General features: G+C 36.2%; 3 protein-coding genes across 3 annotated transcripts in view; all 3 read left to right on the forward strand.

The window, feature by feature from the left end:
- Nucleotides 1–14,008: 14,008 nt before the first annotated feature.
- LOC113272501 (protein O-linked-mannose beta-1,4-N-acetylglucosaminyltransferase 2-like) lies at nucleotides 14,009–15,510 on the forward strand. The gene is made up of 2 exons (XM_026522327.1): nucleotides 14,009–14,147; nucleotides 14,291–15,510. The coding sequence occupies exons 1-2, from the start codon at nucleotides 14,009–14,011 to the stop codon at nucleotides 15,508–15,510; spliced, it is 1,359 nt and encodes a 452-aa protein (XP_026378112.1).
- A 2,510-nt stretch (nucleotides 15,511–18,020) lies between these two features.
- On the forward strand, nucleotides 18,021–21,247 carry LOC113275440. Its single transcript, XM_026524939.1, has 2 exons — nucleotides 18,021–19,709; nucleotides 20,815–21,247. The coding sequence occupies exon 1, from the start codon at nucleotides 18,748–18,750 to the stop codon at nucleotides 19,303–19,305; it is 558 nt and encodes a 185-aa protein (XP_026380724.1). The 5' UTR covers nucleotides 18,021–18,747; the 3' UTR covers nucleotides 19,306–19,709; nucleotides 20,815–21,247.
- Nucleotides 21,248–70,450: 49,203 nt separating this feature from the next.
- The window catches only part of LOC113275441, a 2,067-nt gene continuing 428 nt past the window's right edge, over nucleotides 70,451–72,089 (forward strand). Inside the window, exons 1-2 of the mRNA XM_026524940.1 lie at nucleotides 70,451–70,664; nucleotides 70,749–72,089. The exon at nucleotides 70,749–72,089 is cut by the window's right edge and continues 428 nt beyond it. Of these exons, the coding sequence (XP_026380725.1) occupies nucleotides 70,523–70,664; nucleotides 70,749–72,037 (1,431 nt within the window). The 5' untranslated portion in view covers nucleotides 70,451–70,522 and the 3' untranslated portion in view covers nucleotides 72,038–72,089. The remainder of the gene's footprint in view (nucleotides 70,665–70,748) is intronic.

Raw genomic sequence — 72,089 nt, forward strand, 5'->3', positions numbered from 1 at the left:
AGTTAAATATGTCAATTTGGAAGCTTCAAAACGCGTGTAGAGATAAAAAAATCTGAATTATTTCCTAAACTGGCCGTGAAGAATAATGGAGAATTATATGAAGTTATTACGTGAGATTTTGTTGTTGATAGGTTATAAATAGGTGATGGAATATCATAGAAGGTTTACGGAGAGTTTGGGAGATTATAGACCATCACAGAGTCGAAAAAATCAAGTTACAAAAATATTTTTCTGCTGCTGTTCATCTGAAGAACGGGAAGAATAGACCATCCAAGACAGTCGTTTTTCAACAGTGGAAACGACACACAGCCATGGGTCGAGAATCAGCGATTTTCAGTTTGTAACACTTATAACTCTTGCAAACCCGATTATCATTGTTTCTCCCATTTCATCATTTGTACACCACCTTTGAGCAAAAAAATGAATTTTGAGCGTGTTTTCCTAATGATGAGATAAACCCAATCCTTGGGGCGACGGAGGAAGATGTTGTTGATGTTAATGAAGAGATGAGAGTAGTGTTGATTATTGATTATCGTTTGATAAAGTTAGGGTTTCTCAGAGAATTGAATTAAAGTTCAAATTAATGATGTATAAGAGGAATTAAAGATTGTGTTTGGCTGATATAGGAAAGGGTTGGTGTTTGATTGATGAAGTGAAGCTGTTCTGAAGTTGAACTGAAAGGAAAAGATAATTAGGGTTTCTGATCTTCAAGAAATAGAAATTAATGATTTGGCGGTACTGGTTTGGTGAATTAGCAATTCAAAGCAAGTTAGTGAATGGGTAAGTCTCTCTGTTGTTTAAAATCCGTTTTAGAGTTGAATCGGTGGGTTGTTGGTGTTCTGAGAATCAAGACAAGTGAAGAAGAATTCAATTCCAACTGCTTGGGTAAGATTATCATAAGGTGTTGATCAATTGAGCGAGTTAGTGTTAAGGTTGAAGATTAAGCAGATGGTGAATCATCTAATTCAGTTTGGAATTTAATCTGAGGTAATAGTCCTTTTAGTTCCTAAGTAAATTAGTTCATATTTGAAGATTGGTAATTATTGTTGAATAAGATGTTTTATAGATTGAATCCATAATCTGTTAGATGAATATTAGGTTAGTCGTTTTAGCTGAAGGGGTATGTGAGTTGGAACTGGTGCTATTATGAAATGGAGATGGAATTGTAGTTTCTAAATTTAATTCCGATTTCTTGAAAAAATGATTTAATTCAGTTCATTGTTAATGGGTTTATTTGGGTGGAGATTGAATTACAGTTGAGAAGTGAAGTATAATTTATATGGATGTTGCATATGAGGTTTGAGACCGTATTGCAGTTGAGTTTGGATGTAGTGTTGCTGTTAGTGATTCTGTTATACAACTGAGATGAGTTTAGTTCTAGTGGTGTTGAAGATGGTTGTAAGTGTGAAGTTTTTGAGTTGCAGTCATAACTTAGTGATGTTGGTGGTAGAGACGGTGGTGTGTATGAAACAAGAATTGCAGAATGGGTACTACAAGTGGTGATGGTGATGTTGCTTGGCTGGTTGTATTGGATTGAGTCTAATGAATTATAATTACAAGGATATGAACTTAGAAGTACTGTTGGTGCTGAGATGGATATGCAGGTGACGATTCTGTAGTTGTTAGTAAGTTACAGGGATTTGTTATATGTTGAATGGAGTTACAGTTGTAGCTCATGAACATAATGGGGAGAGTTGCAGTCATGTTGAAATGTAGATGAATTGAATTTGAGGATGATAGTATATGATGCAGGGATTGAGCTTTAAGAAATGGAAGTTGTCGAGAAGGGTATATGTGTGTTTAAATTGATAAAATGAAGAAAAGATTGTTAATGTGGGTTGTAGGATTGGTTAGTGTTTGTTGTGAAAAGCTTAAAGCTGCAATTGCAGGTAAACCTAGTTTATATTTGTAAATGAAGTTTGAAGTTGTTTAAGAATGAATGAATGAACAAGGAAATACCATATAGTCCTAGGACTAATATATTAGAGAGAGTCTAGTCCAATTGACCTAGTCAATTGTCTATTTGGTAATATAAATTATAGTTTGGTCCTAAAAATTATAATTTGGTCCTAGGGTGATGTCATGGATGATGTAAATGTCATCTTGTAGTGGCAGAAATACCCTTTGGATAATGAACATATATATAGTCAAAAAGTAAGAGAGAAGAAATCATTCTCAGATTTACTTTCTCTCTCCTATATTTTCAGATCTAGAATTTCTGAGAAATTACAGAACTCAAAAATGACTCCAGTTTAGAAACCCATCCAATTCAAGCTACTATACCTACCATTTGAGCTGGCATTTCGATTTCGGTAGGAGCCATCACTGAAGGCCTGCTAATGAGTCTTCTTCATTCATAGGTTGGTGGATTGTAACAATATCAGGTAATGAAGTCATTGGACCATTCTTTCCTTTGGGATCCTAATCTAACATGATCTATACCTTGATAACAAGAACACCCTGCTCAACAAAACAAACACCGGATCAACTTTAAGTTAGAAGATGAAAGGAATTTCAAGAAACAGACTTAAATATAATTCACTGCAGCACTAACTGAAATTCAACAACTGGCACCTCAACTAAGCTTCAGTTCAACTCTCCAGCACCCAGTCCATTGTCAAAGTCCCATCTATTGTTGCTTCCCGAGTTCTCGCGATTTATATCTCCTTGCACTGCTTACCATCAATCATCTCCACCAGATCTGGATACAACCACTGAACTGCATAGCTCATTTCAATACCCTTGCAACCAATTCGAATGAACCCATTACAGATTCGAGAAAATAACCACCACTGACTTCAGTTATATCAGCCAACGAGATCACATTTCGAAAACATCTCAGCAAAAACACATTCATGCATTGATATTGTCTTTGTTGTTGCTGTTGCCATCACCATCTTCACTTCACTGAACTTCTTAAACTCAAGTCAACAGCGAACCCTTCATTTAATTTCGCTTCCATCACCATTAAATCAAGACCCAGTATTCATTTGCTATTGTTGACAGAATACTACGCATCAATGGAAACATCACCATTTAATTGACCATTTCTGTGTAACCATCACCCATTCAAACACGTACATTATCTATCCAAGCTTTTGCTGCCATCTTCTTCCAATCAAACCCAAGATTCATCTCAACTGAGTTTCACAGCGAACTCAAATCCGCAACCACCCAGCACACAACATCACTAACTTCACTGATATTGATATCAATCTGCTACAAATCGAGTACAAGAACTTCACAGTACAAATTTAACAAAAACCCAAAAGAGCAAACTCATCAATAAAATCTTCCTTCTCTCAGGAACATCTACCAATAGACCTAATCTTGGATGAGATTATAAAATCCCCAAGTCTGACTGCTTTTTTATTGATTTCAATCTTCAATTCCATGTCTTAACTCTCTCCAAATGCCAGCAACCATCACTGCAGTCTAGAATTCACGACCAACATTTAGAAATTAAACTAACCAAAATTGACGGCAACAACTTCTTTGTTTCTCGACCAGAAACCAATTCCCCTTCTCTATTCTTGCAGCTGTTCACCAAATTAACCCAATTTCTCCACATCTCTTGCTTTAAACCCCCGTCAAATCCCAACTCTTTGTCTCTGAAATCGAGTTCAACCCCATCAAAACAGCACCAGTTCTTAGTCTTCTCACCCTTGAAGAACAGCCACAGAAACCCATCACCTAATTCTTCTTAGTCATCTCTCGATTCTCAGTAATTAAACCCTAAATTCCATCTCTTAGCTCAAACATAGAAATCTGAGTTGTCAACAGTCTAGGGTTTTGTGTTTGAGTTCGAATTATAGAGATGGAAGAATTGAGTTCTGTTATGAAGATTTGAAGCAATTGAAGCTTAAGAGACTTGGGTTAGGGTTTGAGATGGTGAGCTAATAGGTACGGGTTTTATTAATCAGAGATGGAGAAGTTGCTGATGTTGATTGTTACCGAGAATACAGTTTACCCCAAAACTTCGAAATCGAAAAAATCTAATCAACTCACAAATTTCCAATCTACTTTAACCCTAACCACAAACAATGACGAAAATCGGACCAGATCTACTCATAAACGCATCAAAAGTAATAGATGAAGGTTGAGTTGATTTCTTGTATTAGGGTTTTTTTTCATGAGGGAGGAGGAAGTTTTGAGAGGTTAGATACGAAGATAAAAGAGGAAGTGAAGAAATTGTGAGAACTTTCTTTTGATCTTCTATATACCTATCTTTGAATGGTCGATATTTGATTTAAAATGGTCATACGGATTAAGGATATTTTTGGACGGTAGAGATTTGATTTAAGACTGTCATATGGATCAAGGAAAATGTGTTTTCTTTGTGTTTTTTTGTGCTTTCTCTATAAAAAAAATCAAAAAAAATAATCCAATTAAAAATGTTACATAGCAGGCAAGCGAGCAACAAGTTGTGCCGCAAGCCCTTTTCTCTATGTGCTTCCGGGTTAAATTTCGACTAGTCACATAGGTCATGAAGTAATTTCGACTAGTCATATATGTCATGAACTAGCTAAAGTTCACACTGCAAGACTCGGGTTAGCAAGATACACCATTGAAATCGATAAATATGAAGCTCTTTGTGTTTTCTTTTTGTTTTCTTTGTGCTTTTCCTTATGTTTTTGTGCTTTCTCTTTTTGCTTCCGGTTTGAATTTCAACTAGTAACATAAGTCATGAAGTAATTTTGACTAGTCATACAAGTCATGAAATAACTTCAGTTCACGCTTCAAACCTAGCATGATATGTCATCGAAATCGATAAATATGAAGCTCAGTGTTGATTCGAACTTCAAATTTTGTATGACGACAAACAAACTATGAATCATGAAGCTTCGGGAGGGTTCTGACTTCAAACTTAGCATGATACATCATCGAAATCGATAAATATGAAGCTCGGTGTTGATTCGAACTTCAAATTCGGTATAACGACAAACAAACTATGAATCGCTAAACAAACCTAAACTATGAAACCTTCGGAATATTCTACGAAACCTTAAACAAACCCTATTTCTGCATATTGTATGCAAACCAGGCTCCGAGATCGAAATCTGGCCGGGAGTTGACTACTCTAAGTCAGAAACTTAGTAAGAACGACAAATCCATCCATTTACAGATAAGATTCCTTCGGAATATTCTACGAAACCTTAAAGAAACCCTATTTCTTCATATTGTATGCAAACCAGGCTCGGAGATCGAAACCTGGCCGCAAGTTGACTACTTTGAGTCAGAAACTTGGTAAGAACGACGAATCCATCCATTTACATGTAAGATTCCTTCGGAATATTCTACGAAACCTTAAACAAACCATATTTTTGCATATTGTATGCATACCAGGCTCCGAGATCGAAACCTGACCGCGAGTTGACTACTCTAAGTCATAAACTTGGTAAGAACGACGAATCCATCCATTTACATGTAAGATTCATTAAGAATATTCTACGAAACCTTAAAGAAACCCTATTTATTCATATTATATGCAAACCAGGCTCCGAGATCGAAACCTGGCCGCGAGTTGACTACTCTGAGTCAGACACTTGGTAAGAACGACGAATCCATCCATTTACAGGTAAGATTTATTCAGAATATTCTACGAAACCTTAAACAAAACGTATTTCTGCATATTGTATGCATACCAGGCTCCGAGATCGAAACCTGGCCGCGAGTGGACTACTATAAGTCAGAAACTTGGTAAGAACGATGAATCCATCCATTTACAGTTAATATTCCTTCGGAATATTCTAGGAAACTTTAAACAAACCCTATTTCTGCATATTGTATGCATACCAGGCTCCGAGATCGAAACCTGGCCGCGAGTTGACTACTCTAAGTCATAAAATTGGTAAGAACGACGAATTCATCCATTTACAGGTAAGATTTGTTCGGAATATTCTACGAAACCTTAAACAAACCCTATTTATGCATATTGTATGCATACCACACTCTGAGATCGAAACCTGGCCGAGAGTGGACAACTCTAAGTCAGAAACTTGGTAAGACCGACGAATCCATCCATTTACAGGTAAGATTCCTTCGGAATATTCTACGAAACATTAAACAAACCTTATTTTTGCATATAGTATGCATACCAGGCTCCAAGATCGAAACCTGTTCGCGAGTGGACTACTCTAAGTCAGAAACTTGATAAGAACGAATACATCCATTTACAGGTAAGATTCCTTCGGAATATTCTACGAACCCTTAAACAAACCCTATTTATGCATATTGTATGCATACCGGGCTCCGAGATCGAAACCTGACCGTGAGTTGACTACTCTAAGTCAGAAACTTGGTAAGGACGATGAATCCATCCAGTTACAGGTAAGGTTCCTTAGGAACATTCTACGAAACCTTAAACAAAACCTGTTTCTGCATATTGTATGCATACCAGGCTCCGAGATCGAAACCTAGCCGCGAGTTAACTACTCAAAGTCAGAAACTTGGTAAGAACGACGAATCCATCCATTTCATCTACAACCATCCATTCATTTTTTTTGCCCTTAACATCATTACTTCCATATCCATTCCTTTCTTATCCTTTTTTTCCCCCTTAACTTCATCGTCTTCAACAGAGCAGCGTCTTCATCTCTCCCTACATCGATTTTGGCTTCATCATCTCAGGAGATTTCTTCACCAACTTCATCATCACCTACAAGTAATCCTACACAAAGTTGAAGACTTACCACCTTCACCAATTTCTCAAAGGTTTGTTACCCTAATCGATTTGTAACCCAGATCTGTAATCTACTGAGGATATGTATTGACTTTGGAGCTTATTGTTTTGAAATTTGAGTTATGGTTTTGAAAGGGAAGTTACATATTTGAACTTAACCCTCTTTGGTGAAGTTGTTGTGAATGCAGAATATGCAAGATTTTTCCAAGCAATAGGAGACCAGTTTGAGAAGTACTTGGCTTATGCGGTGCCAATTTCAGCCCATGCTTTCATCAACTAATAGATATAGAATGATATCATTGTCATTGTAGAATGTATGTGATTGTTTACAGAGAAGAATGTATTTGATTGTTTATAGAGAAGGCTTCGCGCTTTTTGCGGCTCAGTCACCTGAGCATTATTTTTGAACATTATATTTTGTTTTACAACTCATATAAAGGGTTGTCATAAAGTTAGTATATTAAAGAACCACAAACTTGAGATAACTTGTGATAGTGTAGGTATGGTTAGTGGTGTAGACTTTCATGCAGTAGGCTGAGGATCAAATCCCCCAACCTCATTTTCCAACATTCTATATTTTTACTTCAACAACCCTTATAAGTATTGTTATACGTTTTCTTTAAAAAAACACATAAAACTAAAACTTGTGAACTGTAAGGATGGTTGATGAGCTAGACTTCCATGCAGTAGATTCATGTTCGAATCTCCCCTTTAACCTCATTCTTTTTCCAACATTATATATTTTTACTTCAACAACACTTATAAGTGTTGTTATCCGTTTTTTTTTTAAAAAAAGAAAAAAAAACTTGTGAACTGTAAGGATGGTTGATGAGCTAGACTTCCATGCAGTAGGTTCATGTTCGAATCTCCCCTCTAACATATTTTTCATTATCATATTTTGGTATTCTTCAACAACTCTTGTGAGAATTGTGATAGGCTAAGTCACTACCTTTATGGAACAAAGTTGTTACAACTAAATGTCGTCACAACTGTTTTGCTTAAGGAGTTGTCGTTTGTTTTCTTAGCGCCAACCCCTTGTTCCTAAGGGTTGGTAGTGATTATATAAGACAACTCTTCCTTTGAAACCAGTTGTAAAACATAGGACTTTCTACGATGTTTAGCAAAGAGTTGTAAAACTCCAGTTGTAGATGTATATTTTTCCCATAGTGAAAGCGAAATCGAAAGCTTACCAACACATATTTCGAGAAATAGATAAGCGAGATAAACTCGGCTCGAAATAGAAAATGTATATAATCGAAGTCTATATAGCTATACGAATTTTGTCTCAAGAGTAGGAGATATAATAGATAGACTTTCGATTGATAGATAAGTTCAAGTCTCCACATACCTTTTTGTCGATGAATTTCCACAAGTTCCTTGAATAGCTCTTCGTCTTCATATGATGAACTTCATGGAGTCTGGAGCTCAACTATACTTAACTATCCTAGTCCGAGACTTAGCTATGGTAGACTAGAAATCAAGACTTATAGTTTTGGAAACTAAACTTGACAAACAAGCTTGACATAGAAATGATTGCGAGTTCAACCGAGCAGTGCTCGAACAGTATGGGAAGTTTTCTCAGAAGGTCTAAATTGATGTTCACGACGACTTGAAGAAACCAGTGATTTCTGAGCATCTGGTATGGGACTTGTGTTCAGGAATCCAAATCGAAGAATTTGTCCACAATAGTTTTTGTTTTGAATTTCGGGGACGAAATTCTTTAAAGGGGTGAATATTATAACACCTCGTGTTTTTAGCATGGATCATGCTCAAAGATGCACCATGGCCCGAAATGAAGCTTCATCCAAAGCCTCTGTTGCGTAGGAAAAGGAACATTGTCCCTTGGTCAATGCTTTGACAATGTAAAGCCATCACGGATGGACATCGGGTTGGCAGCGGACATCCATCACGGTTGGACATTGAAGTGGCATATGGGACAAAGCCGGAAATACATCCATCATGGCCCTTCACGTGACCTGGCTCAGGAAGTGTTCAACCATTATGGCCAGACATTGGAACTGTCCTATGAGCCAGAACTGAATGTACACCCATCATGGCCATACATTGCATTTGGTCAGGGAGTCATGTGGGACCATCACGGCCTTGGGAATTGATGAATGATTTTTGCTCACAATTTAAGTTGTAAAAATGTCAAGTTAACATATAAGCTTGGTTGAAAGTGCATATGCGGACCATGCACCAAGTAAGCTTCATAGCTTAGCCGGAAGAGTATAAATGATGCTTAGGCCTCATTTATAGCTGCGTGGACTTTCCAATGGAACATGTTAAGAATGTGCATTAATATGCCATGCCACGGGATCGATGATGCATATCCTTTATGCATTTTACGAAACGGCCTATACGGACTAGGCCATTACCATTATTGTTTGGCCATGTACGCCCTCTCAAATGAGTTGGATTAAGCTACTGTCCCTTCGAGGATGAACTACAGCCTGTTCTTTATACCTTTAGAGTTGGAAAGGGTATATAGGCATCCACAATGACTTGCATCATAGCCATTCCAGCATGTTGGCCCCTCATATCATCTAAGTTAGTTGCTTCGTGCTCCATGAGTATGTTTGCAAGGGAAATGGACGTGCATTTGTCTAACTTTAAGGACCGGAATATAACTTCATCATGGCGCATCTGATGAGTTATGGCCTGCGCACCCAGACGCCCCTGGCGTAATTTTCCGGTCCGTCACAGTTGGTATTAGAGCAAGTTCCGAGAAAACTATAGGGACTGTGGGGAGTGGACTCGTCAAACGAATATCGTTTCCTTCTAAAGGAAATAAAGTTGGAGAGTATGCCAATTTTTACGCGGATGTTGGCAACTGGCCAATTTTTATCATCGGCAACTGGCTGATGTTGGATTAGCAACTGGCCATCCCTTAACCTTTGAAAATTGCCGTATAAATTATTAGAATCGGGAACTGGTCGGTTCTGATGTTGGCAACTGGCCGACTATTATCTGTTTTGGCAATTAATTTTAGGTATTGGCAATTGTCCGTCTCTGATGTTGGAAAGTGGTCGTCTCTAACTTTAGGTATTCCTGAGTGGTGGTATGGGACGCCGCTTGGGAAACCTGGTTGAGATATCGTTTGGCAACTGGCCAACTTGATATTCTCGGTAATGTTGTTGGCAGTTTTAGATCCCTGGGCACGCAATATGGAACGTTTACTAAGAAGGTCTACATTGATGTTCACGACGACTTGAATAAACCAGTTATTTCTGAGCATCTGATATGAGACTTTTTTTCAGGAATCCAAATAGAATAATTTGTCCATAATAGTTTTTGTTTTGAATTTCGGGGACGAAATTCTTTAAAGGGGTGAGCATGCTCAAAGATGCTCAATGGCCTGAGATGAAGCTTCACCCAAAGCTTCTGTGAAAGGAACATTGGCCCTTGGCCAATGCGTTGACAATGTACAGCTATAACGGATGGACATCTGGTTGGCAGCGGAAGGCCATCACGACTGGACATTGAAATGGCCTACGGGCCAAATACGGAAATACAGCCATCACGACCCTTCACGGGACCTGGCTTAGGAAGTGTTCAACCATTATGGCCGGACATTGGAACTGGCCTACGATGAAGAACTGAATATACAACCATCACGGCCGAACATTACATTTGGCCACCGAGTCATGTGCGGCCATCACGACCTTGGGAGTTGATGCATGATTTTTGCTCCCTAAAGTTAAGTTGTAAAAATGTCAAGTTAACATATATAGTGAGAGTTACTTGGTTGAAAGTGCATATGCGGACCATGCACCAAGTAAACTTCATAGCTTAAACGGAAGAGTATAAATGATGCCTAGGCCTCATTTATAGCTGCGTAGACTTGCAAATGGAACATGTTAAGCATGGGCATTACTATGCCATGCCACGAGATCGATGATGCATATCCTTTATGCATTTTTACGAAGCGGCTTATACGGACTAGGCTATTACCATTATTGCTTGGCCATGGCCTCGCAAACGAGTTGTCTTAAGCTACTGTCCCTTCGAGGATAAACTATGGTTTGTGCTTGATCCCTTTAGAGTAGGGAAGGGTACGTAGACATCCGCAATGACTTGCAGCATTGCCGATCCAGCACGTTGGCCCCTCATATCATCTAAGCTCAGTAGATTGATGCAAGAGATGATTATGGACAAGCTTGATGAGGCTTAGTTGCATGCCAACAAGTGGATGCTCATACTTCCTATCAATCTACAAGAGTTGGCATATGTTTCAAGTACAAAATTAGGCATGTCCAAGAGAGTAAGCTAAGTGGGTAAGAGAAGTTTTTTCTACGTTAAGGCAAAGCCAGTGATGCATGCAAGATGCATTGGCCTTGGCCTATGGCTTTACACCCTTTTGAGGAAAAGGGTAAGTTTGGAACGGTGTGGAAGCTAAGTTAGATGCTTCGTGCTCCACGAGAATGCTTGCAAGGGCAAATGAACGTGCATTTGCCTACCTTTAAATCCCGGATCGTAGCATCATCATGGCGCATCTGGGGAGTTATGGCATGTCCCAGGCGCTCCAAGCATAATTTTCTGGTCCGTCACACACTACCAAACGTTGGTGCTTATTAACTTTAAAGTTATATAAATTTCTCTCCCACCATGATCAAATCGAAAAAGGCTGCCACCTCTAACAAGGCGCGAAAATATTTCATTATACTTTTAATAAGCTTATGCCTCTTGGAAAGGCAAATCCAGTCACATCTATAAAAAAATGTAGCATTTATAAGAGGCTACAGATAGTGCTCCAATAGAGTCTATCAAAAAGATCCACATTCTCATAGTTCATATTTCCTCACTGGAAGATGAGGAGATTATAATGCTTGGGGGTGCTGGTACCAGCAATTCTATGAATTTTTCAAGATATATATGCATACACTTGAGAATTGTGTAGGATCGTAGTTAGTTAATATTGTCAAGTATTCATTTACAGTAGCTACTGAAATAGTAAAAGATGGTGGTTTTTAACCTCTTTGCAGAGAAATATCGATATATGTGATTAGTTGGCATACAATCCAAATTATATTGGATTGATTTCTCGATTAACGCAATTTTGGATCTGAGAATTAACACCTTAAATGTGCCAAACCTATTAATTACAGGTCGGTGTAGTCATAATGCGTTATACGAGAAATATGTTCGTTGTAAAAATGATTTGAGGGTTTCAGTTTTGCTCATACCCTAGGATTGGTTCAATAATTGTTCTTTTTATGAGACACATTTGGCATGGTAGTCCTTGAAGGACTCATATGTGGTCGGAGAACAATTTCGTATTTGTAATCCATGGAGGATTCTAATTACATTCGTGCAACCACTTGACTCGACTATGTCAGGTTTAACAATTCTTTACGTGTTTTTAGAAATTTGGTACAAAACCAAAAATCCAGATTAATTAGTTGATGATTGCAACGTTATAGATATCTTGAGGAGTCCTTAAAACACACAAAAATACATGCTTTAGTAGCATGATATTTTTTTCCCTTAATTCTGCAGATTAATATTATGCTTGCTTAAAACTTGTCTATTTGATATAGACTAGAGTTATGATGCGCGTTTTCAATAATACCCATATAGTTAAGTTAGCATTCATAAATCATCAAAAGTTGTACTCTTTTTCTTTCGTTTCGGGTTTTATCCCATGTGGTTTTCCTGATAAGTTTTTAATGGGGAAAAATCTCGTTGACATTTAATTTTCTATCAAAATGTTATGTTTGTGCTCTTTTTCCTTCTTTCAATATTTTTATCCCATTGGGTTTTAATGGTAAGGTTTTAGTGAGGCGAATCAATTCAACACGGTGTTCATCGAAGGGGGAGTTGTATCAAATTCGATTACTTGGTGGATTCCCACCATTGACTAGGTCATTTTGTTAGACCAAATCAACATAACAATCTCCTAGAAAATTTGGATGTTCTTCTGAACCACATAAGGTATGAACACAAACACCGTTTTGTTCATTTACAGTAATATATCGACATCTTGACTCTTTTTTCGAAGAAACTCCATCAACGACTTCACCAAATCATCTTCCAGAAGCTAGTAATCCAAGAAGCAAGTCCTAAATGTATTTAAAGAAGCGTGAAGACTCGAAAACACTACCATTAGAAGACTAACACAAAAGAAGACTTCATCAACTGGAAAATATCTCATGAAAGCATTGCTGTCTCCAGATTCAAGAATTTAGTTTATCAAAATTGGGGAATCTCGACTCCAAGATTTGCAAGCCAAGATTTAACTGAAGTACTTATCCGGGGGAGTATCAAATTAGAAGGTATTTTACTGGACTATCATGTTGTACTCTTTTTCCTTCATCAATGTTTTTCCCACTACAGCGTATACATGTCCGTCTTTGTACTAAGTTTACTCATAGTTGTACCCTTTTCCCTTCGATCAGGTTTTATCTATTCAGGATTTCCTGACTAGGTTTTAACGAGGCAATAAGCTTAGACACAACGTCATCAGGTGGAGTGTTATAAACGTGTAATTATGTTAATAATATTTAGGATGAAACTCGTTTATTACTGGGATGCCCCCGTGTCCAGCCTTATAAATATAGGCTCTAATGTTTGTCTATTACACAGAATAATAAAATTTCTCTCTATCTTCTTCCCCTCTACTTTTTATCTTCTTCTTCCCATTCTCTATTTCCTAATATTTATAAGCTTATTAGAAAAAAAGATTAGGAAATTTTATTTAGCCAACCCATAAATAATCGTTACACAAAAATAATACAAACCCACAGACAGCTTTTTGAATTAATATCTTCATCCCTGGTCTTTGAGTCATGCATGCACGTAGCATGATGATGCAATTGTCCTTCCCTAATTAACATGTAATAATTCTGTAAACCTTCACCGACCGGCTTGTCTGTTCCAAAAGCGCAACATATCCCATATACGTACCAAAGATATCGTGGCAACACGTCTCGCCTTATGTCGGTAGCAAAAGGCAGAGGATCTACACAGTTAAAAAAAGATTCAATATATTCCTCTCCATTTGACCCTTATTATTAAGGAAAGGATACAAATAAAAATCATAGGAAGAATAAAGGATTTTTATAACATCGTGCACACCATTAATTAACAATACTAACTGGGAAATATGTTGATTCCGCGTGATTCAATCAAGCCATCATCAGCATTCATGTATATGATGTTGCAAATATATGTTTTTTGTTCGGCAGGTAAACTTTAGCGACCATTCCAAATACTATGTCTTTAATCCTATTGGAATTTCTATGTCCATATATATACACGAGTTCCTACATCGTTGATTACACACGTTAAGAATTCACTATAGCTGGGAAATTAATTATCTAAACGATGGATAACTCAGAAAATTATGATATTGGGCTGGAAAAGGTGTTCTTGAAAAGCTTTGGTCGAAATGTTGCAAAAAAGCTCGTTTACGGGGTATTGGTTGGAGGACTCTTAATCATTCTACTAACTTCTTCCTCGATCCGTAAGTAGATTGTTTTTCTTCATTTGTATTCTTAAACTTTTTGCAGGATATAATTACATTTCGTCGTGCATTTTAATAACTAAGCATGCTATCAAGTTCTGCCAAATGCGCATCATCGGTTAACGTTTGTTTTCTGGCTGCAGTGAATTTGCAGTTGGCCGATAACGCTGGATTGAGACCGCTAATGGATGGAATTTGGAACTTGCCATCGTGCAATGTATTTGAACTGAGGTCTGACTTTTGTGAGATTGAAGGAGATATTAGGGTCGAGGGGAAATCATCTTCCATATATTTTACTTCATCGACAAATGAATCATGGAGAATTAAACCTTATGCTCGAAAAGGAGACAAAAGGGCAATGAAAGATGTTACTGAATTATCAATAAAATCATTTCTGGAGAATGACAAACAAGCTGCAGCCCCTGACTGCAACATAAATCATAATACTCCAGCAATAATATTTTCGGTTGGAGGGTATGCAGGAAACCAGTTCCATGCTTTCACCGAAATATTGCTTCCACTTTATCTCACTTCTCATCATTTTCACCAAGAAGTTCAATTGCTGGTAACTAATTCACAGCCTTACTGGCTTAAGAAGTATGAATCAATTATGAAACAACTATCTAGGTACCCAATCATCGATATCGACAAAGAAGTTGACGTACATTGCTACCAAAAAGTAACAGTAGGTCTCAAGCATCATAAAGATTTGGGAATCGATCCCACGAAATCTCCGGAAGGCTATTCTATGGTAGATTTCGCTGAATTTTTAAGGATGTCGTATTCATTGGAAAGATCTTCCGCAATAAACATGGATGAAGAATTTCTTAAGAAAAATGATAAGAAGAAACCAAGACTATTAATCCTTTCACGTAAAAGAACAAGAAGATTTACAAATGAGGAAGAAATTGTTACGATGGCCAAAGCTTTGGGATATGAAGTGGTTGTAGCGGAACCCGGGGTGACAACAACTTCATATAATTTCACACACATTGTGAATTCATGCGATGTGATGGTCGCTGTGCACGGAGCTGGTTGCACTAATCTTCTATTTCTTCCTTCTAATGCAATACTAATTCAAGTCTTTCCGTTAGGTCCTTTGGAAGAATTTGGCAGGCATATTTATGGAGAACCAGCTGAAGCAATGAACTTGAGATACCTTGAGTACAAGATAACAGTAGAAGAGAGCAGTTTGGAAGAACAATACCCAGCTGATCATGCCATTTTTATGGATCCTGATTCATTTTCAGAAAAAGGGTGGAGTGCAGTTAAGTCTGTGTATTTAGACCAACAAAATGTAAAGCTTGATATTGGTAGATTTAAGGATACTTTGTTAGAAGCACTTGAGCTTCTTCATCACTAGATAGATCATCAAATTCAAATTCTTTTATTTATTTATTTTGCTTTAGTTGCTAATTGTTTGTGTCATATTTAAAACCTTAAGAAATGCAAAATGATCTCTTAATTTGTAATGAGTGAGCTACGGTCCTTGGCAAGGGCTTCAGGTGCGGAATGGCTCCTAAAGCCCATGTACGTTAGTAATATATTGTCACAAAGGTCACGGGACATGCTTTAAATTTGTTGTTTTTTCACTTTTTGTTTCTACAATGGGAGTTTTTTTGTTTGTTTGCTTACCATTTCTATCTTCAATCCTCTCGCCAGCATAATATAGTATATTCATCCAGAAATGTTTATTTTTTAGGTAACTTGTCTTAATCTAACTTCTTTGAAGCCGATACAAAATATTTTGCCGTAATATTCTAATGAAGGTTACAAAATTATAAAATAGTTTGTCCCTAGAAATGGAAACTTATTTTGAGGCGTACTGATTTTTTTTGCGGAAAATGGATCATTTGTCCAAATATTTTTAAAACATGGTTCTAATGAACGAATAAAAATTAATAAGAGTGAAATGGACAAAAGAAAATAACAAGGATGAAACTGGATTCATTCTGGCTTAAACTTAAAAAATAGCGAGGATGAAATTGGATGCATCCTGATGTAAATTAAAAATAAGAAAAAGTATTTGAAAATGGGTAGGATGAAACTGGTTACATCCTGGCTATTTTAACATTTTTTTCCATTTAAACAGTATCAAAACCTTCACGCAGGAATTATTGATTTTGGTCTTTTTAACCAATTTTGTGATTTTTTTGAGGCATATTTATTTATTACCCCATCTAGGGTGGTTTTATAAGGGGAGTCTAACGATAGTGCCCTTATCCTCAAAAACCTAAAATCAAAAATCAAAATAACCTTTAAACTTAAATAATCTAATTACTAGAGTGCCCTTATACTCAAAAACCTAAAATTAAAAATCAAAATAACCTTTAAACTTAAACATCTTGGACTCCAATTCAATCAAACAATCAATCTGTCAAAGGAAACACGAATCGAAGTGAGCAATGTTGGAGTGCGAAATCCAAACTCAATTGCTCTTATACGTATTTTAGAATGCATTTGTAACAAACCCATCTTGTTTTTGATTGATTTTATTCTGTTTGATCGATAAAATATGATTTCAAAGATGAAATTAGGATTTTCAGAAGATCAGTTCGGCTGATCTTGGAATATCAATTTTGAGCCGAACCTAGTTTATGATTTAGAGAAACACTATGTTCGTCTAATGCGATTTTGCTAGATTTTGTTCGAATCAACCGAACCTACATTCGTCAGTTACAGAGTGAAGTTCGGCTAACAAGATATCAACCGAACCTCTGTTTTTTGAAAATACACATAGGTTCGGCTAACAACGATTTTTTGTTCGAATCAGACGAACCTAAATTCGTGAGTTACAGAGTAAAGTTCACTGATAACTTGTCAGCCGAACCTCTGGGTTTCGAAAATATACCTAAATTCGGCTGACAAGTTATCAGTCGAACTGTTCATCTGGTCAGTAGATTTGGGTTTTAAAATTCACTATTTTGATGGATTCAACTTATAAAAGGACATTAAACCTCGTATAGAAGTCTACCCCTGATTTGAATCACACATTTTGGTCACTTCTAATCACTAAAATCTCGAAACCCAAGTTTTTTTCACTTCTTCTTCTTCCTCTCAAAAATTTTAAATCTCTCACATAAATTTGATTTCTTTACTAATTTAACACTAATAATTTAATTTTTAATCAATCCTTAAAATTTCTAATTAATCGAATCTAATCATAATCATTAACACTAATTATGTAAGGGTAGTTATGCCATTATCAAAAAGGATGGATAAGGGGTGATGTTGTTTTTTATTTAATAACCCTATTTTGGCATTATTTAGTATCCCTCAAAAAATCCAGTATACCTCAAAACAGGAAATGAGTCTTGTAACCCATGCCAATTGGGCTTTGAGGGGGCAAATATGGATCATCAAGTGACTAACACATGCATCAGGTATTCCCAGGCCCATGGCTATGTTACTTACTATTTAGAGCAAGTTCAGTGGAGGCCGACATTCTTTTTATTTTATTTTTACTAGATAAGTCCAATGGTTTATTAAAGCAAAAAAAAAACATAATAACAACAAGTACAAAGGAAAAGTGATTGTTCAATTTAGTTGCACAATTATTTTGTTATTTTCGGATTTCCAGTTCGCTTCGAAATAATAAATTTAGATCAATTTTTCCACCATCTCAATTCCAAAAATCCACCACATACACTTTGATCCATAGACATTTGATTACCTGCTAAATCATCAGGAAAAGCCTCTATGCATGTTGTTTAAGAGTGCCACCTTCGGTCCCAAAGCAGCCAATGCCTACAAAATAAGTGAAACAGAGAGACAATACCATTCAAAAAAAAAAAAAAAAAAAGTAAATAAATAAATGCCTGGTGACTAGAGACAGACTTTTGGTATCATATATTTAGAAAAGTATGACACTTGATAACCTACTAGGTTGGAACTACAAGTAAAAAAATGCATCCAAAGAAATTCTAACTTGCAACTTTATCTAACCTATAATCAGTTTAGTGAACTTCGTCGAAAGAAATTCTAACTTGAAACTTCTTCGCTACCTGAAGCTGGAAAGCGTGGTAATGATCCATCTATCTCAGTACCAGATGATTTGTTCGATAAAGGTCTCGGTCAGTGGAAATTTTCGTTGATTAGACGACTTGATTTTCAATAACTAAAGATTGTAGATGCTGAAAAAATTATCAGGAATCAATGGAGTTTATAGGGTTCATGTCAGATTATTCCAATTGGTAAGGGTTTTTTCACCATTAAACTTGATAATGATTCTGATAAATGTTTTTTTGAAGTCTAGGTCATGGGAAGTGGAAGAACAATTTGTTCGCTTAAGGAATTGGGAACCCAATTTTCATCCTGAAAATCAAAGAGTTTCCACATCTTTTGTCTGGGTAAGATTTCCAGGACTATGTCTGGAATTTTAGAAAGAAAAAATTCTTCTTGCAATTGGTAAAGGTATTGGTCGCCCAATTAAGGTAGATGAAGCTACTTTAAGATGTGATTATGGTTATTGTGCTAGTATTATTATTAAAGTTGATTTTGCAAAGCCAATTCCAGAGAAGTTTTGGATTGAAACAAAGTTCGGCGAATTTTTTCAAAAAAAATTGTGATACCAAAGGTTCCTAAATACTGTATCCAGTGTATGATTGTGGGACATTTAGACTTAGATTGCATGGATTCAAGAGCAGTAGTGGAGAAAATGGTTGTCAAAGATGGTACTGGTGTGGAAAGAAATTTAAAGAAGAATGGTGACAAAAATGAAGAGGTTCCTGCTATTGGTGTGGGCTTCCCTCCAAATACATGCCTTACACAAGGTATGAACGATTGTGGTCTCGAAGAAGGAGAGATCTTTACTGAATTTTCTTGCGAGAATCAGGAGCTCTTGAATCAGAATTTGGTTGCAGCTTCTGACGCTGATACTAGTACTAGTAATAGTAAAGGTGTGTGTCTTTTGGTTGCTAAGTGCAAGTCAATAAGCAAGGATGCAACAAATAAGATGGAAGATGTTAATGTCTCTTGCAAGATTAGTAAGAAGAAGAAAAAGTCTAATAGCAAGAAAGAAACTTTAACTGCGAATGAGATTCAAGAAGGTATTAAGTTGGATTCTGAGGTTGATAGATGCGCTCAACAGGTTATGGAAGGAGAAAGTTCCACTTCCATTGATCCATCCATTCCACCTGGTTTCGAAAATTATAATTAATTTCATGGTCTTGAAGAGGAGCGGGTTGCTTCTTCGGAGTTGGTAGTGGAAGACTTGGAGCTTAGCATTCAAAAACCTTCTTCATCCGAGCCAACTTTGGTTTTAAACAGAAAATGAGTCAAAAATCCAAGGCAACGGGTCTCCTCCCTAATGGAACTTTGAGTGCAAATCAGAAACGTGTTCCAAAATCTCTTGTACCTTGTATCGATCTTTCAGCAAACAAGCTGTTAGATCATGGTTCTCTGTGGGGTTTAAGCTTCCCATCTTCGAAAGAATACCGTCGTCAGATGTTTTCTGATGCTGAGAAAAATCACAGATTCACAAGGGTTTAACTTTCAAGGAGATAGATGAGATTACTTGAAGTGGTTGGCCTTCTTGTTAAGGTTCGCAGGCTGCAAATAACGGTATCACTTTGTTCTTTAATTTTTTTCTACTCTTTTAGTTCTTGTTTGTGTTTCTGTTTAGTTACTCTTGTGTTCTCTCTTTAGTTGTATAGGCCTACACACGGCTTGGGTGCGTTGTTTGAATAAATCTTTCATATTAACCGATCAAAAAAGAAACTTCATCTAACTTGCAACTTCTAAAGAAATTCTCGACTAAAGATGTAGCTTTTACAAACCATAAGAAATTATCAGCTAATTCCAAGAGAAACTGGTTTAACATAAGAAACTGCATCACACTGATACTTCTAGGACGAGTTATATTAAAGTTTAAACCTCAAAGAGGTATACTACCTACAAACCCAGGTAGATATGAAAAGAAAGTGAAAAATCCCCCACCCAAATACGGACGAGTTCGAACTTAGGTCGGTGATATCATCACCCAACGACTTTATTACTGTACCACGGTGACATCTGCAAACTTTTAGGATGCTTAACTGAATGTTGAATTTCTGACTCTACCGGACTAAATGTAGATCGAACATACGAAGTTTAAATAACATTCACAAGTAATTAGATTATTTTCCTAGTATACACACTAACACAAATTTAATACGAGAAATCACTCAAATGATATTTTCTACAAACTGAAAAACGTTTGTATTTTCAGTCATTCTGAATAGACCGTGGCAAAAAGAACACCAAAAATGTCCGCCACCAAAAAAAAAATATTGATGAATTTTGTTCTGACCTTCTCGGAATGATAGATCCCAACTGAATGCATAAAATCCAGGAAAATAAAACCTTTGGTGTCATAGGAATGGTTTTAATATCGGTTTTTCTCACAGTACATTTGGAATTTTACATCCGTGCTCCTAAATATTTCACCAGAATCTTGTACCATTTATTGCAATTTACTTACCTTGATCATGAAATCACCGAAATCTGCCAAATGCCTTCAGTACTAATCTACTCAAATGGCCCATTCTTAAAAATAGTCATCTACTAAGGGGCAAACATAACCATTGCTTTTTGCTTCCTTTTTTTTTGCGCAATAAGTATGATGTAAGTTTCCAAACTCCATTCAGTTTCCTGAAATAATTAAACTTTTCCTCGGATATCATTTCAGGTCCCGTATTGGAAGAAAAAACTCCATTTCAGGAAATAATTAAACTTTTCGTGAAATTGGTCATCAATGCATATATATGTAATGGAAGGAGGTTACAAATCTTAATTCGTCGGATATCTATGGCTAGGGTGAGACTGGAATGGCTGGTTGCAATGTTTGTCCCTAAAAATGTTATCTGACCATCCTAAGCTCACAGGTTATTTTTATAAATAAACCTGCTGTAACGACCTTGCCTTGATCTGATCTGTGATAAATGTATAAGAATTTGTTAAATCTCTTGAATCTTCTAAATTACTGGTGGTGCAGTTGCAGAAAAAAAAACTACCACATGTTTCCTACTCCATTTGAAGACCATGTTTGTAGTTTTGATAACGATATAATTTTTGGTTTCATTTGGTTATAGAGATTTTGAATAAATTTTTACTTTCATTGATTGTGGTTTTATTATACATGTAAAAATCCAGAACTTTGTAATTTCTTAAATTTTAGTATTAACAAACCGTTTGATTATAATATTAATTCATCGGATACTTGTACGGCAGTATGAAACCAAATAATTCCTCAAAAGTCTCCATAAATATACGGTGTTTTTCAAATATTTATTCGAGATCGGAACGAAAAAAGATAATCCACCATAATCTTTTTGCACTTTTATTTCATAATTACTGTTAGTATACACCATTGCTCAACATTAAACTATATTGGAAGTAACATACCTGCATACGTGCACATCACTATTCAAAATATTTCTTCACGGCTCCTTATCATATATAACTGGTTCCAAATTTATTTATTTTTAAAATAATGATAAAAGTTTTAATGTTATTTTTTTTTATAGGTTGATGAAGGATGATTAATTTATTACAAACAATAATATCAATTATACATGTTTTTAACTCCAAAAAATATAAATGATGGTCTTTATTTATCTTTATGCCACATTTAATGCTTTTTTAAGATCATAATGATGAGGGGAATCTAATTAACGTATGTTCATAATGATGCAACGTTTGTCTCTCAAAATGTTATCCAACCGTCCAAGGCTCAAAAATCTATATTGTTTTGTATCACAGATAGAGTACAGATTCCTCGACTTAAATTCCAAACTCTTGAAAGAAGAAAATCGGAAGTAAACTGCGGCAAAAAGTTAATCAATGGTATGTATCTCAAACGAGATCGTTGCCGAAATCTTCTTAGGGTTACCGGCAAAATCGTAATTGAGATTCAGGTGCGTACGCAAATCATGGTTCAAGTTTCTCACCCATAATTCTGATTTTTTATAAAAACATCTCCAGCAATCTATTGAAAAGAACAACTATACTGTAGTTGGTACAAGTGACACAAGTGGCGTATTCTTAATAGATTACGATCAATCCTTGTCAGACGAGGTTATTCAGAATCACATTGATTATCCATTCAAATCTGAGTTTGAGAATATTAAAATCTTTGGTTCTTGCAATGGCTTTTTATTCTTTAAATTGAATGGGAATGGGTTGCCGGTTTGTGGAATCCAGCAACTAGAGAGTACAAAATGATACCGATATCAGAAACGTCGGCTGAGTCCGATTGGGGTGATTACCCGGTAATAAATTGGTTTTGGATACGCCATGTGAGTAATAACTACAAGTTGGTAAAGATACTGTGACGGATCACAGAATTTTTGCTTCCAATACGCGTTGGGCTACGACCCACCTGGAAAGATCTGACTCTCTGATACGCCATTCGATAAACTGGACTTTCAAATTTTTCGGACCAATTCGATTTTACCAAGCAAATGTTCATCAGTTTATCCAAATTATATGAATCACCTTGTGCAGGTGACAATCATCTCCAAGCTATCCCAAGATTCAGAGCTATCCCAAGATTCAGAGACTGAGATTACAATCATCTCCAAGCTATCCCAAGATTCAGAGCTATCCCAAGATTCAGAGACTGAGATTCTCCTGAACAGAAACCTTGTTTATGGGTCATGTAAATGTCCGAATTGTCAGGGTAGTTCTGGATACCAGCCACCATCAGCCAGTACCAATGGTCTTTCGGGTAGCCACCGAGGTGATGGGGTTCCCCAGTGGGCCTGACATCACACAATGTATCAGACGAGTGAGTAATGGCCAGTGCCAATGTCAGGGTAGTTCCGAATACCAGCCGACATCGGCCAGTGCTAATAGTCTTCCGGGTAGCCACCATAAGTAGGGTGCCCCAGTGGGCCTGACAAGAGTTGCCACTTAGGCTTGCCAATTTCAAGAAAAACAACATCAATAAAATTTAAAGGAATTGATAAATAAGCACATACACATATACCCTGTTAAGAGTGAATACCAATCATTCCACATCCATATTTTCTAACATTACGCAACTTAGAAAACATCCGAATAAAATGGTTATGAAAACACAAGGTGAGGCACTGATTTCATTGAACCAAAATCATAGTTGTACCTAAATTTCCAATAACAGAAGAAATATATTTTTTTGCATCCAAGGAAAATACATATAAAATACTGAATCAAGAAAATGGCAAGCAAGAGATTCATATGCAACGGTTCGCATACAAGCTAAGATATAAGCCAAAATGATCTATAATTTGTCCCTTTATAATATCATTACTGCAACCACTACCTTAGTCTCATCCATTTGTAAATAACTACATCACCTACAGGTACTGCAGGAACAAGTGAAACATTCACACCCATATACGAAGTTGAATGACACCAAGATTAAAGTCGATGTGTAGCCAGTATTTAAATATACAACGTGTAAGAAGTAGATCCCAATCATTATATTATTTAAAACCTCTGGTAATGAGTTTTGCCTGACTACTCTTTAGAAGTGAAAACTTAATTAATCATAAGCTCACTGTCGTATCCGCAAGTTGTATGGTTGGTCCAATTCAGATGGTCATTTAACTAAAATGCAAATAGCATCCGCATCAACGGTCGATCTAGCATAAGCCCAAACAAATCACGGCAAAGAAAATGACCACACCATGCATACCAACTATAGACAAAACAAGTAGCCAAATAGTCGCTTAAATAGTCACAAAGAAACGATGACAGAACCTGCCATTTCAGGATTTTTAGCTTTGACGACGCATATTAGAAATTCTCTACAGGCTTCATTATTCAATAAAAATAAGCAAATAATACCTAGTTGGAAACTAGAGATATCCCTCTACAACTCCTTAGTAGACTCCTAGGACTAATTCAGTGTCCAGCTACTCCAAAACCAACCAACAAAACTCTATGACATGATGTTCTTCTGGAAATCAGTCGCGACTATCCGTACATTTTAAGTTGAAACTTCCAAACTAAAAATCCGAACGACATGCCTTTTTGACAGGTTATAGAACACACTACAGCAAACATTCCTCGAGAAGGAAATATTAGTTAAAACCCCACCAGTACGCACCGAAACTAGCCTTTAGAATGATGTTTGAGCAGTCATTTTATAAATTCTTTAAGGATTCTACCAAACAAGTTATTACCACCAACTACCACTCCATAAATTAAGTAAATTGGATGAGCAAGCACGTCATTTGGCCAGTGGGGATCAAAAGGAATAAGGTATCTCATGTGAACAGAGCTAAGCTAATCTCTGTTTGAACTCTTGTACCCACTTCTTAAAAATCAACTACATAAACAAAGGAGTATGGCTTGATAAAATTAAAGAACTTGCACGTACCCATTTGTTGAAGTTTGTGTTGAAACCAAACATAGCTAGCAACAAAATCCAAGCCACAGCATACTCACAAGGGAAGTGACGGTTTTAATTTAAACCCACAACACGCCATCTTTCATTGTAGATGTAAATACCAAATATTGTCAACCAAAACCATAATGGGAGGGGAAGAATCATTGCCACTCCGCCACCAGTACTACACCTTAATGCATTAGCACCCAGTAAAATCCAATTGAATCATATGGCATAAAAACACTACAACTAAAATGGAACAAAAATTTAAGGTACTAGCTTATGAGTGAGGCAATTTCTATGGTTCCACCTATCACCCGTTCGCAAGATAATTCTATAGAAATGATCAGGTCAGTACTCAAGATCAATCCGTGCAAACTTCCATAGTAAAAGAAAATGCATAGAGGAATCGGCAGATATCCAATATTCAAAGCACAATATACGAATGTTTCCATTAAAATGAAATTTAACTAGTAATAGGAAGTAATTCAAAGAGAGTCAATGATCATTCCACTTTCTAAAACCAAACGGATGGTGAAAGGGATAAGCACACAAGGCAGTTCTCGAATGCTACGTTACTTCTTAAGCATTCAAGACATCATTCACAGCCTACATGTATAGAGATATACATTTATCTACACATGGTGAGATAACATCAAGAGGACTTAACACATAAGTTTCCCTGATAACTTAACAGGGCAAGGCTCGAATCAAATTCCACTTCCACTTGCAGTTGGCATAATCAAATACAATCTAGAATCAGAATTTAAGAGAGTTAAACCCATCTTTTTATCACTTGACCGGAATATCATTATCACAATCAAAATTTAGTTAAGCTATGTTTTCATACCAATAAGAGGTTCAACTAAAATACTACTACAAAACTGAGATTTAGGCAAATCCACGCAAACCCAGTCAAGCAATAATCATGAATTTGGTATTAAGAACGGATACGGGAAGAGCCCGAATTTCGTAAGAACTCTAATTCATTAATTTATATGATTTACCTTGATAACACTAAAAATTGAATAAAATACAGATACTCCATCCCTTATTATCACCTAAATTTAGGTTTACTCATCAAATTTATAAAAACCCAAAATTTGTATAAAACCCAAATCTCCTTGGTTCACAACACAACTTCAATTCAATAAATAAATCATCGCAAGGTACCTATTCGGACATGCATCTAGACAATCGATAAGAACCATTTCAATCAATTGAGAGAGAAGCACTTGCCTCAAATCAAATTTCTTTCAAACTGAAAAAAACGGAAATTAGGAATTCTTCGGGCAACAAGAACCCTTCCACTTTTCGGGAAATCAGATCTCTCTCCAAACCCTAGCTTAGTTCTGTTATTGCATGAATCTAGATTCTAAAAAAAAAATCTGAAAGAGAGTGACGAGAATGAGATCAGTGAAGGAAGATAAAATCTCTCTCCAAAATTTCACTCCCAGTTTTCAGTTCAGCAGAGTAAAGGAAGATCAGAAAAGAAAAACCCCCCCAATTTCCTCTTCATTTCTTGTTTTTATCTCTAGTGAAGAAAATACTAAGGCTACCCCGGTCTCTCCTTCAACGTGGCAAGCATGCTCTAATCAGGGCAACCTAAGAATGTTAAAGAAAACTTGAGTATTAAAATTTTAAGCATATCTGAATGTAGAATTTGGTTATTGGGTTTGGTTAAACCCAAGAAAAAGCACGTATTGTTACAGATACTGAGTTCTTCCTATGATAGAATCATGGTTTCTAAAGTCGAGGTTTATACAATGAATTCGAATTCATGGAAAATGGGGTGATCTTATTAGAGATTGAGTTTAAAGGGGAGTTTTGTCCGTGTACAACTTTAGTTTTTTATGACCAAAAACAAGAAAGATTTTGCGTTCGGGAGATAGATGTCGGAAACCGTGGATGGTCAAGTAAAGTAAGTAGTGATAGTCTATCATCAATGTTTCATACTGAAACTTACGTGGAGAGCTTAGTTTCACTTCACTCGGGTACTTATGTTGGGGGCGGACAAGAAGAATCGTACCCGGAAGAAGCGTATACCGGTTACGAAGTTTGAATAATTGGATCTGCTGAATCAGCTTATCGTATGTAGGTTTTTCTTATAGAGTGTCATTGCTAATATTGTAGAACAGATGAGTATACGCATCAATCCACCTTTTGTTATTTGGTTGGTCACTGCATTACCTATCTTCGCTCACTCTTGAATAAAATCTTATTGTATTCAAAACTAGTGACAAAACCCCTAGGTGAACAAACCAGTGATAAGAAAAAACCGGTCATATTATTTCTACCAAATAAAAACCGTTTCAAATAAAACTGGGACAAAAACTCCAAACCAAATAATAATGTGTAAATTTAATTTTTGTTACTTTAAAAAAAAAGACAAACATGTCCTTGACCTTTTCTTCTTCTTCTTCTTCTCTGATTTCTTTTTTCTTTTTTCTTCCGTCTCCTTCTCCCACCACCACCGTCTTCTTTCTTACGCCCAGAAAAGACGAACAACGAGCCTGCTGAGGTGTATTGTTTTGTATCCCCACAAATATCTCCAATCGGGTTTCATTTTACTCTTTAGAAATTTTCTCCCAGCTTTTCAAAACCCCATGGAATCCTGCAAAATCATCTCTTCATCTCCAATTCCGAAGCTCCGACTCCCGGAATTTCCAATTACAACTAAACACAAATCCCTGGTTCGTTAATCCTTCGTCTCTCTTAATCCACTTTCTGGAAAAAAAATTTGTTACTTATTTCAATTTCTTTTTCTTACAGTTCCTCTATTTGAAATTCTCTGTTTTTTATTTACAGAAATTAAACCGGCAAAATTACAACATACGACGTCATCGAATCATCACCAGAGCTTCTTCTTCTTCTGGGTCTGATGAAAAATCTATTTAATAGAATAGATTGAGAGAAACACCCTCCTTCGTGTGAAATTCTAGGGCTTCCTTTCTGAAGAAGAATTAGGGTTTCACCCACAATCATAAAATCGATCGATTATTCTGAACATTCAGCGTGTTTGAAATTCTTGGTATGTTTTTAATTTTCAAGGATCTGTTGATTTTGCGAAAAATTTCAAGATCTGTTGAATTATATAATTTTTTTAAATTTTTTTTTTCATTTTTGTTGATGGGTTCTTCTTTTTGTTGTCGATGCTGATTATTTAGATTAAAGATGTTTGGAAGATTTGAAGAAGGCTTACAGAAAGGCTGCCATTAAGAATCATCCTGATAAGGGTGGAGATCCAGAAAAGGTATTGTGTTTTTTCTATTAGATTATTCCTGATCTAGTAGGGAATTAGTAACTTTGTTAATTACTGTAGATATAATTAAGAATTTCTCTTGGTTTTCCATTTCGAACGTATAGAGGTTGCAAAGGTCAGACCCTGTGTATGTTTTGTTTACTCGATTCTGTTGGTCGTGTCTATGCCCTTCATTTCAGACTATTATTTGGGCTGGGCAACTGAATTTTGAGATAGCTAGTAGATGCTTGTATGATTTAGGATGCCGGGTTTTTCCTGGTTGGTTTGTTGATTTGTGTATGTTTTAATTTGCTCTCTGGGGCAGTCAAAAAGGGGTGTTTATTGAGCATTGTAATATTTCTCTCAATGCAGTTCAAGGAGTTGGCCCAGGCTTATGAGGTTTTGAGTGATCCAGAGAAACGTGAAATTTATGATCAGTATGGTGAGGATGCGCTCAAGGAAGGAATGGGAGGAGGTGGTGGTGGCCACGACCCCTTTGACATCTTATCATCTTTCTTTGGAGGAGGAAGCCCATTTGGAGGTAGGTGGAGATATCATTTTCTAATTGGTTAATGTTTTTACTAAATTTATTTATGAAAGTGAAAGGTATTCATGATGTTTGGAATTTGTTTACCGTTAGGTGGTGGCAGCAACAGAGGAAGGAGGCAGAGGAGGGGAGAAGATGTTATGCATTCTCTTAAGGTGTCGCTGGAGGATCTTTACAGTGGAACATCAAAGAAATTGTCCCTCTCTCGCAATGCCATCTGCTCCAAGTGCACTGGGTAAGTTTTATTAGACTGGTGCTTTCCATTGCTAGTTTAAGGATACTTTTTAGTTGGCTTCTGTCTGTTGTAATCTTATTCTTTACTCTTTTGTATTCCAGAAAGATGTCACTAAGAATTAAAGTGGGGTTGTGGTAAGTTTTATTATGTTAGTTAACACTTATTTTTTAGAGAGATTTGAATTATATAGTAATTTTTATGTTACTGCTCCACCGTAGAACTGGATTCTGGTTTTAAAGTGTTGATTAGGGGATGCTTGTACAACCACTTGTTAAGCTTAAAATATAAAGAAAATGTCGTATTCTGTTTTGTACTTGTTGGGCACCGATGAGGAATGCTCTATAATTCCTTATTTTTCCTAAATCACTAGTATGATTGTTGGCACAGGACACCAGAAATTGTTAGAGATGCATGCTATCTTTGAACTCTATTAGTTTGTATCTTCAGTAGTTCCCATGGTATCATATTTATATATGGCTCCTGTTGATTTTGTTTGGTGAGGTCCCACTAATTTCATATGTATATGTTTAATCAGTAAAATCACTTCCTATCAAAGAATTTTTCGAACCAATAAACATAGCAGAAATGATGTTTGGCTCAAGTATACTTGCCACTTTATGGGCAGCAAAGCAAGTATTTTGTACCATCTTTCCTTCTGTTGCTTCTACAAAAAAGTTTTCTCTTAATTAGTGTGTATCCATGAGAATGCAATAGGTATCATTATCTCAGCGACGACGACTTTGTATTTTCTTATTTGGTTGAGTATTGGTCAATGAAACCAATCTTGTTGGTTATTCTTTGAACACTATAATATTAACTTTGGAGTTATTTATGAGTATTTTTGTTTATTGTAGGATTTGATCAATGAGGAATTTATGAATATGTTTGTTTGCTGCAAGATTTGATCAATGAGGAGGACAAATTATTTAAAGGATCTAAGAATGAACAGGGTGAGGAAGTATATATTTCAGTTGTACATTGCTTCTCTTTTAATTAGTACTTTTTGTTGTGTTTCTTATAAAAGATATTGACTTGTTAACTTTATGTATTTTTTGTTTATCACCATCATATAGCGGCTGCTAAAGGAAGCAAAATTTGTGTTGTTCTTTTACTAGATTATAGAGCTAATCCAAATAGCAGAGGTACGTGATTGTTAACTTATAAAATTATTTTACTGATTCGAGTTGTTTTAACTTTTATCAGTTTTTGTGAATGTTAATTCCTCCTGTTTGCTTGTTTAATTGCCTCTTGTTTCCCTTAGAGGCATAAAATTTTATTTGTTTGTCAATTCATTTCCTACAAACGAGAAGCCATCCACTGAGTTCATTCAATTAACTTCGGGAACTTGGTATCAAATTCATGTTTCCGCAGCTAAGGTTGGCAACAATGTAGTAGTTCCTTTTAGTAAACTTCAATTGCATCTAATGTTTTTGCCTAACATCAACTCTCATTACCAAAAGCTACCTTTTCACCTTCATAGAAATGATTCAGGTGATGAAATTTCATTTTTTTTTCTCTGAATAGGAAGCTATTGATGCCAATGACAAGGTCATTGGCCTTGGAGTAGGGCACTGATTATGATATAAGAGTCAATGGGATTGCACCAGGACCCATTAATGACACTCCTGGCTTGATTAAGCTTGATCCCCGTGAAATGAAAGCATCCAATCTGGAGCCCTTATGCATCAGTTTATATCAGGAGATAAGTAGGATATTGTTATGGCTTCTCTTTACATAGCTTCAGATACAGGTAATTTGTAACCTCATCCTTGTTCCTTATAGCTTCTCCACTTCTTCATTTTTTTTATTTTCATTCTTGTGCATGTCTTTATCATCTTTGAATATATTTTTTTATCTTACCAAAATTCCGTGAGTTGTATCACAATATTAAACTGAGTTTACTAAACGATGATGCAGTTCTACCGCACTACAGTTTAACATAAAATGTTGTGATCTTGCATAGACTTTTTAAATTTCCATGTGTTTTGTTGTTCTTCTATTCTAATGTTTCTTGTACTAGCATTTAGCAAAATACGTAGGCAGCATCTACGTTTTTGGCACATCAGCAATGTATAATACTTCTTGTAATTTTCTTGCAGTTGAATAGAAATTTGCACGAAACCAATTATGGTTTCATCTATTTTTGGTGAAACCAATTTTGGTTTCATCATTTTTCTGTTTGGTTTCAACTGAAATTCATTTTTTGTGGCGGCGGCTGGTTGGTGGTGTTGCTCGGCAACGATGGTGGTCTTCGGTGGCGGTGGTGGTTAGCATTAACGATGGTAGCGCGGTGGTGGTGGGCGGCGGTGGCGGTGGGCGGCGGCGGCGGTGGTATTGCTGTTGAAGCGCAGAAACCAATTATGGTTTCATCTTATTTATGATGAAACCAAAATCGGTTTCATCGTATTTCAACAATGTATTTCTATCCATGAAGATGTATAATACCTCTTAAAAAATTTCTTGCAGGTGATTTCTCACGAAACCAAGATGAAACCAAAATTGGTTTTCATCGTATTTATGATGAAACCAAAATCGGTTTCATCGTATTTATGATGAAACCAAAATCGGTTTCATCGTATTTTTGGGAGGTGGTGGTGGTGGGCGGTCGTGGTGCTGGTTTTGGTCGGCGGTGGTCGACAGTGGTGGTGCTGGATGGTAGGGTGGCTGGTATTGGTGGTGCAATTACGTAGTATCGGTGGTGGTGGTGGTGGTGGTCGGAGGTGGTGGCGGTGGTGGTCGACAATGGTGGTGCTGGATGGTAGGGTGGCTGGCAATGGTGGTGCAATTGCGCAGTATCGGTGGCGGCGGCGGCGGCGGCGGCGGAGCGGTGGTCGGTGGCGGCGGTGGTGGTCGGTGGCGGCGGTGGGGTCGGTGGTGGCGGCGGTGGTCGGTGGTGGCGGCGGTGGTCAGTGGTGGCGGCGGCGGGCGACGGTGGTGGCGGCGGCGGAGCGGTGGTGGTCGGCGGCGGCGGTGTTGTCAGTGGCGGCGGCGGAGGTGGTGGTCGGCGGCGGAGGTGGTCAGTGGCGGCGGTGCGGAAGGTGGCGTTGGCGGTGGCGGTGGAGGTGGTCGGAAGTGGTGGCGGTGGTCGGAGGTGGTCGGAGGTGGTCGGAAGTGGTGGCGGTGGCGGTGGCGGTGGCGGTGGTCGGAGGTGGTCGGAAGTGGTGGCGGTGGTTATCGGTGGCGGCGGTGCTTATTGGTGGTTGTTTATTTCTTGTTGGGGGTGACAATATAATAAGAATTAAAGTGGGGTTGATTTTTGTTTTTGTTGGGGTGATTTAAACTAGAAGGGTAATATAGACAGTTTATATTAAATGGGTTTTTTGTTAACAATTTGTTTTGTTGGAGTTTTTGTATATGGATAGTGACACCTTTGGAGTTATAACTCGCGGACCGTATTGTATTACCCATCTTGTAGAACCAATATAATAGATGCATTTGGGTTTCCTTAGCACTTTTTTGGTGAGTATGCGCATACACAAAATTGGTTAAAAAGATCAAAATCAATAATTCCTGGGTGAAAAAGACATTTGATACTGTTTAAATGGACAAAAATGTAAAAATAGCCAGGATGTAAACAGTTTCATCCTACCCATTTTCAAATAGTTTTTCTTATTTTTTATTTACATCAGGATGCATCCAGTTTCATCCTCACTATTTTTTAAGTTTAAGCCAGGATGAATCCAGTTTCATCCTTGTTATTTTTTTAGTGTCCATTTCACCCATACTAATTTTTACTCATCCATTAATGTTTTAAAAATATTTGGACAAATGACCCATTTTCCGGTATGTATAAGGATGAAACGGACGTGTATAGGTTTCGACAATTTAGAGAGTTTCATTGGTATAAGAAGTGTTTCTCAGTTTGAGGAATAAATCTCTAGTATTACATACTAGTACATTGTACATTGATTCTTTATCTCTTTTTACTCATCAAATAATGGCTCTGGAAACCCAAATTCATCGATTATTGGCTTAAGCATATTGATTTTTGCAAAATGTGAAATTCAGTAGGCTTTTCTTTAGAGTGAGTGAAGAGCCGAAATGCAAGTCCTTATTCTACGACATTACCTCTTTGGTGAGTTTTGTTTGGTTCTTTTGTTTCACTATGGATATGTGAAATCCCAATCCAGAACCAAAAAAGAAATTTGAATAAACTCAGAGTTTAATAGGTAGATGTATTGATCTTTTCAACCTAATAAACTGGAACTCAATTGGTAGACGTATAGTGATCTTTTCAATCTAATAAATTTTAGGGACTGATTGATGTTTACTTATGAACATAACTCTAAGTCATAATGAAATCACTTATAAATTCAAACTACTCTTCCAATACTAATCCAAACTAGTTCTTCTTTTTCTCAGCTTCCGTAAGAGTGAATGTTAAAGTTTGCGGGCATTCAACTCAAAATTAATTGGCGATGAGTGGAGCGGCCCTTCCATATTATATTTTAAGTTCATTATGCGTAAACTAGTGATGTGGGACTATTGTCCTTTCACACCTTCCCTCACGTGTAAGGCCAGTCATTCGGCCTAACACGTGGACCTATGTACGTGTGGGTCATGGGTGTGCAGGTGATATTCGGTCACGGTCCACCCCATGTACAGGTCATACGTGTGACCAGTCATTCGGTCATGGGTGCAGATGTGACCAGTCATTCGGTCACGGTGGCCACTAATTCGGCCTACACCCCGTGTACGGGCCTAGTTCTGATATCATGTTAAAGTTTGCGGGCATCCAACTCAAAACCAATTGGAGATGAGTGGAACGGCCCTTGCATATTATATTTTAAATTCATTATGCGGAAACTAGTGATGTGGGACTATTGTCCTTTCACAGTGAAGAAACCATAAACAAGAAAAACTCTGATCACATTTTGGTTTATAATAGGAAGAATATTATAGTTATCAATGAGAAATTCAGGTGCTTTCCACCGTTGGGGTCGTCGAAGGCTTCAGGTTTTACTTGGAATGGCTGTAGTCTCTGTATCTAATAATGTAGGGTCTGTTTGTGGTCATCCAAACCTGTCCAATTCACCACCCCCACCGTATGTTTACTCATCTCCACCACCATCAGTCAATTCTCCCCCACCAAATTTATTAAGAGATACGTAATATATTTGTATATGTGGTTAAGTCATAAATTAATTGGAAAAGATATTATTCTATTAGCCTAATTTTTTTTGGTTTTGTACCTATTTAGTGAAAGGAAAACCCGGTTGTATGGGCAAGCTTTTGATAATACAAAATATTCATCTTCTCTATCTTGTCGTTTCATGGCATCTGAGCCAGGAAAGACTGATTCTTTTTCAATTTAAAATCAGAAATTTGTGTTAAAAATTAGCACCATGAATGTTGTAGATAATGTAGCAATCACAACCACTAATTATGGTGGAGGATTTCTATCTTCACAAGATCGACTGGGTCTTTCTAATATTCTTACTGATACCCAATGGGAAACCATTGTGCAAATACTTAAAACTTCGAATAATGATTTGAAGGAGAAGTTTTCTAGTAAATGGATACTTGATACAGGGGCATCACGACATATGACAGGATGCAAAGAATTTTTATGTAAGACTTATGAAATAAGTTTCTCTTCCGTAAAGCTTCCGAACGGCACATGAAATCTCTCCTTCCTCAAAAAGCGTTTTCTAAAACGGTGCAGGAATTACGCAAATCAACAATCAAGTTTTTCAAAACTGTGATCAGAAGGGAAAAGAATGACGAGCATAATTCTTCTCTCCTAAAGAGTAAGCAAAAACATGGTTCTACAAATAATTCCACTACTCACGAGATATATCCTAGTCCTATATTGGATTGGAGTAATTATGATTTATAATCCTGTCATTCATGATTATTTCGTCTATACCTCTTAGGCAAGAATGATGAGTTTCGAGAGGGTTGTTTGGAATGTGTTTGTTCTCTAAGAGTTTTTTTTTTTCATTATTCTTGTCCAGTACGGTTCACGCACATGAACGGTTGTTGATTGTTGAATTTTGGGGGATAACCAATCTCTGTTATGGTTAAAAGGTCCTTATTGGAATTCCTCCATCTTTATCTCTTTAAAAAAAAACACCTCCTCTTTTCTCAGTGTGTTCGTTTCATTTATCTTCTCTATCATGTCCTCCCCTAGTCTTTCAAGCAAAGAAAGTGATGTGTGGACTGTCATGTTTCCCTCTAAGAAGATTCGTTTTGATTCTTCTGATAATGAGATGTGCTATGACAAGCACACCTCATCTTCTGATGAGAATCCTTCTGTCTCTCAATTTGATAAGCTCTCTTTAACCATGAATCTTGTCTTAGATCAAGTACGTGCTCTGAAAAGTGAACTCGAAGCTTCCTCCAAATGACTTGAAGATAAGGTGGATAATCTTGAATCTAGGATTGATTTAATCGAAGACGATCTTGATGAATACATGGAATATGAGAAGAATATTCTAAGTAAGTGAAATGCTACATAGAGGTTTATTTTTGCCTAGTATGTCTTCTTTTTGGCTTAGTTGGAAGAATAACTAGTGCTTGGAATAGCAATGATTGTGACTACACATAGCTAATTTTTTCATCTTCTTGTATTATTTTTTAGGTTTATTGGTTTTAAATTCTAAAAATATTTGGAGGATGATGGTTTGCAGTATTTAACCTTATGATTTGTTATATTGCAATTTTTTATGGGATATTGGTGTTTACGTCCGTGAACTATGTTGTCCCATATCTTGTCAAAAGTAAAATCGTTTGTGATCGGTATTCACGTACTGGTAAAAATAAATGAATGGACTTTTGACAAATACAAAAGTTAAGCCTATATTGTCAATTCTTTGATGGAAGATAGGTTAAAATCTTTTGTGTTCAAGGATTATGTCTATTAAATATCGTTATGCAAATAGTGATAGAAAATAGAATGAATTCTTGTGTATTCCACAGTATTGATCTTCATTGATCCATATTTTATGTATTACTGTGAGGATCCGTAATGTGTCTTATGTTGAGCACGATACAACTAATTTGATTAATTTTTGATTGGCTTTGTTGGTTGTTCCGTAAGGTATTTTATGTTGAGCATTTGTGAACTAAATTAATCATCTTATTTGGTTATTTAGTTATTGCTCCGTAAGTTTTGTTATGTCGAGCAAAACAATTGACAATTAAATTGGTTACTTTTGTGATTAGTTTAATTGTGTATTCCAATTAGATTAATTATGGGTTCTCTTTTAATTAGTCCAGTTGAGTATTCATATATTCCATAAGTTTCCTTGTGTTAAGTATATGAACGGCTATCCTAATCATTTTCTAATGGTTATGTTAGTCATATGTTCTGTAAGTTTACTTATGATAAGCATAATCAATTAAATTGATCACCTTGTGTGTTTAATTTGATTGCGTATTCCGATTAAATTAATCATGGGTTTACTTGTGATTAATTAGATTGATTTTTGGATATAAAAATCATTCTTATGGTTTTGGTGTCCAATAAAAATCCTTTGTTTTTTTCGAAATTAAGGTCTCTCTTGTTGTTCCCTTGGGAATGACATCAAATGGGGGAGAGTTCTTTTGAACTTGTGCTTAATGGTTATATCTTGAGGGGTGTGCGGCTGTGAAATTTTAGAGGGGTTATCTTGTATCTTTAAACTCCTTGATGAATGATATTAGCTTCGGCTATATGATTGCATCTAAATAAGATGATGTGTATTGTTTTCTTTTAGTCATGAAATGTCTCTTACGGAAATTTCATTATGATCCCGTTCTTGTACGTTTGCCAATTTTATTGACAAAAAGGGGGAGAATTAATATGTAGTTCACACTACAAATACATATGTTTTTCGGATCATTGTGTAAGAGGGAGTGGTTTCCATGTGAGATGGAGTATTGACTAAGGGGGAGTGATACATATCACCATAGTATTATTGTTGAAGTTTTGATACAATTGGACTTTGACACTGTGTAATAATACTATGACATTGTATAACAATGATCGAGACCAATACTTTCTCATTGTTATATCTACGGATCTTCAACAACGGTGATGCTAAACTTACAATCTTTGGGATCATTGGAGTACTTGGAAGGATGAAGATTTCAAGGAATGTTGAAGATTAGACATGTGGAATATGAGCTAGTAAAGGTTTATTATCTTTTTTGTATTTCATATGTATTGGTAGTTTTGTGACTAAAATTGACAAAGGGGGAGATTGTTAGAGCACTGCTCGGTCGAACTCGCATGCGTTGCTATATCAAGCATGTTTTTCAATGTTAGTGATCAAAACTATAAGTCTTGATTTCTAGTCTATTATATCTAAGTCTCGGACTAGGATAGTAAGTGTAGTTGAGCTCAAGGACTTCATGGCGATTCACCATATAAATGGAAGAACTACTCAAGAAACCGGTGGAACTTCTCGACAAAAAGGTATGTGAAGACTTGAACTTATCTGTCACTCAAAAACCTATCTATTTTATCTCTACTTCTTGAGACAAAAGTCGTACTCTATATACATAAACTTAGATTATATACATTTGGTATTTCGAGCTGAGTATACCTCGCCTATCTATATCTCGAAATATGTGTTGGTAAGCGTTTCGCTTTGACCATGTTTTTCTTTACCTAGTGACGCAAGTCATGATATGTTTCAGTCATCTTGAAAATTTCTTTGACGAGAAATATTGTAACAACTATATAACGTCCTCTAATAATGTTTCAATGATTCGAATGAGAGTTTAGATTACATGACCAATAATGGACATAAGTATGTTGTGGAAACACATATGTGCATAAGTCCTATACTGGAAGAATGGCTAGCAGCCAAGTCCGCGAACTCAGTCCGCGAACTGCCGAAGTTCTCAAACCCGAGAATTTCTACTGTAAATAACAAATTGCTTGCGTGAGCCAAGTCCGCGAACCGGCGAAGTTCTCAAACCCTAGAATTTCTGTTGGAGTTTGTAAACTCTATCCAGCACCTTAAGTCCGCGAATCTAGTCTGCGAACTTGAGAAAGGTTATATATCTGAAGATGATTTCTGAACTTAAACTTATAAAGACTAAGGAATGCTTTTGCAAACCGTGGATATAAAGTTCATGAACCGACTCATGTGAATCAAATCATCTTTTCTTCAATTGTGTCTTGTGTAGTACATGAGATTTCCTTGCAATTGAACAACTCTCTAACTAGTTCATATGAGTCATTTGAACTAGTTATGGTGAAGAAGAAAATGGTTGGTGTGAAATGCTCAAATGGCTAACCTTTTGGTTGACTATTGTTGAACCAACAATGCACACGTTTGGGTACGGTTAACAAACCTAGAAGCGTGAACTTCATTTGTGTATAACAAGCTAAGATTTCGATCTAACGGTTGAGATATATTAGCTTGAATCTAAATCAGGTTTTCATCTAACGGTGGATAGTGTTTGCTTTGTGAGCAAGGTGAAACCCTGATTTGAAAGACTATATAAGGGGACATCTAGCAACTCTACAAACTAATCCCCACATCTTACGTGTGATACTAGCTTGCGTGCTAGAGTCGGTTCTCCTTTAACCTTTGGTTTTCTTCTTCTAAAACCAGGTTAACGACTTAAAGACTTCATTGGGATTGTGAATCCATACCGATACTACATTTATCGAAGTTGTGTGTTCTGATCTTGCATCTCCTATCGTACGAGTACAATCAGATTGATTGGATTGAGATTAACCTCTCCGATTGGCAAGATATAAAAAATAATCACAAACATCTTCGTCTCATCGTTTGTGATTCCATGACATTCGCTACCATATGATTAAGATTGTTTTGAGGTGATTGATTAATCTAGGCTGTTCTTCGGGAACATAAGACCGGATTATCAATTGGTTTCTGTTCACCTTGATTTTATATCAAAAGACGAAACAAAAACTGTGGGGTTTTTCTGTGGGAGACAGATTGATTCTTTGATAGACTTGTCTGTGTGAGACAGATTTGTTTATTTTCAAAGCCTGTGATTTTGGGTTGTAGTGACTCTTAGTTTTGGGTGAGATCATCTAAGGGAATCAAGTGCGCAGTATCCTGTTGAGATCAGAGGCGTAGGGGTGCAATTGTACCTTGGATCAGTGGGAGACTGTTTGGGGTTCAACTACAGTCCAGTCCGAAGTTAGCTTGGAGTAGGCTAGTGTCTGTAGCGGCTTAATACAGTGTGTATTCACTCTGGACTAGGTCCTGGGGTTTTTCTGCATTTGCAGTTTCCTCGTTAACAATACTTCTGGTGTCTGTGTTATTTCTATTCCGCATTATATTTTGTTACATAATTGAAATAATACAGGTTGTGCGTTTAGATCAATCAATTGGAGAGTCCGACCTAACAGTTGTTGATTGATATTGATTGATCCTTGGATATTGGTCTTTGGTACCGTCCAAGTTTATCTCTCTTTAATTGAGACTCGCAGTTTGCTTGAGTAGGATTAAATCGATAGATTGAGATACAAACTCGTTGATATATCTTTTTATTGATTGAGTCTAACTGTCTATTTGATTCTCATAAAAAGTATATTGAAGTTTGTCCATACATATTGCTAATCGAATTGTTGGGTGTGGTTGTTAGACCCCCGCTTTTTCATATCCATATAAAGATAAGTTTTTAAAATTCAAATTTGAAATTAGTATAATTTTAATTTTTAATTAGGTATACAACATCAGATACGGTGATTACCAAACCAGGTTCTTCATAATTTGGACGGTAAGTGTTATTGCACTACGAATAACCATTTTCCGTTTTCGATATTGTCATTATTAAAATATATTATACTCATTATGTTAGGAAAATATAAATTATGTGTTACTACCTCTCTCATGGGTACAAAGATAGGAATTTACTAAAGTATGGTCCTAAAGGCCATTCATTTTTGTCTAGTATCATTTGTTCTCGTATTTAATTTTTTGTTAGACCGATGACTACAAACACTATTGCTACAACCTCGAGTGTCCTGGTTTTATGCATACATCCTCGGATATCGCCGTTCGTTGTTATTTTACGGAAATTTCAACTTTCAAAGGTGACCAAAAAGATGTCCACTTTAGCGTACAAAAGGTAAAAAAAAAAAAAAGTAGAATTGCTCAGATTGTTTAGCCTTTTTTGTTCAAAAAATGACATTGAATAATTTTGCAGGACCAGAATACTGGAAATTGGTGGATAAGTGTACAAGGTATTCCAACGGAATATTATCCAAGTTCTCTGTTCACACAATTGTCAAAGAAGGCAGTCGATATAGAGTTCGGTGGAGAAATATATGGGGAGAGATCTAAAGGACGGCATATTTCAACTCAAATGGGTAGCGGTAATTTTTCTTCTGAAGGGGGCTTCAGAATATCCAGTTTTTTCAATCATGTTCAAGTAATTGATGAGAATAACGAAGCCAAAGATCCCGAAAATGTTGACACATACGTATCAAATCTGAATTGTTATGATTTGAAAATTGACAATAAAAGTTCAAATGGTTATGGATTTTACTATGGAGGTCCTGGTTATAATGATAATTAATAACAAGCACATGATACATGCCATGTGACTAAGAGTGTGCTTGGTAATCGTGTTATTGGAAGTGTCTATATTTTGGGATTTGTATATCAATGCCTAGTATCAGATCAAATGGTGTATGTTGAGAGAGTATTAATTGATAACGTTGGGTGATTATTTAATTTCTAAGGAGACTTAGCTTTATTAACGATTTATCAATAAAATGGCATGAATTCAAGGTTGGCAAAGCTTGAATAATGCAAACAAGCTAGTAATGCAAGAGTGGCATTGTTATTGTCAAGCGAGTTGGTTAAGTGAAGCATATGGCTCCATATAACCAAGATGAGCTAAGGAAGTGGCGAGATTGTAGCGCAACATTTGTGCAGTATGGAAGATTTCAATAAAGCGCAATAGTGGCGCAATACAGAAGCTAAGTCTAGTAAAGCGCAACAGTGGTGTAATACGGCTCAACTGACGGTTACGAGTTGGTTACGAGCTTCACAAGAATGCCAATGACGAATGATGAAGTAGAACGGTTATAAAGAAGTTTATAAGCATGGGAGAAGGTTCTTAACTGCAAGAGAACAGGTGTTGGATGATTGGCGCGAGTTGGAGAAGAACTGGCCAGTTAGCGCAGTTAGTAGTGGTTATAGAACTGCTCCATTGGACAGATGGTTGTCCCCAGTGTGCGCAATAGTTGTGCACGGTTTTGTCCAAGTAAAGATGTTGTATAAATAGTCTTAAGGCATGTAAAATTCGGCAGGCTTACTTAGAAGAGTGTGAGACTCAAATTAGGAGAGTTTTTGTAAGGCTAAGGCTTGGTTCAAGGTGAAGAAGTCTGTGTAAGTCCCTAAGTGGGAAAGTTTTGTATTTATTCTCTTTGATGCAATAAAATGAAGTGATTGTGTCATGTTCTAAGTGTTCTTGGTAGGCTGATTGTTGTTGACAAAGTATGGCAGAGTTTGAGTGCATTATAGGATGCATTTGAGAAGTTTAAGTAAAGATAAAGAAGGTTAAAGACTTCCACTGAAGAACTATTGAGTTGGCTTTTTGCATTGGTGAAAAATTATAAGGCTGAAGTGAAGGTTGGTGAAGCTTTTTTCACATAACCACTATGCTGCCGGGTCATGCCTTCGCAGAAATTTTTCTGGGGAATTTGAAGGTGTGACAGTACGGGTATCAGAACTGTGTTTGGTACACAGTTCGAGTGTATTTATTGGATAATACAATGTTGTTTCTTTCTCTCTTAAGCTATTTTCCTGTGAGCAAGTAAGTGGTGCATTTTATTCAGAAAGTTTGCATTAGAAATGGGTTCTAATGGCATGATGATCGACGAAGAACTACCGGGTACGTTTGATCAATTAGAGGAGTATGGTGATCTTGGTGATCTGACCATAGACATGGGTTGTGATGGCCTTGATAATCCTCTTGTTTCTGAAGACAATGGCAGGCTAGAATTACTTGAAGGAAGAACACCAGATTGGTTTAAAGAATTTGACGAAAGGGTAGGTGCAGTCGAGGACAAGGTGTATGATGCAACATTGTTGAATTGCGAAACCAATGTTGAAGTGACTGAATTGAAGGGGAAATTCAGTGACATGAAGACCATACTAACGAGCCATGCGAATCATATGTTAGATGATATGACAAGTATTCGCAAATTAATCAGTGATGACATGTTTGCAGGGGCAAACGTGAATGGAGAAAGCTCAAATCGATTCTCCGAGCCAAGAGTTTACGCTGGTACCAGAAATGCTAGAGAAATCGAGTATTTCTTGTATGACGTTGAGGCATACTTTGAGGTGAATGGAACTGTGGAAGGACAAAAGGTAACTCTCGCAGGCAATACCTTGGTGGTGATGCAAAGGTTTGGTGGAGAACTATGATGCAAGGAGATAAAGTTGTTGTTTATGCCAATCCTATGTCATGGAATGACATGAAAGATGGACTGAGATGTCAGTTCTGGCCGAGCAATGGTGCTTGGTACGCAAGAGACAGTTTGCGTAGGCTAAAAATGACAGGTACACCACAGGCCTATGCTGAAAACTTCCTTGCATTGGTGCAAGAAGTACGTGGCATGAGTGAATAAGATCAGATGTTCCAATTTTTGAGTGGCGCGAGTTCGTTGGTCATTGCTGAACTTAGGAGGCGCAAAATTCAGAGTATCCAGATGGATATTCAAGCGGTAAGAGAGCTTACCAGTTGCACAACAAATGAGGATGTGCAAAGCTGTGAAGGAAAGGCCTAAGGAAAAATTTGTAGGCAGTAAACGCAAGCATGAGCCAAAGGAAGATGAATTATTCCCTTCATCCTGGAAGTATAGGGGATGTTTCATTTGCAAGGGCTTACATTTCACTAGAAGTTGTCCAATCAAGGCGCAACTCAATGCATCAGTTGGGGATGACCATGGGAGTCATTCAAGCAATACTCTTGAAGGCCGAAGTGAAGGTTCAAAGAAGAGTCCTCGCAACGAAGTTGTCGCTCACTTAGACAAAAGAAACTAAGCTAAGAACAAGAGTAAGTGTTGATTTCTCCATTGGAAACACTTTGACGCTGAAAACAAGAGTATTTTCTGGCCTTGTTTTATGTAGATTTAGTTGTTGGTTGTTGCAAACTATGTGTGTAGAGTTTGGTTGTACAGACTTGTATTTGAGTCTTCAAGTTTGTATATATTTTTATTTTGTGTAAGCAAGTTGCTTTGTTATTGAAGTTTTAGCTTTCCAAAAGTGATCAATGGATCAATCATATAATGGTACATGGTCTTGTCATGTAAGAGCAGTAACGAATGAAGGTGTTTTCGTTTATAAAGTCTTGCCTCTTTATTTACGATGTAAAGCTAGTTCATGGGGAGATACTGCAGTAGCATACTTAGCCTAACATATACAATGGAGATACTAGTTGAAAGCTAATAAACAAAGCATATGACAAGGGTCCTAGTTGATGCGAAAGTGATATTTCTGTTTGGAGATTGCAAAATGGCACGACGGCAGACGGGCGGCGACAGTGCAAGCAATGCAGAAAGATAGAAAATCATTTCATCAGCAAGCATGAGTTGGGTATAACTCATGTCCTTGGCGAAAGACACACACTTTCCAGGCAACAAGCAATGCAGTTCAAAGAAATAGTTGGAGACCTTATTGGCTTTGAAGGCATGGTGTATGGACCGCCAAAGGGTTAGCTATGTTATGTCCAAAAAGATAGTTAGTCACAGTTGCGTATATGGGTTGTGCAACTCAATAATTTTGGTTTAGCGAGTTAGGCAAAGAAAACTTTCCATTCCAGTTCGGGTATGCAAACTGGCATAAGTATGAAGAGTTTATACTTAGTAGACACATTCAGAGAAATAAGTTCTTGAATGATGCTTGCATAATCAGAGTTTGGTGAGACGTGAAGTGTTGGATTCGTGTTCCTTATGCGAAAAGAACCCCTGTTCATGGAGAACTACAGTTCAAGGCAGGTGCCGGCAAAACTGATTGAAAATGAAGCCAAGTCGTTCATAAGTCCTTGTCATGTTGAGTTAGCATGCAAGGAAAAGTTGGGAAGAGAAATGCTATGGCAATGATCGTAGTGATCAGTAGAAGAAGAATCATTATGTACGTACACTTAGGCATAAATGATTCATGTGAAATTCAGGGCTAAAGGAAGTTGGATAACAAGAATTTCAGGTTGCATTTTGGTATTGATGCATGATTTGAGTAGTCGTGTAAGCGTAGAGAACGACGCCGAGAAGTGGCTCAAGTGTATGAGATCAATGGAAAAGCAGTAAAGCTAAGTGATGCAGATGCAATTGGATGTGGAAAGTTGGATTAGGGTTTAGCTAACGAGTACTGCTAAATTTATAGAAAATGTTCTGAAAGCGCATAAAACGAAGTTAAGACAAGTATAGTGTTCATACTAGGACAATTGGTGTGCCAAGAAACTTTCCCTTTGAAATCAACGTTTTTTCTGTCCACTGCTCAACATGAAGACCCGGTAATTTCACCCAAACAGCAGCATGTGAAGTTCTTTGTTTGCCTGGATTAAAACCAGGATACCAATCAATAATACGCAATACATATTGACTAACATAACAAGTTATGTTACATAAGTTTTGTTTATCTTCTTCACTGTTGAACATGATTAGAAAAAAAAACCTTTGCTCATTGGAAAAAACCTAGGTTTGAGCTTTCACTGATCTTGTAAGGTTTCCTTAGCCTCAGCAAACTTCAAACATGTGAAATCCAATCTAGTGATATAACAATGTTCGAATGGTTTACAGCCATCTTGAAAGAAATCTATAGGAATATCCAAAGATGGTTCACCATATCTCAAAATAGGATTTGGTAAAAGATTAGTATCCATGGATGTAGGTTAAAGAGTTTTCTTTCCTTTCATTTTTTCCGCAAAAGTATCTTTCTCTTTCCATTTTTTAATCTGATTGCTAGGACCAGAAGAAGGTGATTATATCATCTTAGACCAACCGGAGTTGATCTATATGATCAAAAGTTCGTGAAAAAAACTTGAAAACCCTAAAATTTCCAAGATAAAAACTCGGGCATTCTCTTTCCTCCTTGCTAAAAAAAACGGCATATATGCTTGTATGATTGTCCAAGTGGATGGTCAAACTCAATTTTGACCAATGGTATCCGACAAATGTAGCTAGTGGGATCCTTTTTTTTCTATGTAAACTAATTTTTTCAAAGTTAAATGGGGTTTATTTTCTCAAAATAATCCTATAAATCTAATACTTAATGAAGGGAACCATTGTGTATATAATTTAGTTTTTTAACTAACTAAAATAACTATCAAATATTGAAGAAAAAAAAAACTCACGCATCGGCTCAAGATAGGCCGATTGTCTCGTCTCAACCTGAGGCGGGTCGTCTCAAGTTGATTCGACCTGTTCAACTTGAGACATGATGGAAAAACTCTCTGATTTGATCCAAAGTCCATCCGTTTTAACCATTTTCATATTCCATTATGGGGTAAAAAAGGGCAAATCTACTCATTGCCCACCCCATTGAAATTACTCTTAGTCTTTATGATTTGAATTGGAGCTGCCTACTATTAAAATAAAAAAATTACATTACATATGACAGTGAAACCAAGAATACCATTCACTTTTAGTAACCAGTCATCCATGGAAATTAACATTATTTTTTGTTTTTTCTTTTGATAGACAATGGAAGAATTTATTGAAAAACCAAGAAGTCATAAAAAACGATAAAGGGATCAATGTAAGGGAAGAAAAACAAAAATCAATCGTGTAAACTAGCATCTCAACTACAAACTATAATAGAAAGTAAAATTTCTTTGAACAAATTAGTATGTAAAGACCAGTTAAACAAAGAACACTTCATAGCAATGTTAAGTTGTTTAAAATCCCTTGACTTATTGTTAAAACACCCATCATTCTTCTACTTCCAAACATCTCACCCGATAAAAACGGAATTAAGCTCAGCGACTTCTTAGCTCTCTTGCTACTCTTTTTATCACCCCTTTCCTACAAAGAAGTTTTGACCTTATAAGGATGCATCCAATATTAACACCAAAACTACCAAGAAAGCATCCCCAAATCTTGTTGATATTAGTGTAATTGATGATAAAAAAAAGGTGATCATTAGTATCTAAAAAAGAAAGGGTACCAAATACACCATGTTAATTTGGAAAACTGTATGGACAAAATTATCGCAATTAGTAGCACATATCAACAATAAAGATTTAACACCTAATATGAAGACATGTTTAACTTGGATGATATCAGAAATAAATATCCAAGTAATAACCTAGTATGTACCCGAATTGTAATACGAACCGGATTTCAACAGGAACAAGTCTTGTAATTTTTGTTTCAAGATACGAATTCTCAAGAATAATTTTGTAGGTTATGTACATTCTTTTATGATTAGAAACTGTTTAGGTTATTTAGCTTACTATTTGTGATAATTATATTATAGAGATAAACAATATGATACGGAAGATAAATAACATAATACACCATAAATTTTGTTAACGAGGAAAACTGCAGAGAAGAAAAACTCTGGGACCTAATCTAGAACTTGAGAACCACACTATATTAAGTCGCTGGAGACGCTATCATGCAATCATATTTCGGACTCGAATGTAGTTGAGACCTAATCGACCCTACGAGCAATTCAGCTTCACTTATGCTCATTTATATCTCTTGGATCTCGCAAGGCCCTGTGCAACACGATTCCCCTAACTGACGTTCTTTACAGGACTAGGAGTTACTTCAAACTGAATACTTTTATGATTATTATGCCATTAAAATAAATTCTATTTGATTTCTTTCTTAAACATACTCAATCAAGGTATGGAAATATATATGTTGTGAGGGATCTTCAAGAAAAGAAGATATCAAGCAAACTTAAGATTAGGTTGAACTTACTCTCTTCAAAAGTTATAGAGATGCTTAATCAATTCTACCTAAGAAGAACAATCTAAATAAATCAAACCATAAGTGATTTAGATATCTATCTTGTGGAATCACAAAGTATGAGACAAAGAGTACTTTGTGATTTCTATATATCAAGTTTACTTTGTGATTTTTATCTACCAAGTTCAATTTGTGATTTCTATATATCAAGTTCCTGATATAAAGTTCCGAAAAGAAGATCAATAAGAAAAAAAATCGGATAACAGTAAATATCAGGTAAAAGATAATCTGATCGGGATTCACGAATCCCTTAGTCAAGTCTTTCAAAATCGTAATCTAATACATTTTTACCAGAGGAGACCTAGGTTTTTAGAAGACGACACTAGTCTGCAACCAGGAAGCACAAGTGTCGGGATTAAGTTTCTAATATGCAAGGAGTCCTCTACTTATATTGATGAACAATGATACACAAAGTAGGTTTCTAAACTAGTTTCCATGTTTATGAATTTCTTTGTGTTCAAGAAAACTAAACCTATCCATATATATTATGCATAAAGGCATTGAGTAATTTTCTTTTAATTACAAAGAAGCAACAATATTGCACCAAGTGGTATTCCATAGATCCACGTCTAAGTGGTTCTGAAACCTTCAAGCATAAGTAAAGTAATTATCACAAGATCGAATCGGTTTCTGAACTCGAAGTCGTCTCGTAACTCAGGAACCTTTTGATTGCAGCAAGTTCGCAGGATGTCAAAATAGTTTGTATACTTGAAAAAAAAAAGGTGTACATAAAACACTCAAAATTAGCTAGTTTTCCAGCTGTCAAAACATTTCAGGTATATTTGAATTAAATAGTATCCAGTACTATCTAGAAATCAAATATTTGAAAACTGACCAATTCAGTTCGTGTACGCGAGTTAATTGTGATAAAAATATCAAGTTTTTATATTTAAACATTCAAATTCGTGAACTGGTAAAACGGTTTGTGAACTTTAAGAACTAACTTGACTTAATCCTTAGCTTGTATTCTTCTTTGCAAATGTTCGTCATTATATATAAGTCATGTGAGAGCACTGCTCGTTCTAACTCGCAAGCATTGCTATCTCAAGCTTGTTGATCAAGTTTAGGTGTCAAAAATATAAGTCTTGATTTCTAGTCTACTAAACTTTGTGATTTAACTACGTTCATCATTATTCTTGACGAGTTTAGTTGGAAACAATTTATTTGTTGGAAACTAAATAATGAGTCAAAAGATAATCATGTGAAAATCGTCTTGTAACATCTTACATGATTTGTGTGAGATAGTCATTTGATGTAGACTCGGAATGTTTCGTATTGATCATTCGATCACTTGAAAATTACTTATAAGCTAATATTTTGTGTGAGACATCTATTGTCGTATTCTAAGGATGTTTCAATGATTGAAATGGGAGTTTAAAACAATTAACCATTGTCTGGATATAGCACAATATGCATACCCCTATGCAAATTGTTGTAAGAATGATTTAGGTCCGGGAACCAAGTATGGATACACGCAAGCGAACGGTTTTAACTGTTAAAGTCCGGGAACCAAGTTTGCATACCCGTTTGCAAACTGTTTCACCTGGGTTCGGAATGGAATGACAGTATGCGTACCCGTTTGCGAACTGTCGGAAAAGATCAAAGTCCGGAACTCTAGTTTGCGAACCCGTTTGCAAACTGAGTTGGTTTAAGTTCTAAATCGGTTAAGTATGATTTCATACACATGAACAAATACATTTATATATTAAGGAATGTAATCTTTGCAAACCATGGCTAAATGTTCATGAATTGATTCTCTTGAATCAAATCTGATTTTGCTTCAATTGTGTCTTGTATACTTTTATGAGAATATAAACAATTGAACAACTCTATGAGTAACACAATTATATTCATTTGATTATCATTTGATCTAGAAGTGTTAAGATGAATGTGCTTAATACAAAAGTGTTCATATGGATAACTTCGGTAAATTGTTATTGAGCCAACTCAATATACACCTTCAGGTACGGTTACCCATATCTAAATGAAGGGATATTTCATTTGTGTGTAACAAGATAAGACCATCTAACGGCGGAGAGATATTGCTTTGGTTTTAATCAAACTTAGCTTGAATCTTATATCAGGCTTTCATCTAACTGTGAATATTGATTGCTTTGTTCCAAAGCTATCAAACCCTGATTTGAAGACTATATATATAAGGGAGAAATCTAGAAACTGGGAAACCTAATCCTCACACCTCATGTGTGATACTAGTTGTGACAAGAGTCGATTCTCCTTTAACCTAGGCTTTTCCTAAACCATTATAGGTTAACGACTTAAAGACTTCACTGGGATTCTGAAGCCAGACCCAACTATTTTCTCTGTAGTTTCGTGTTCTGATCTTTCTATCGTATTAAGTACTATCTTCTCTAAGATTTTCTCGATATTTATCTCCAATAGGAAAGATATAAAAAGTAATCACAAAGCTCTTCGTCCCATTCTTTGTGATTCCACAATAACTTGTTCTACTACCATATATTTAAGTTATTGTGAGGTGATTGATATTTATAGGTTGTTCTTCGGGAATATAAGACCGGATTATCAAGTGGTTCTTGTTCACCTTGGTTTATCAAAATACAGAACAAAACTTCATAGGTGTTTATACGGGAGACAGATTTATCTATCAGAATAGAATTTATGTGGGAGACAGATTTTTTTATCAAGTCTTCGACTTTGGGTCATAGCAACTCTTAGTTGTGAGTGAGATCATTTAAGGGAATCAAGTGCGCAGAGTCCTGCTGGGATTCGGAGGCTAAGGAACGCGATTGTACATTAATCAGTGTGAGATTGGTTAAGGCTCAACTACATTCCAGTCCGAAGTTAACTTGTAGTATGCTAGAGTCCTTAGCGGCTTAATACAGTGTGGTGTTCAAATCTGTAATAGGTCCCGGAGTTTTTCTGCATTTGCGGTTTCCTAATTAACAAAACTTTTGGTATCTATGTTATTTCTTTTCTGCATTATATATGATTATATTATTGAAATATCACACATTGTGCGTAGTTCAATTAATTGTTAAATACGACCTTTGGTTGTTGATTGAAATTGATTGACACTTGAATATTGGTTTTTGATACATTCAAGTTATTTCTCATATCAATCGGGCTCACAGATTTCTATCTGTTCGATTGCAGATTGTGTTGAGAAATTGAGATATAACTCTTGGATGTTTTTCCTTGATTGAGTCTGACTGTCTAGTAGATTATATTGGAATTATATTGGAGTTAGTCCATACAGATTGCCAAACAATATTGGGTGTGGTTGTTAGACCCCCGCTTTTTCAATTGGTATCATAGCAGAAAATCAACTAAACAATCAGACTCCAATATGTTAGACCCCCGCTTTTTCAATTGAACACACGATATTGGGTCTGGTTGTTACCGAACGATAAGCGGGGGACTAACAACCGCTTTTTCAATTGGTATCAACAAGTTGCTGTTTTGCATCCTCAAAGTTTTTGAGAAATTCAGCTGAAATCTCTTCAACCTCCTCAATATCCGAGTAGGAATCAGGATATTGAGGAAAAGATCCTTCAACTTCAACAAAAGTCCCCTTCTCTTTATCGAATTCAAAATATACTGCATTACCAACGAAGTCTTCAGGCAAATCCCAAAAGCAGGATGATGAAGCCATTGATGATAGAAATCCTAGAGTGAGATAATTCAACTCAATAAGGTAGGTATATAAACAAGTTTCGAGAGACTTAGGGTTTACAAAATTGGTTTGTGAGAGAACCCAAAACCGTATGTATACCCGTAAGAAGAGGGTCCACAAAGCTCCTTCCAAAAAGGTTGTTTGTGAAGATTGTTTATACAGCATCTTGTTGACTGAAAAAGTCCATACTTTTGCTTTTCAAAAAGAACAAGTTTGAAGGCATAGAGCCAAAAACTAAAAGAAAATAAACAAGGAGGAATATTACAAAAAAAATACTCATGTAGTGTTACCTGATAATCCATCTAAGAACGATAAAAAATTAGCTAGATAATCAGTGTCACTTTGGCAAAGAGTATAACTAAACATTTCTCATTCAGCTAGGATTTTTGTAAGTGAGGTTTCAACCTTGTGATTACTTAACACAAGTATGAGCCATTAGCTCATTAAATGAATTATGTTTACGATCGAGTCTCTTTTTCATTTCAAATCTAGGAAGAAAACCTTTTTGATGTGAGAAATTATCATAGCACTTACTGTCTTCAAAATACGAGACATAGTTTGAGTCCTTAGTAGAGGATTTTTTCCTTGAGAGGGTAGACAACCTATTAATGGTTTCTTTATAACCTTTAATCATTTTCTTCAAGTTATCATTAACATCATCATTTTTCCTCCTTTCTTCTGGAATTTTATTCTCACTTAAGATAACATCGCCTTTTCTGTTAACAGAAGGCAAGACTTGATCTTTCCTTAGACGATGTTTATTAAGGCGTCTGTTCTGCTTTTGAGAATTCGAGGAACTCATTGAACTGACCTTCCTGGTATCATACACAGGGTAATTACGAAAACAAATTGGTTTAGACATACGAATGTCAGTTACACCTTTGAGAATTAAGTCTAAGGTGTGTTGAAATTGAACCAAGGAGTTTTTATTCAACCTAGAGTTTCCCTTTTGTTTAACAGAACTCTTTGTCTCACAGAAGAGACATACTTTCAGATCACAAGAATGATTAGATAGTACAGCCTTAACAGTCTCATTAGGAGATTTCTTCCTTCCACGTGATTTAGAACATCTTTGATTAGATGAGACTAACACATATTTTCTGATTGGAAAGGATTCTGATTTTACTTCTGGATATGGAACATTTTCAGTCGTAGCAGAAGTACTTGGTATATTAGACTGCTTAGAGCATCCTTAAATAGAGAGTTTACTCAAGCGATGTTCAATTTCCAAAGCATCCTTTTTGAGGCTAGCCTTAAGAGACATACGTGAAGAATGATCTTGTACTATGCTTAGTACAATTGGGGATCAAGAAACCAGGAATTGATAGTGATAATCTCAATCCTCACGGATTGAGCCTATTGGTTCCTAATGAACACAGCAAACATAAGTTCTTCTTAGATTAATTGATTATTCCTTAGGGATTCATTACAGGATACAAGAACATATATAACTCACACCCTCTCTCAATATCCGACGACCACTAACTATCCACGTGGGATAATCTAAACCACTCAATACAACTGATTAGGTACTATTAATTAGCTACACACATAAGATAAGGGCACCCATGCACATGACATTCCAATCCCCTTGAAACCATCCTTGTCCTCAAGGATGCAAGTGAAATGGAAGAGCTCGAGTGGCTGCAGGACAATGCCAAGCTTCTCAATCAAAGTACCATGCTTACTATATTCATCCTTGTAACGAGTCACGAAATCCTGTAAGAGCATATGCCGGATAGTATCCATTGTATTGGTAGACCTAACGAAGATATCAGTCGCCTTTGTTGTCCTTCCTAGCAGCAACATCTTTTTATTTTGAACACCTGGAATCTTCAGTTGGTTGGAGTGAACAGTCCCCATTTACATGTGATCAACTTCAGCTTCCGTTTTCTCTTGAGACACAACCATCATAAGTATCTTATATATACATGCCTGACCATGAATGCACACAAGTACACCATTGAGTTGTCCATCACAGTTTGGCGCAAGTTGCTTGAGCTTGTAGTAACCATTTCTCCTGTGATCAACCAACTGCTCCAGAATCTGAAATTGAAAACTAGCCAGCACCGCAGATGTGCAGTTCATTGTGAACATGTGAGCCATACTTGCACATGCAACCATGATTAGTGAACATCTTGCCTCTTTTGAAAGCGTAAGCATCAACATATAGGTATAATCATGAATTGATGTAAGTTGCTGATGAACAACAACTGTGAGTAACAGAGTGTCTCATAATACCAGTTGGTGTCTAAGCACATAAATGAGGTGAAATGTATATAAATCCAGCTGACAAAAGTGAGAATAGGCAAAAAAAAGCATGAATAGATGTTGAAATTCCAGTGATAAGGTGTGTGATACATCTCTATGTTCATGCAAACCACCAATAACCGTCAAGAATTCAGCATAGAGGACCCTTGGAGTAACGGATAAGGCAAGTTGGATCCTCAAGAGAGTATAAGCTTCAACACAATACCAATTCCATACTACAGTCCCAGGCATTCCACCTAACGGAGGAGTTAAAGTACTCTGGTATATATTGTTTCTCTGTACCTTTTCCACAGACAAGTAACCACTATCACCACAGTTACCGGGTTTAGCAAATACCCCCACATAAGAATTCATAAACAGGTCAAGCCGAAACACACATATAAGAGTTGGTTGTTGAACAAGCACTTGATTAACGCATCCTCTTAAAAACTCATAAAAATCATACTCAAAATTTGAAACACAGTTAGCAAAACAAGAACTCCAATTCATAAGTTTGACCACCTTTCCTCGATCAAAAATTCGACGAGCAAATATGACGATAATGAATAGGTATTCATGAACCCTGACTTTATAACTTGTCTTACCCATGCTAGAATTATTTGTTTGTGACAAGTTCACAAATAGCTTACTCCCACAACCACTGTCAGTAGTTTGAACAAATATCACCCCACTTGAATTCGAGACTTGAAACAAGTTGTTAGACAACATATTAGTTGAGGTAAAATCCCCAGAATAAGTCCATCTAAACAAACACCATCATTCAAACCCTTTGTAACACTATCAAACCAGTTACTTAATAGTTGTTGTAAGAAATAATATCTTCTCAACTGTTCAAAACAGCTGCGAACAAGTATGAGAATCATCTGAAGTGGAGTATCACAAAACTGAACAAAAGCATCAGCTGCACTTAAAAAATTAATGAGTTGTGAATATATCTTTCCATCTGGAGTATAAGTGGTGCTAAAAATTCGATGACAAGAAACCCAAAATTGCAATGCCAGGAACTCATGGTAAACTATAGGAAAGGTGTTGAACGAACAAAACTCGATGTTACCTGTAAATCTCTCAGGCTTTTGAACCAGCAACTGACCTGTCTGATCAATATCAACTACTCCAGCAAACAAGAGGAACCAAAATCCATCTCTTGCAGGCATGTTCACAAACAACTTACTAGCCACTGGAATATAAGTACGATAAACAATACACACAAGACCCAGCGAATGTATAACCCAATTATTTGATTCGTACCCAAAGCTAAGAAGCAAATGAATACACGGTTTCCAGGAAGAAAACGAGGAAATAACCACACTTTTCCCTCGATCAAATAATGAGTAAGTATCATCAAAATAAAGATAGAAGTAAATAGCTATATCCAAGCTCCTAGAGGTGTCGAGTAGAAGTTTTTTTATCATTTTTAGCCAACACCCATTGAACTGAATCATAAAACAATGGATCTGATTCAAAACCATGCTTATTAATAAGCTCCTGAGTAAATTTTCCACTGTAGTGAGCATTTGAAACTGAACCCACCTTAAGAATGAACAAACCAGAACTAAATAGCCAATCATAAAAGAATCTGTAAGCCCTATCAGTTAAAGAATACCTTCCCATGGGTTCAATTCCTCTCCCACGATCAAATACGCTACCAGTAAGGTTGAGACCAGGGTAGGACGATTTCTTACTAAACAACTGGTTATTGATAACTATTTTTCTCTGGAAATTCACAACATCCATTTGAATCTTTTTACCAAACACCAGACAAGCAGATCTAGAAACACAACCATTAGCGAACATACAAGAAATTGGATCACAATACATCGAATATGACCAGTACCCATGTTCATACAGCAATTCTAGAACAAGTTTTCTATAATATCCATTTAACAATTTCAAGCACACATAAAATTTAGAATACCTTTCTAGAAGTTGAATTAATTTTCCACAATAAAAAACTCTACCCATTTTGAGTTGCAAGAGGAAATCAAATTCAGAAACACCAGCCAAATAACAAAACCTCTTAATGAGTTGGAAATGCTTTCCTAGATCAAATATGATACGAGATGAATTTAGAATAGTTGAAAAACACTCTCCAAATTCAGTCTTATCCGTCCTTAAAAAGTCATTCACTTCGGCTTTATCAATTGCTGTAAACTGAAAACTCACAGCCTCAGTGGAATCATCAGCATCGTTTTCAAAGAAGAAGAATGGAGGAATTAACTCCAAATCAAGAGAATTCACTTCTTCAACAACACCAGTAAGAATTGATTTGGTTTTTTCAGGTGGAGAGACCGTGAATTCACTAATTGAAATAGTTGAGTCTTCAATGTTTGATGTTGATTTTGAAAACCCATTTAAACCCTTATCTGAATCGGTTTTAGATCCAGAAATGGAATCTGAAGCTAAAGTTGAATCTGTAGTAGCATCAGGAACAAAATTTGCAGTAATATCTTCACTGAATTCAGGAACCAATTCTTCAATGAAAACCTCTTCCTCTTTCGTAACTTCTAGATCCCCAACTTCATCAACAATTTCTTCTTCAGATTTTTGTAGAAGTGCTTCCAGCTTGCTCCTAGCGATGGAGATGAGATATTCCATTAGAAAAGGATTTAAACCTCGAGTTGGTGAAAATACATCGTCCAGCAGCTCTTTGCGTTTCCTTTCCAAATACAATAAATGGATATAAGCATTGAATTTCGCCATCAATTGAGTCATACCATCCCTCGGTGTCGGTGAAAATTGTGCAGCGGCCTCCATGGAAATTTTTTTGAACGGCTCTGATGCCAAATGTACTATGCTTAGTACAATTGGGGATCAAGAAACCAGGAATTGATAGTGATAATCTCAATCCTCACAGATAGAGCATACTGGTTCCTAATGAACACAGCGAACATAAGTTCTTCTTAGATTAATTGATTATTCCTTAGGGATTCATTACAGGATACAAGAAAATATATAACTCACAACCCTCTCTCAATATCCGACAACCACTAACTATCCACGTGGGATAATCTAAACCACTCAATACAACTGACTAGGTACTATTAATTAGCTACAAACATAAGATAAGGGCACCCCATGCACATGACAGATTTTCAGTATTTTCTTTGAATTTGCAGTCTCTTACTATACCAAAAAGAACATTGACATGGTGTTTCTACCGATTAAATCTATCAGCTTGGATTCTAACAAGATTTAGAATCAATTCACTCTCTTCAGCTGTTTCCCATTCATTAATAGAGATGGTCTTTTTTGAAGGGTAATCGGGATCACATATGTCAGTGTTTGTATGTCTCGTCGGAACACGCGGTTCGTCTATATTCTAGATTGAAGAATCTTTCTCTTTAATAGAATTAGACGAGGCAGAGCTTTTGTTTCTGGTGACGCGTTTATCAGAGATAGCACATCTATCCATAGAGTCAGATCCCTACAAACACAGACTTGTAAGGTCTTTAACGTGTTGGCCCTCTCTAATACCAATTGAAAAAGCGGGGGTACAACAACCACACCCAATATTTCGATTAGCAATCTGTATGGACAAACTCCAATATACTTTCAAGAGAATCAACTAGACTCAATCTTAATAAAGTATATCAAAGAGTGATATATCTCTTTCTCGATTCAATTCTTACTCAAGCAAATAGTAATCTGCGAGTCTAATTGAATACAAGAGAAATAACTTGAACGGTACCAAATACCAATATTCAAGTATCAATCTATTTCAATCAACAACCAAAGGTCGGATTTCCAATTGATTGATTCAAACACACAACCTGTGATATTTCAATTATATAACAAAATATAATGCAGAAAATAAATAATACAAACATCAGCATTTTGTTAACGAGGAAACCGCAAATGCAGAAAAACTCTGAGACCTAGTCCAGATTGAACACACACTGTATTAAGCCGCTACAGACACTATCCTACTATAAACTAACTTCGGTCTGGACTGTAGTTGAACCCAAATAAATCTCACACTAATCCAAGGTACAGTTGCGCTCCTTACGTCTCTGATCCCAACAGGATACTACGCACTTGATTCCCTTAGCTGATCTCACCCACAACTAAGAGTTGTTATGATCCAAAGTCGAAGACTTTAATAAACAAATCTGTATCACACGGAAAATTCTACGGTAATAGGTAAATCTGTCTCCCACAGAAATACCTACAAGTTTTTGTTCCGTCTTTTGATAAATCAAGGTGAACAGGAACCAACTGATAACCCGTACTTATATCCCCGAAGAACAGCCTAGTATATCAATCACCTCATAATAATCTTAATCGGCGAAAGAAAATATTGTGGAATCACAAACGATGAGACGAAGATGTTTGTGACTACTTTTATATATTGCCTATCGGAGATATTAATCTCAAGCCAATCCTTACGATTATACTCAACACGATAGAATCAGCAAAATCATATCACACAACTACGAGAAAGTAGTATCGGTCTGGCTTCACAATCCCAATGAATTATTCAAGTCGTTAATTTGGTTTACAAGAACAAACCTAAGGTTAAAAGAGAATCGACTCTAGCTAATACAAGTAGTATCACACATGAGGTGTGGGGATTAAGTTTCCCAGTTGCTAGAGTTCTCCCTTATATAGTCTTTCAATTCAGGGTTTGCAATCAATGTTAGCTTAGTAACAAAGCATTCAATATTCACTGTTAGATGAAAACCTGATTAGATTCAAGCTAATATCTTTGAACCGTTAGATCGAAAACCTAGCTTGTTACACACAAATGAAATGCACGATTTTAGGTTTCTGTAACCGTACCCAAACATGTAAATTTGTTGGTTCAACGGTAGTTAACCAAATGGTTGTCCATATGAGCACTTTCATATCAACCCTATTCTTCTTCACCATAACTAGTTCAAATAACTCAAATGAACTAGTTAGAGAGTTGTTCAATTGTATAAATCTTATATAACTATATAAGACACAATCTAATCAAAAACGATTTGATTCACTCGAATCGATTCATGAACTTTATAGCCTCGGTTTGCAATTTGCATTCCTTAGTTAATATAAATATAAGTTCACAAATAATCGTCTTTAAATATAACCAACTCAAGTTCGCCGACTTAGTTCGCGGACTTAAGTTCCCAGAAGGAGTTCACAAACTCCAGTAGATATTCTCGGGATGAGAACCTCCGCCATTTCGTGGACTGGGTTCGCGGACTGAGCTCACAACTCTTGTTTCGGTTTTCCTGATCAACAAAGTACGCATACTTTGGTTCAAGGAATAAGGACTTATGCATATATGTGTTGCCACACAATGCTTATATCCAACAATGGTTATATAATCTAAACTCTCATTTCAATCATTGAAACATTCTTAGAGGACGTTATATAGTTGTTATTCACAAACCATGCATTTTTCGTCAAAGTCATTTTCAAAGTGATTGAAACATAACATGACTTTCGTCACTAGGTAAAGATGAACTTGGACAAAGCAATAGCTTACAAACACATATTTTGAGAAATAGATAGGCGAGTTAAACTCGGCTCGAAATAGCAAATGTGTATAATCAAAGTCTATATAGCAAAACGAGTTTGTCTCAAGATAGGAGATAGAGTAGATAGACTTTTGAGTGATAGATAAGTTCAAGTCTCCACATACCTTTTAGTCGATGAAGTTCCACCAGTTCCTTGAATAGTCCTTCGTCTTGTATGATGATCGCCATGGAGTTCTTGAGCTCAACCACACTTTCTATCTTAGTCCGAGGCTTAGCTATAGTAGACTAGAAATCAAGACTTATAGTTTTGATCACTATCATTGACAAACATGATTGAGATAGCAATGAATGCGAGTTCGACCGAGCAATGCTCTAACACCATGTACCTTGTATATTGTTCTTGTATACCTAACTTGATTTGTGTTTAAAGTTCTTAAATGTTTAGGTTCAAAAATAGTAGTTCGAGATGTTTGGCCTTCATGGTACACATACCAGGTATGCATACCATCATTTAAAATTAAAATTCAGGGACTTCAGTTCGCATAGTGGTTTGCAAACAGCTCCAGGTCACGAAATCACGTTTGCAAACCGGTTTGCAAACTTTTCCTGTCTTCAGTATTCGATAAAAAACTTGTTTTGGCCGTAACTTCTTCGTCCGAACTCGGAATGACCTAAATTTTTTTCCTCTTTGAATTATATTAAATATAGTGATGAGAAATCATATATTTGGATGAGTTAAGATTGGTCTTTGTTCCGTTTCTTGTTTTTGAGTGTTTTGCTCCGTTTCGTCGCACTTGTACCGTTTCTCATGGACTTGAGCACTTGGATTCTTGCAGTAATTATCTTCTAAGCTAATTTGTAGACTTTTTAAGAATGTTGTTGGTGAATCACAAAGAAGAAAGTTCAAGAATGGGCAGTAGTAAACAGTACTCCGGGATTCTTGAATGTTCACATTCCTCGTATGTGAACTACGGTGCATGGTTGTTAATGACTTTGTATTTTCTTCTTTTAAATTAAGAAAATCTTTTTATACGCCTTTGGTATCCATTCTTGGTGTAAATTTGTGCGAAAAAGATTGATTCTACCTTCTAAGGGAAAATCATCTTGTATGTTCTTTACGAGTTTGTTTCTGCCTTCGTTTTTTTGTCTAGAAAACTTCTTATGAGAATTTATTCTTGTGTTTTAAGAAGGATAATTTGGGTTTGGAATAGAAAATATTGTGACTACACATAGCTATTTCCAACGATTTTCATCTTTCAATTATTTTAGATTTATTTATTTAAATTCTAAGTTATTTGGAAGATGATTTTGCAGTATTAATCTTTATGGTTTTATATATTGCAAAAATAAATTATAGGATATGTGTATTTACATCTGTGAACTATGATTGTCCGGTATATGTCAAAAGTTAAGTATATTACATCGTTATGCAAATATTGATAAAAGATAGAACGAACTTTTGTATATTCTGTAGTATTGATCTTTCCCTGATCCACTTTTATGTGAAAGTATTGTATGGCTCCGTAAGTTTTCTTATGTTGAGCGTTTCCGATTAAATTAATCAAGAAGGTTCTCTTGTGATTAATTTATTCGAGTTTTCTAAAAACAAATTCATATTTCATATGATTTGTTAAGTTTGGATTAGAAGCTACAAAGTTTATTTATTTTATAATCCATATGTATTGATAGTTTTGTCACTAAATTAATCAATTAATCAATAATGTAAAGCTACAAACTCATTTATCACTCGAAAGTCTATTTTATTTTATCCCCTATTGAGACTAAGTCGTATAGCTATATAGACTTTACATTATGCACATTTGATATTTCGAGTTGAGTTTAACTCGCTTGTATCTTTCTCGAAATATGTGTTGGAAAGCTTTGTGATTTAACTACGTTCATCATTATTCTTGACGAGTTTAGTTGGAAACAATTTATTTGTTGAAAACTAAATAATCAGTCAAAAGATGATCATGTGAAAATCGCCTTGTAACATCTTACATGATTTGTGTGAGACAGCTATTTGATGTATACTCGGAATATATGTTTCGTATTGATCATTTCTATCAATTGAAAATTACTTATAAGCTAATATTTTGTGTGAGACAGCTATTGTCGTCTTCTAAGTGTGTTTCAATGATTGAAATGGGAGTTTATAACAATTAACCATTGTCTGGATATAAGACAGTATGCATATTCGTATGCAAACTGTTGTAAGAATGATTCAGGTCCGGGAACCAAGTATGGATACCCGTGTGCGAACGGTTTTAACTGTTAAAGTCCGAGAACCAAGTTTGCGTACCCGTTGGCAAACCGTTTCACTTGAGTTCAGTATGGAACGACAATATGCGTACCTGTTTGCGAATTGTTGTAAAAGATCAAAGTTCGGAACTCTAGTTGCGCACCCGTTTGCAAACTGTGTTGGTTTAAGTTCTAAAATCGGTTAAGTATGATTTTATAATCATGAATAAATACATTTATATATTAAGGAATGCAATCTTTGCGAACCGTGGCTAAATGTTCATGAATTGATTCTCTTGAATACTTCCATGAAAATATAAACAATTGAGCAACTCTATGAGTAACATAATTAGATTCATTTGATCTAGAAATGTTAATATGAATGTGGTTAATACAAAAGTGTTCATATGGATAACTTCGGTTAACTGTTATTGAGCCAACTCAATCTACACATTTAGGCACGGTTTCCCATATCTAAATAAAGGTATATTTCATTTGTGTGTAACAAGCTAAGACCATCTAACGACAGAGACATATTGCTTTGGTTTTATGAAAACTTAGCTTGAATGTTAAATTAGGTTTTCATATAACGATGAATATTGATTGCTTTATTCCAAAGCTATCAAACCCTGATTTGAAGACTATATATATAAGGGAGAACTCTAGCAACTGGAAAACCTAATCCCCACACCTCTTGTGTGATACTAGTTGCGACTAGAGGCGATTCTCCTTTAACCTAGGCTTTTCCTAAAACCATTATAGGTTAACGACTTAAAGACTTCCTTGGGATTTTGAAGCCAGACCCAACTATTTTCTTTGTAGTTGCGTGTTCTGATCTTACTTTAATATCGTATTAAATACTATTTTATCTAAGATTTGCTCGAGATTTATCTACGACAGGTAAGATATAAAAATTAATCACAAAGTTCTTCGTCTCATTCTTTGTGATTCCACAATAACTTGTTCTACTACCATATAGTTAAGTTATTGTGAGGTGATTGATATTTCTAGGTTGTTATTCGGGAATATAAGACCGGATTATCAATTGGTTCCTGTTCACCTTGATTTATCAAAAGACAGAAAAAAACTTCATAGGTATTTCTGGAGGAGACAGATTTATCTATCAGAATGGACTTTTATGTGGGAGACATATTTTTTTATCAAGTCTTCGACTTTGGGTCGTACCAACTCTTAGTTATGGGTGAGATCAGCTAAGGGAATCAAGTGCGTAGAGTCCTGATGGGATTCGGAGGCGTAAGGAACACGACTGTAGCGGCTTAGGGATCAACTACATTCCAGTCTAAAGTTAACTTGTAGGCTAGAGACTGTAGCGGCTTATTACAGTGTGGTGTTCAAATCTGGACTAGGACCCGGGGTTTTTCTACATTTTCGGTTTCCTAGTTAACAAAACTTATGGTGTCTGTGTTATTTCTTTTTTCGCATTATATTTGATTATATAATTGAAACATCACAGATTGTCTGAAGTTCAATCAATTGGTAAATACGACCTTTGGTTGTTGATTGAAATTGATTAACACTTGAACATTGGTTTTTGATACCGTTCAAGTTATTTTTCATATCAATCGGGCTCACAGATTTCTATCTGTTTGATTGCACATTGTGTTGAGAAATTGAGATATAACTCTTGGATGTTTTTCCTTGATTCTGACTGTCTAGTTGATTCTCTTGGAATTATATTGGAGTTAGTTCATACAGATTGCCGAACGAAATATTGGGTGTGGTTGTTAGACCCCCGCTTTTTCAAGTCATACGACTTGTCTCAGTAGATAGAATGTATAATATGAGTAAATAGGTTATTCAGTCTTGACATACATTTCTTGATGAATTTCTCGTTCACTCCGTTTTAAGTCATCAATATTCAAGGTCGATTGGTGAATTATGATACTCAACAACCATGCTTTAATCCTAGACCAATGCTGACTATAGGAGACTATAAATCAAGATATAGTTTTGATCAACTAAAACTAACATAAAACTAACAACACGCTTGACATACAAAACTTGTGAGTTTGAGAGAACGGCCTTTCAAGAAGAATTATTATCGAAAAATGATCTAACAATATTTGTATAGGACTGACAGAAAAGACAATCTACATTCTTCACTTTTCAAGAGTATGAGGCCTTAAACACAAAGTCTAAACTGAAAAAGAGACCCTGGGGGGAATTTTAGGATTCCAAAGTTGCTTTGGGAGGAAACCTTAAAAAGTCATTTTGGTTTGCAAATATGAAGTCTTGGCCACCATTCCAAATTTTGATAATTGTTCACCTAAAATCAACTCACCAAGATTACCTAGCACTTCAAAAGGCATAACTACTTCTCTTGACTCTTTCTCAGTGAGGTTTATACTAAGCTTTAAATCCCGAGCTTCTTCAACTGAAAATATATCTTTGATCATGGTAATTTTATTGCTAGAAAGCATGTGCAAAGATAAGAAAGCATGTTGCAAAGGCCGAATCCCAGTCCAAGAATCTTTCCAAAAAATAACACATGTCGCATTTCTCTAAAAACAAATAGCAGCTCTCACTAATTCTCTTGAACTCAGAATCGCAACTATAAGGTTGATCCAACTAATTTGATGCTAGCTAGCATTCGTAATTTATATATAAGCCATCAACTCTATCCTCAAGTATTTAAATAACAATTTTCCCCAAAAAGCAGTCATACCTCTAAATCCACTTAGAGTTTAAATCTTTATTAACTATATTTTAGATTTTTAATATCTATATATACCTCATCTACACTTAGTAAAGAAGACCAAGGCACCTAAATATTCTTCTTTCTAACAGTAACAGAATCCCACGACAAATTTTACCATTATCTTTTTCATATCCTTGACAATATGAATAGGCATTCTACAAATTTTACCATTAACTCCATGGCGATCATCATACAGAAAATGCAGCTATCTCAGAGACCAATCCGCGCCAAATGGTACCCACTGCTATAGGCCTAAGCCCGCCACCCGGCTTCAAAAGAGGAGTTAGGGGTGCACTAGATATGAACTCACCTAAGACCTCGGGGAAATTACCAGCCAGCCATAAGTTGACGACCCCCGTGATTGAATATAGTAACTCGTCCGCTACAGCTGAAGCCAAACCACTCAATGCATCCAATAAATGTTGCGCTCGCAAACCGTCTCGTCTACAAGAAGTTCCTTTAGGGAAGCTCCTAATAGATCCAAGAACAACCTTAGAATCAACTATGATTGCATCAACACCAACAGATTCAGTTGGAATTGAAGGGTCCGGGGCTGTTGGATGCTTCGCCTGTAACTCTGCGAAAGTGGATTCGTTGCGAGGAGCAATGCCATCGGAATAAAGTGCACGAATCGCCGCTGAAAAATGCCACAGCTCACCTTCTTCCTGGCAGCACTCAAGTTGGTAGCGGCTTGTTTCTTCCCTGCTGTTGGTTTGCTCGGCAAGTGTACAGGATGTTGAAGTAATCTGCGTACCAAAACAGCACAGCCATTAACCTCCTTCCATTCCAGCAGCGCTTGATTTATGGCGATGGCCTGAAGCTTCCTCCTCGTGCCAGACTTCTCCTCAGCTGTGTTCTTGGGTCTGTATACGCGCAAGGTACAAATAGGGAGGCGTAAAAGTCTTAACCAAGCTGAAATAACAGCTGGATTGGCAAGTACCTTATCAAGGCACACCTTGAGAGTACGGGAAAAAGCCAATCTGCATTGGTGTCAAATGCAGGCAACAGTGGATACCTGCTTCTGCAGAACCAGGTTGAGAAGCTCCGGCGAAAGGGTTTCAGCAAACAGACCTGTGATGTTCTCAGCAACAGTCTCGGTCTGAGCAGCAGCGCTATCAACAATCTCACTACCAGTGGCAGGTTTAGGCAAACCGTGGATAAGGGACTCAGCAGCACCTCCATTAGCAGGCCCGACAATAATATCACCATGAATACGACCTTCCTTACCTTTACAGGGTAGCCTCAGAGCATGCAAATGCATGCACTTGCTGCAGATCCACATTCGGAGATGACGAAGAACTTCCTCCCAAGCTTGGTACACCCCTAAGTTTGTAGAGATTAAAGCTCTGCATTTAAATTTCCTGTCCTCGGAGAAAAGGTGCTTGTCGTGTAAATGTTTGAGAAAGGAACCCTTGACATATCCCCGTCCGCAAACCCCGTCTCCAAAGCCATGGAAACCCTTAAAGGTACAATGCTAGTAAACTGTTTTAGCAGCATCCATTGTACCAGAGGAGGAATAAGTCGATGGACAAACCTGAGACGCAACATTTGGAGAGCATTGTTGTTGTCGAGTAGAAGACCTGGTTTTCCAAGACATGCCAAAAATTATAAACCCTAAAAAAGAAAAAGAAAAAAAAAACGGAAACGGAAAACCCTAAAAGCTAGGCTTGGAAGAAACTAAATGGAAAACAACAAAAAGGGTGTCGACTGAAAGGGAAAATAAAGCTGAAAATAAAAATAAAAATGGGTTTTCATGAAATCAAAGATAGATCCCATAACTCCAGTGAAGAACTCTGGTTTTCAGTCGCCAGAGCAGTCGCCGGGGGAGAGAGAAAAAATAAAATTATCATGTGGAAAGTAAAGTAAAGTCACACAAAAATATTTTGTTGACTAGGAAAACTGCAAGGCAGAAAAACTCAGGAACCTAGTCCCAATTTTGAATACTCTCATAATTAAGCCGCTATGCAAATCGACTACAACAACTTCGTATAGTTGAGACCAATTAAACTAACTCCAAGTTACTCAATTCTTTCAATATCCATGTGTCTACAACCAATCTGGTCTATGCATGTGAATCCTAAGATAAAGTTCATTGTCTTAACTCGCTTCACCTGCTGTGAAGGTTTCAGCAACTCAACTCCTTTGGATCATAATTCGAAAAAGTAAATGACTAATCCATTTCAGTAACCTCTATATCAATCTCCAAGATCACAAGTTAATCAGATACAAGTTGAGTACAAAGGTTCTTCCGTTTAAATAGTATAAACTCCTTTGTTTGGCTATATCAACTAATATAAAGACTATCGAAATAATCAATCTTAGTTTACAAACAATCAAAGTAGATCTCAAAAATAAACAACAAGATATATTGATGATCTATACAACAAGCTTTTAAGTCTATTCGAGATAAAAATCTTGTCGGATCCTAGTCAATCAAGTGTGAAATAAGTATATCACAAAGAACAAAATACCAAAAACAAAATCTTTTAGTCTTCAATCTTCAAAGTACGTGCCCAAACAACTTGATTCCACTAATGACCGATCAAGCGCATAGTGAAATATGTTATGTCGATTCCTATAGGGGGTGGCTAACCCACCCATTTCCATGCCAGCTTGCCTGGCGAACTGGTCGCGCCACTATGGGAAAAAAATTTAAGTGATCGAGTCTCTACCGTTTGGTTGATTTTAAATCTCCAACGGCTCTTTCTCCATGGCTATAAAAATGTGACATTCAAACACAAATCACACCAAATTTTTCACATAAAAAAATTCTATGTTTTCTTACAAAATGGCAAAGTTTGAATCCCAACTTGACTTGGCTACCCAACTTGATTTTTCTGGAGTGGTGCTTGAAGCCGTTGTTAGTAAGATATGTGATGGTTACAAAGAAATAGGTAAAAACCAAATAAGTCTACAAGTTTTGGAGATTAACCCAATCAAACCTCCAACTAAGAAAATACAAAGAAAACTTCAAGGCAAGGAAAATCTGAAGGCAAAGAAGAAGATAAACAAAGGAAACTCCGTTCATGAGCGCATTGATTGGAAGTTTGGTGAAATGAAGAAGATAAACAAGATGGAGAACATTGTCCCAAATTTTTATTTTTAAAGTCTTTATTGTAAGTTATGTCTAGCTTATATCTTATTATCTAGATTAATGAAAGAGATAGTAATGTAAATTATCTAGATTAATGAAAGAGGCACTAACGTAAAATATCAAACTTAATGAAAGAAGCACTAGTTTATATTAATATCTTAAAATTCAACTTTGATAATAACTTTAAATCTTGATTACATTTAAATGGACTCGACCACTCGGTAGGGAATCGACCTGGCCTGGCAAAGTAGCAAATTTGCCACATTTCCATGACCATAGTAGGTGCAAAAGTGGCATACTCATTCCTTTGCCATGGACATAGGAACCGGCCTTAACAATGAATGGTCACTAGTCATATCTTCATATCTTGAAGCAATAAAGCAGATATGAAATCGTCGATCCTTAAACTAGGTCGAGTGACCTTATTTCATAAGAGAAGGATCACAGAATAAACATACTAGACCTATCAAGATTCAAAGTCAATCAAATTAATAATGAAAACTAAAATAACAATACTAATTTTTAGATTCCCACTTCGTTATTACTAGAACTTCTTGATCCCACCGAAATCTTTAAACGAAATGCAGGTAAGAGGTTTCACCTAATTAGTATAATCTCCTATCCGACGACTAATACGGGAATAAAACTAGTGGGATTCCCACACTAATGGTTAAGTAGCATGTTTAAAAGATGATCAGTTTGTAAGAATACCATCTCTAATATGTATAGTGTAATGACCAACACCTATTACGATAACAAGGAATTATAGAATCTGAAAATTCTTAAAATATGCAATGAATGTATATTTTCAGTTTTGTTATATTCCAACTGTAATCCGGCAGAGGTACCAAAATTTCTCTTGGATGACAACTTATATCATCTATTATAAACCATATACTTCAGTAAAATAGGTACAGAGATATGCTTATCCTGGAATATGGAAAGCATATAATTCTGAATATCTAAAAGATATTTTGAATATTCTGGTCTTGAACATTAAGTAATAAGAGTTTAGCACATGTTCAAATATATTATGTCGACATTTTGTGAAAAAAATGTTTTAACCAAATATATTTTTGGTATCTATGCAAACCCTAAAGTAATAGACAAACTGAAACTGTGAACATGATCAACTAAGTATTGGTTCTACTAGAGATATATAGACTCCTAGTAAGGTATAGATCCTAGAATAGATCATTTGAATCATTTTCAACTAGGAAACAAGTTTTGAAAGTATACTTCCTTAAACCGTGAGAATATAGTTTTCTAGGTATGGAATCAACCTGAAAGTTCAACTCACTAAATAATAACGAATTACTAAATGGTGTTATGTCAAATCTACGAAGTCCAATATATAAACTATACATCGTAACTCCATATACCAAATTTCTAAGAAGCAACTAGTATATCATTCCTTGACACTTTGATTATAATGAAATCATCAAGTTACCAATACTACAGACACCTAAACAAACTTCGCATACTATGTTTTCAATATAAACCATTTGAAAGAAACATAGATAAAAAATTAAACAAGTGTTATTAACCTCGAACTGAAGGATGATGTGCTTGTTGATGCTGATACGTCTTCAGGTTCTTCGGAGTAACAAGAGCAAGTCTCAACATCTATATTGTTAATAATCTAACTTAACGAAGTTGACTTTAGTAATCATATCAAACAACTTCACACGATTTGGAACTAAAATATGATAACCAAACTTGACATACCAACGCTTGGTGGTTCCAACCGAGCAATGCTCTAACAATAACACTTTTCCTGAAATTTATCTTGAATCATAAATATTCCAAAACCAAGAAGAACATCCTTTAGTTTTACACCCGTTCCTCACCATCATCTAGAAAGGATATTAAGTCATCTGGAAACCGTAAGTGGATGATAACAGTACTATTCTATGCAACTTTGAAACCCATTGAAAGACCATCTTCAACTACCTTTTTAAGCATATAAGAAAGTAATTCATCAATGAAAATGAAAAGAAAGGGTGAGATTGTATCACCTTTCCAAACTCGTTTCTGGCTCTAGAAAAAACTGGCAGCTTCACCCATAAGAACAACCGCAAATCTAGGATTGGAAACATACCATCTGACTTCTATACAAATTATTAAAAATTATCCAAAGTCATGTCAATATAATTCTAATTTATGTAATCAAACGCCTTCTTGAATCAATTACCTCATACAATTACAATTTCTTCATTGATCTGCCATCATGAACAAAAGCACATTGAAAATCAGCAACGATCGAATGAAGAATTATTAAACAGCTTTGAAATGACCTTAACATAAAGCTATAGTCTCCATAACATAAAGTGAAGGAAGGTCCGGATGATCAACGGACGTCTAATAACATGTTGCTCAGTGAACAAAAAAATATAAAAAGTTTAGACTCATCAGCTATCTTCTTTTGATGTAACACAAATTACCACCTATTCTTTTTCTTTTTTTTGATCGGTTAATAGGAATATATTAAAATGTATATTGTGTGCAGGTAAAGAGCGACAAGACTCTGAAAAACAAGAGCACAAAGAAAAAACTAAAGCAACGAAGCTCTGAAGAAACAAGAGCAAAAAGAAAACTAAAGAACGAAGTATAATTTCAAGGTACATAAGAAGAATAATCTTCTTAGATACCACGAAGTAATAACTCAAACCGAGAATCATGAAAGATACATTCAAGTAATACTCTCATCAACCTCCTCTATTGTTAGATCTTTATGATTTTTCCAAAGGTCGCTAAACAAATTACCACCTGTTTTAAGACAGTGAATGATGTTAATTCTGTATATATAAGAAGCTAATTGATGCCAGAACCTTGAATCCTTCTCCCATTCTTAGTCCATTTTTCTTTAGCTCTAGCAATTAACATTGTTGACAATGCTACCTTTTAGAAGGTGTGGTTGTTGCTGAAGTCGCCCCCTGTTGGCTTGTTCCTTTCACCCCATTTCTGATTATTTCTAGGTCCCCTTCAATAATACACACCATGCCAAAGGGTCACCATCCCTATGTTGGTTGGCTCTACCACCTCTTGTTTCAATAGATGTGCTAGGTGAGCATGCAAATGCATTAGTTAATGCCCCCACTTAAAATTCATATATGGTAGTAGGAAGATGAGGAAGGATATCACCACGAAACTCATTCCTATAGCAATTAAAAAGGAGTATAAACAAAAATTCATAATCCTGTATGTCTCAGGTGGGATATAGCACTCAAATCCGGCCGGGACATATTACTCCCAATTGTCCCATAAAAAAACTATAGAAAATCAAGTACGAAGTGTGGAGAATCTAAAACCATTCAAACATAATATTGTAAAATACTACCACTCGTTTTAAGGGTTCAACTTATGAAAAATCAAAGAGGCAGATGAGAAAACTCAAACCTAATTAATTAGAATTAGGATGTTTCTTCTCCTATACTGCATCATCATTGATCATGCATACCTCCACCTCCACCACCACCAAGAAAAACTCTTTTTTAGAGGAATAGCGAAAAGAGAGTGCAGACAAACACCAAGATAAAAGGTATGGTTTGTTAAGACATCTAAATCCTTCATTTGGCCCATGCGGTTAATATTAACTAGTTTTCTTTTGTTATAATTAGAGCATGTTGGTTAATAATTTTAATGATTATGGCCTTCACCAAACGTTGCTTTATAGGAAGGCCATGCTGTGTAGTCCACTCCTCCTATTTGGAGGAAGTAAAAAAAAATAAAAAAAAAATAATAGCAAGGGGTCTTTCCTTTTCATAGGCATTTGCAAATGAAAATAGTAATGGGATAAAAAAAATATTCAAATCCTACTTACTTAGTATTCAATTAATATTCTGCCGTGGTCATTTTAGAATTTTTGTTCGCAGAGTAGTACTTGTATCTTGGAGTTATAAAATTTGTATAAAACAAAATACTCTTCATTACTGAAATGGCAATGTCTCATAGAATTTGATGTACTGTATGCATCATATGCTTGGAAACTTTGGTATGAAACTTCGAACACCGATAAACTAGTTGACATTGAAGCTTGCGGGAAGCAACTAGGAATTAGGAAATAAATATAAGCAAATGCAACACCGATTTAAGAGTGAGTCATGCAGTAGGTGCTTAACAGATACGATACAGCGCGTTGTCGGTTGATTTTGTTCCGGATTTTGGTTGCTGCTGTCGCGCTTGTCAAAGAAATGTAATCCAAATTATTTGTTAGCTTTTTAATTATTTTCGAGATGTTAACGTAATAACGTACGTGTTACCAAAATATACAATAAGTTATACAAAAAAAATCAAAATAGTTTGTTAGTCTTTTCTAAATAACGATTTGTTTAATTATTTAGTGCAGTCCACTGATTTTGACTGCCCAATTCCTTTTGTCAACTAATTTTGTTTAGGTGCTCATAAATAAAATCAAAAATCACAGAAATGCTTAAAGAATAAACATGGGCTCCATGAATTTTTATAAGCTACTAGAGCACTAGACCTGCAGACATGCACTAATTGATAATCCATCATACACACATTCTTCAACTCAATTCTCTACCATATATATCCTATTCTCACTTCTATGTAAGGAAAAGAGACACTTCTAGAGAAACAGAAAGACAAAGTGAGAAGACATAGAAAGGAGGAACATTAGCTTAAGGACTGTATGGAGAATAACGCAATATTGGCTAAAAGTTTTAGCCGGAAGGAGCAAAAGAAATTGAGTTACGGAGCTTTGCTTGCGTTTTTTGTCTTTCTGCTTACTTGTTTCACTGTCTTTAAGCCATCTTTCTCCCATCTCCCAATTTGTAAGTATATTTGGTTTTACAGTTCCCTTATCAGTTCATAATTCAAACTGTGTAAGTGTTCTAAATGCGAATGTAATTTTGCAGTGAATTCGAGGCTGTCGATAAATGCCGCCAGGCCAAGAATGTTGCAGATTGATGAGAATATAATCAGCAGAAGTCCCCGTCAAATATTAAATACCAAAATGAAGCTGCAGGCTGAAACCAACAGGCCAGCGTGCAATATATTGGAACCACGGTCAGATTATTGTGATATTGAAGGAGATATAAGAATTCACGGGAAACGATCAACCGTCCTTTTTACTTCACCTCGGTACGATAATATGGACTTGAATGAATCATGGAGAATCAGACCTTATGCTCGAAAAGGAGATAAAGCTGCAATGACATCCACTACAGAATTATCAGTGGAATCCTTGGTCGGAAATGACAGAAGAATAAACTCTGTTTGCAGCTATACTCATGGTGTTCCCGCAATTATTTTCTCCCTTGGAGGTTATGCCGGGAACCAATTCCATGATTTTACAGATATACTTGTTCCGCTTTTTATTACTTCCTATCAATTTCACCAACAAGTTCAATTACTTGTCAAGGATTTCAAACCTTATTGGATTGCGAAATATAGGCCAATTCTAAAACAGCTATCTAAATACCCTATCATCAACATGGACAATGAAAACAATGTCCATTGTTATGGTAGAGTTATCGTCGGTCTCAAACATCACAAGGAGTTTGGTGTTGATCCTTTCAAGTCTCCGAAAGGCTATTCGGTGACAGATTTCACTCAGTTCTTGAGAAAAGCTTACTCTCTGAATAGATCAACAGCCATAACAATCAATGAAGGTCAAAATGCAACCAAGAAACCGAGGCTCCTAATTGTTTCACGTAAAGGTACTCGAAAATTCACAAACGAAGAAGAAATAGCTAATATGGCTTCAAGCATGGGATATGAAGTAGTTGTAGCAGAACCGGGGGTAACAACTACGCCGTCAGAATTCGCCCGTACAGTGAATTCTTGTGATGTAATGATGGGTGTCCACGGTGCCGGTTTAACAAATCTTGCATTCCTTCCAACTAACGCAGTAGTGATTCAAATTATTCCTTTGGGTGGATTGGAATGGCTTTCAAGGCATGATTTTGGGGAGCCAGCAGTAGAAATGAAATTGAGATACTTGGAGTATAAGATAAGGGAAGAAGAAAGTAGTTTAATGGAAGTATACCCGCGCAATCATGTTGTCTTTAGGGACCCAACCTCATTTGCAAAACTAGGGTGGGAAGCAGTTAAATCTGTTTATCTAGAGAAACAAAATGTAAAGCTTGATGTTGCTAGTTTTAGGGTTACTTTGGTAGAAGCGCTTAAGCTTCTCCATTCATAGAAACAGAGAAATGTAAAAATTACTTCACTTTAATGTTTTGTACATGGTGGCA

Source organism: Papaver somniferum, chromosome 4, assembly GCF_003573695.1.
Source record: "Papaver somniferum cultivar HN1 chromosome 4, ASM357369v1, whole genome shotgun sequence".
NCBI lineage: Eukaryota > Viridiplantae > Streptophyta > Magnoliopsida > Ranunculales > Papaveraceae > Papaver > Papaver somniferum.

Coding starts and splice junctions, on each gene's coding strand:
- LOC113272501 (XM_026522327.1), top strand. CDS start 14,009: ATGGATAACTCAGAAAATTATGATATTGGGCTGGAAAAGGTGTTCTTG. Junction 14,148..14,290: donor ACTAACTTCTTCCTCGATCC/GTAAGTAGATTG, acceptor TTCTGGCTGCAG/TGAATTTGCAGTTGGCCGAT.
- LOC113275440 (XM_026524939.1), top strand. CDS start 18,748: ATGATTGTGGGACATTTAGACTTAGATTGCATGGATTCAAGAGCAGTA.